The sequence below is a fragment of the Mustelus asterias genome, chromosome 18, assembly GCF_964213995.1.
Source record: "Mustelus asterias chromosome 18, sMusAst1.hap1.1, whole genome shotgun sequence".
NCBI lineage: Eukaryota > Metazoa > Chordata > Chondrichthyes > Carcharhiniformes > Triakidae > Mustelus > Mustelus asterias.
In genome coordinates, this window is record NC_135818.1 from 49,858,287 (window position 1) to 49,919,234 (window position 60,948).

Sequence of the window (60,948 nt, forward strand, 5' to 3'; positions counted from 1 at the left end):
TGCATCCTTCTCACACCTCACCCTTTCATCCAGCTCCGGTCTATCGCTTCTCTTATGTAGGCCAGCCCAAGAAGAACAGAGAGCTGTCTTGTCTGGCTGCTAGGGTGGGGCCGGGGGGTGGGGGAACAGCTGCCATCCTCTGGAGAGCTGGGGACCTTGGATGGTGCATAGGCACAACTGCAGCCTCCTCCAGCACAGACACTCTCACTTTCTCAGATGTCTTTCTGTGCTTAGATTTGGGGTCACAACCTGTTGAGAACATCACAAACCCCCTGGGCAGCTGTGACACTCGAGGCATCTGACCGTCAGAGGACTGTAGGAAGCCAGGTCCATGCTGGGCCCCAGGGCAATGACCTGATTCTGGAGTTGTATGCTTGCCTTGCATATGGTATGCTTGCCTTTATAGGACTGGGTATAGAGTATAAAAGCTGGAGTCTGTATAGAACGCTGGTTAGGCCACATTTGGAGTACTGCGTCCAGTTCTGGTCGCCGCACTACCAGAAGGACGTGGAGGCTTTAGAGAGAGCGCAGAGAAGGTTTACCAGGATGTTGCCTGGTATGGAGGGTCTTAGCTATGAGGAGAGATTGGGTAAACTGGGCTTGTTCTCCCTGGAAAGACGGAGAATGAGGGGAGACCTAATAGAGGTGTACAAAATTATGAGGGGTATAGATAGGGTGAACACTGGGAAGCTTTTTCCCAGGTCGGAGGTGACGATCACGAGGGGTCACGGGCTCAAGGTGAGAGGGGCGAGGTATAAATCAGGTATCAGAGGGATGTTTTTTACACAGAGAGTGGTGGGGGCCTGGAATGCGCTGCCAAGAAGGGTGGTGGAGGCAGACACGCTGGCATTGTTTAAGACTTACCTGGATAGTCACATGAGCAGTCTGGGAATGGAGGGATACAAACGAATGGTCTAGTTGGACCAATGAGCGGCACAGGCTTGGAGGGCCGAAGGGCCTGTTTCCTGTGCTGTACTGTTCTTTGTTCTTTGTTCTTTGTTTGCAAGGCAGCAGATGCACATACAGCATAAGGTATGTGAAGATCTGAGGGATATTTCAGAGTCCATCCAGTCATGAATGCTGCTGCCTCTGCTGCTCTGAATCTGTACAGATGGCTTCCTCCATTTAGGGATTGGCGACCCTCATGGAGAAACATAACCATCCAACTGCTCTGTGGGTGCCAGAGCTATGGGCAGACCTGCACACCATTGCTGGGTCCAAAGGCCTTGTGCATCAATGGCTGGACAAGAGGATGACGAGGTGCCAGGTTTCGCCTTCAGGTCCTTAGAGTTCTCAGGTCAGCAAGGACAAATAAGTGTGACTTGTGAGTGAGGAGGAGTGGCTGTCTTCTGAATCGGAGGGCTTGATTCAGTGCCAAAGGCTCCCCAGCTCCTCTGCCAATGATGCCAACATCTCAAGTAGCTGCAACGACAGACAGAATCCTGCCCCTGGACAGTAGCCGCTCATGATGGTGCCCTCCAGGCTTCAGACGGCCAGAAAGCAGCTGCTAAGGTCATCCCAAGTCATGGGGCAGCAAAGTAACCAGCCTGCCTCCACTACAGCTGGCAGTGCCAGGGGAGCACCACGTGCAAGAAAATTAAGAAAAGCCATTAGTTGCACATTATTAATGAGTTACTGCTTGTGGCTTTTATTGTAAGCAATAAAGGGGTACAGTATTCTGCCGACATCTTCCTCTATTAATTGCAGTCATCTGGAACTTTAGGAGTACTCTGGGTCACCCCAAGGGTTGTTTAGATGGGACCATCACATGTATAGTTGTCACTTTTCCCATGCTGAAGAATAAGGTGTCAATGGGCACAAAGTAATGATATGTAATATTAACAGTGCAACAGGAGGTTCAACCTTTATTGGATTGGAAGGGTCAAGAGCCTCCCTGGCGCCTGCCTCATTATATCTTTCATGTGGCCCCTAAGGTCTTTGATAACGAATCACCTGGGCATCAGTTTCCTCCTTGTCTGTGGAGGCATTGCACTTTATTTTCATTGTTCAATGCCTCACCCTCGTATAACACTCAGTTACAGACCACCACGATATACAAGATCCTTGCTGAGGCACTTTGAAGGGCATTATCTGACATCTACAACTTCAAGAATCCCATGGCCTGCTCAATTGTCACTCAGGTTGGGTGGGTGGGATGTATAGTAGCTCTCCTCTACATCCATTCCAGGCAAAAGGTTGGATGTAGCATTGTGGAACGATTTGCAGGCTAAACAAAGCCCTAACAGGGACCATAATGTGAACATTCCCTCTATGGCCCCTGTATGGCTTACCAATGAGGCAAAACTGCCCTAGATCCTATTCCAAACTCCAAACACCATCTTAAGACAAATCAAAATCGCGCATGAGTTGTTCATTATTCAGTATCCCTTTGTTGGCATTTTAATTTCAAGAAACAAGCTGGGACTGATTCTAAGTGGTGCTGGATACTACAATTGGTGATGTCCCTCATCCAGAAAATTTGTAACAGGTTTGTCGAAAGATGAAAATCTGCTTCGGAAGTAGCATTCCCCGAGGTTGCTGGCCAAACTACCAGAGCCTATCAGACAATGGCAAAGACATTTGCAAAGTCCATATCAACTGTTTTCAGGCAGATCTGTTTGAAGATGACACTCCGGAAGCTGGAGAACAGCCTATAAATGCTATATCAAATGAGAGGCAAATGAAATAGCAGAAACCGATTGAGTCTAAAGGTATATCGCACAACGGGAAGACAGAATTGAAAACTATCAGCGTATTTAGGAAATTACTTCACTAAAGCACACCAGAGTACAAGGTCACTGCAGATCAAGCCATTCATCAGCTTCTCTTGAACAGCCAAAGAGTCATCTTCCCAGCAGGGTACAATACCCAAGATTATTTTACAAAACCCTTTACCATGAGCAAGCTGTTACTTGGTATCAAAGTGAATGAAAAAAAAACCCAGCAGGGCTTGATATTTTATGTGAACAAATCGAGCACTTTGGACCTGTGGTTGTACTATGCCTACTCAATATGGCCAATAGTTGCTTAGTAACCAGCGGGTTTCCTGATCTATGGAGACAAGAGCAGGAATAGTGCTAATTCTGAAACCCTGGCGAAGACCGAGCCAGACCTCTGAGCTTTAGGTCTGTCATGTCACAGCTACAACTAATCCTAAATCGCCTGGTCCCCTTTGTAGAAGAATGCCTCACACCTGAACAAGCAGGAGTCAATTCAAGTCAATTTATAAATTTCATCCAATTCATTGAGGAGCATTAGGAGATAAGACTAAAAATAAGCGCAGTCTTTGTGTATTTATCTGCTGTATACGCCATGGTCAATCATTGACTTCTGGCACTAAAGTTATTCTAAATAAGTAAAATTACCAGATTAACTGAGCTGCTAAACAACATACTGATCAACCTACACAATATCGCGCCCCCCGCCCCCGTCCCCCCCCAACACCCTCCACCCTTCCCAAAACCTGTCATCAAAGGGGCTGGAAAATGTATCCCCAACAATCAATAACATAGTGTATGGCTGGAATCTCAGGCAAGGCTTAGTTTGGTAAGTGCCTTCCCATAATAGTTAGTTTGTTCTCTTTGAAAGAAACTGGCAGCTTTCATGTAGTTAATTTATCTAGAGCTAGCGCATAAATTGAAAGAATTATTCAGCTCACTTCCCTGCTTACCATGGTGTTTTTTATATACTATGGGATTACAGTTATGTTAATAATGTGAACACATTATGTTAATTAGGCTGCTCATGACATCAGAGGAGCTTTTGTTATGTATATTGTCTGTTTTAGCATCATTCTCCTTCTCACATTAAACATGTACAAATTGAGGGGACTAGAATCTTTTTTAGGTGGTGAAGATGCCTTTGGATGGAGCCTTGCCAAGTTGCTGAAGTGCATCTTGCACTGGTAAACACTGGTGCAAAGCGCTTAGGGGCACCATGGCGCAGGCACCATGATCTCCCAGTACACTGAGAGATCTCCTGCCACCCACACCCCCCACATACCTCCACAGACATTGTGCCCCCTCCCCGCTGCCAATCACTTCCTGTTGTGGAAATGCCGTATCTGTGTAGAAACTTGATGTCTGTGTCGAAATGCACGATATCACTTCCTGTGCCAGTCCCTCCCAACCCCACCACTGCCGATTGCTCCGTGTGCAGGTCCCTCCCTCCACTGCTCCTGCCAATCTCTCCTTGTGCCGGTCCCTCCAAACCTCCCCCCCGCCCCCTTCCAATTGCTCCCTGTGTCAGTTCCCCCCCCCCCCCACCCCCCACCGCCGATGTCCTTGATCTGCAATGATCCCCACCTGCTGATAATCACCCTCTTGCAGAGCCCCCCTTTGCCTCCCCCCTTGCAGAGCTCTCTCCCCCCTTGTGGAGCTCTCCTCTTGCCTCGCCTCCCAAGTCATTGCACCAGCCCCACTCTGGCCCCACTCCCTTGGCACTGCCCCTGGCACTGTTATGGTGCCTGATGGTCAGTGCCAGGTTGCCTAGTGAGCAGTGCCAGGGTGCACAGCGGACACTGCTAGGCTGGCACAGCCCCATGGGCACTGCTCAGCCTTGTCCCTGACCACCCGGGGGCTTCAATGGTCTCTATTTCCCCCCGGCATGGCCATCACTTCTGGTTCCCATTGATGGGGACTATGAGTGATTCTTGTTGGCGAGGCCTCTCACTGATGAGGGGGAAAAGTCTGGGAGTTCGATCAGCACAACGGGCCGGAAAGATCGCACCCAATGATGTCATTGTCTTATTACATTTCTTCATAATTTCTTCCACAATAGGTACAAAAAACACAGGAAAACTAGCGAGGAAATACAACAGAATACATGATATCGAAACTGAAGCCAAGCCCTTGCATTGATGAAACAATTTAGAGATAAAGCTGGGTTTTGGTATATGGAGTCTGATTCCACATTTTTGAAGAGGTGACTGAAGTAGTTAACAGGGACATGTCTATGGATGGTATTTACATAGACTTCCAGAGGCAATTTATTATATCCCTCACAAAAGATTTTGCTGATGTTTAAGCTCATGGAAGTGAACTATTCGCTGTATTTATTAATGACTCAGGTGATAGGATATGAAGCCATATACCCATATCTGGCAACGTTGGAAACAGTAGATGGGAGCATAAAACTGCAAAGAGGGAAGCCTCCGTTCAATTTTTACACCATTAATTAAACCCTCAGGATTCAAATATTCTACCATCAAGGTGTCTTTACCCAGATTATTTAAATTAATTGAGAAATGTAGTAGCTATCTACATTGTTTTTCTCTGGTGTCTGGTGTGCGTGTTGGAGTTTTGACAAGTGGTAACTGTAGAATTCTTGCCTCTAACGTGCTAATTTCAATGCCAATCAGAGCCAAGTGCTTCTCCACAGAGGAGGATAAAGTTGCAGAACTGTTGCAACTGATTAACTCATTGTGGTTGGCTTGAGTATCTGTCCTCAGTTTCATTCGTGTGTTAAGATTCCAAACTGAAGAATAAATACAGTATGGTTATCCCTGTAATGCTAATGGTGTTTGATGTGGTAATGCATGGAAATTCCTGTAATGCACAGGATGGTTACTTCATACGTAGTCTTTCTGAAATCACGTTAAGAAATGGCGTAATCATTTCTCCCTTGAATAAAGGGAACAATTCTGGTAGGTTGTGTCATTTTAAAATTCCCTTTGTTGACATAATACCTTGTTCACCAGGCTGAAAAGAGGAAGCTGAAGAATGATGACTAAATGAAATTTACTACACTAAGACTTGAGAGGGGTACTTTAGTTTTATTCTTGGAACGGTGTGTGCTTTATAGAGCACTGAAGTTGCCAAATATCAAAAGTAAGTCAAAGCTTTCTTAAACATTTCACATCCCCCTCCACCCCCCCCCCCCTCCCCACCACCCCCCCCCCCCCCCCCCCCAACACCTCGCCCCCTTCACAGGTCACCTGGCTATCTTTGTTATTGTCTTGTCTTGGTGCATTAATGGAAATGCTTCTGCGATTGCAACTGAGAAAACATTAATGCTTTTATAGATTAAAATAGTTGAGTATCATTATGATCACTTCCTCAGCCGTTGCTAGATGCTGAACATAAAGAGGCATTTTATCCATCCATTTGTTAATTCTGCAGCAATTTGGTCATGGGTTTCCTTTTACAGATGGGCTAACATTCAGCGAATGACACTTTTACAGTAATGTATATTTTGCTGACTTTGTTCGGAATACATATAGAATCATAGAACAGAATCCCTACAGTCCAGAGGAAGCCATTTGGCCCATCGAGTCTGTAGTGACAACAATCCCACCCAGGCTCTATTCCCGTTACCCCACACATTTACCCCGCTAGTCCCCCTGACACTAAGGGGCAATTTAGCATGGCCAATCCACCTAACCCGCACATCTTTGGACTGCGGGAGGAAACCAGAGCACCTGGAGGAAACTCACGCAGACACTGGGAGAACGTGCAAAATCCACCCAGACAGTCATCCCAGGCCAGAATTGAACCCAGGCCCTGGTGCTGTGAGGCAGCAATGCTAACCACTGTAACTCTGTGCTGCCTGTACCTCATCACCACTGTCCTTGATCTTCCCCTGATTTGTCATGCTGTTTTTATGACACTCAGTATCAAATTTCCTCCAACCAAATACTGATAAGGTCAGAGCCATTGTCTTCAGCCCCCACCACAAACTCTGTTCCCTAGCCATCGATTCCATCACTCTCCCTGGCTATTGTCTGAGGTTGAACCAGATTAACCACAACCTTGTCATCCTATTTGATCCTGAGGTGAGTTTCCGGCCACAGATCCTCAACACCAAATATACGTACTTCCATCTTTATGGCGTCGCACATTTCCGACCCTGCCTCAGATCACCTGCCGCTGAAACCTTTGTGTCTTATTTGTCTCAAGACTTGATTCTTTCAATGTTCTCACTGGCCACAGTATTTATTTGTCTGGTCCAGCTTAGGTCAATGGTAACCCCCAGAAGGTTGATAGTGGGGGACTCAGCGATGGTGATACCATTGAATGTCACGGGATGGTGTTAGATTCTCTCTTGTTAGAGATAATCATTGCCTGGCACTTGAGTGGTGCAAATGTTACTCACCACTTATCAGCCAAGCCTGAATGTTATCCAGGTCTTGCTGCAAATAGACATTCTGGCAGGAAGAATAAAGAAGAAGCATATTATCTAAATGCTGAGAGGTGCAGAGGGGAGATTCCCCTTCTAGGAAGAGTGTTCTAAAGTCTCACAATCTCTGGGATAAAAAGAATTCCTCCTCATCACTGCCTTAAATGGATGACCCCTTATTTTTAAACAGTTACTCCTCATTCTAGATTCTCCCACAAGAGGAAACATCCTTTCCCCATAATACTTCATTTGCCAACTCCTTGCTCACTGACTTCACCTATCTCTACATCTTTGTAGCCTCCTTATGTCCTCTTCACAATTTATTTTCCTACCAATCTTTGTCATTAGCAAATTTAGCAACCAAAGTTTCAGTCACTTCAGTAAAGACATTCATATAAATTGTCAATAGTTGAGGTCTCATCACTGATCCCTAGGGCGCACCACTCGTCACATTTTGCCAACCTGAAAAAGACCCACTGATGTCAACTTTTTGCTGTCTGATAGCCAGTCAATCTTCTATTCATGCCAATATGTTACCCACTATCATGAGCTTTTGTTTTCTGAAGTAACCTTTGATGTTGAACCTTGTCAAATGCCTTCTGGAAATCTAAGTACAGCACATCCACCAGTTCCTCTTTATCCACAGTACGTGCCATTTCTTCAAAGAACTCTAATAAATTGGTTAAACCTGATTTCCCTTTCACAAGATTATGTTGACTCTGCCTGATTTATCTTGAATTTATTCAATGCCATGCTATAACATATTTAATAATAGCTTCCAACATTTTCCCTATGCTAGGATGTTAAACTAACTGGCTCATAGTTTCTTGCTTTCTGTCTCTTTTTTTGAATGAAGGAGCTACAGTGGCTGTTTTCCAATCTAATGGAACATTCCCTGAATCTAGGAAAGTTTGGAAAATTAAATCCAACACATCAACTATCTCACTAACCATTTATTTTAAGATCCTGGGGCAGTGGTTTCCAACACACTTCAATGTGATAAACAATTCCATGACACACCCATTTTTGTTCAGCTGAATCGATTGGTGATAAACGCCCCACAATGTGATAGCTTATACATGTGTCTCTTATGCTGCAGCAACTACTGCAGAACTATTGTCTGTGAGATGCTTTCAAATATCATATGGTGCTGAAAGCTGCTATGAAAATGCAAAAAACATTATTTTATATATTATACCACATATTTCTCCATTTGCATGTGGGCACACATGTACAGACACAAATACACATAGATCAACTTTATATATATTTACACATACGTATTCACAATATCCACATACAAAACACGCTCACGTATATATATCTACATAACACACACACACATACACTATCACATTCACATACAAACACATTCACAATATCCACACACACGTATATAATATATTACCAAAGCACACAAGCTAGGTTCATCCTGTGTCATTAATGGCCTTCAATTCTTATATCATAGGGTACTAAAACAAGGAACTGACACTTTACTTGCATGCGTTTGCCATCCTCTCCCCACTTCCATTTCATCAACATTGTACCATGATGCCATTTGACATTATATAAGAGGCACTCACCCCATAAGGTGATGCATCACATGCAGTTTGTATTTTTAAATTAGGATTGAAATCATAGAATCATAGAAACCATAGAAACCCTACAGCGCTAGTCTGCGACAACAATCCAACCCCAGGTCCTATCCCCACACAAATGGACTAAGACTTCTGCTTTTAGTCGCATATTTTTGACTTCATTATATGCCTTTTGTCAATCTTTTGTCCAAGTCCATTGTTGGTTCATACATAATAATGTATGGAGTGGTGTTGGTATGCTAGTGAGATTCGGAATAAATTTTCCATAGTACTTGATGAGTCCTAAACAAGCTTTCAGTTGTGATACATTCTGTGGTCTAGGCACATCTGAAATCACAGTCATCTTCTTAGGTTCCTTGTGGAGCCCAATCTTTATCAATTACATGGCCTGGAAACCTTATTGTTGACTTGAAAAATTCATATTTTTCTTTCTTCACAGGAAGATTGTGCTTCTCTAGACGCAACAAATGTTTCTTCTAAGTTCTGTAAATGTTCCTGTTCATCTTTGCCCGTGATTAAAATGTCATCCAAATAATACTGGACACCATTAAGGCCACTTTGGATTTTATCCATTGATTTTTGGAATAAAGCTGGCGTCAATGTTATTCCGAACAGCAGGCATTCATACCGGAACAACCCTTTGTGACTAACAATCATTAGCAGTGTTGCCAACTTCATTAGGAAATATGCTTGGGACAAGTCTACCTTACTGAGCTACTAATCCCCAAACAATCTAGCAAATAGGTCTTAATTAATGGTCATCATTTTGAAGTTACCGCAAATTCTTATAGAACCATCTAGTTTAATGACAAGAATGATTGGAATTGCCCAAATGCTTGTGGTTATGGACTTTTTCAGTCCCTCTTTGATTAAATGTTCAAGTTCCATTTCTTTGATTGTGCAAGGCTTAGTTCTTGCCTTTCAGCATTTTGGGTTGCTACAAGTCATGCTTTCAAATACCTTCTTGTATATTTCTAAGTGTTTCAAGTAATGTGCTCTTTCCATCAACCAATTGGTTAATTGCGTGCCAATTTTGTTTGGTTTTGTTTAACCATGAACTTTCGAAAGGTGCAGGAAAATTTCCTTTCACAACATATGTTGCGAAGTTGAAGTTGGAATTTGATGTTGGTAAAGGTGTAAAAAAACATTGCGGTGCCCCTTTAAAAGCTAGTGTTTTGTTCCAGTGCTTGGAGATTTAAAATGCAAAGTGCATACAGAGTCCAAGCTGAAACTGTGTCAAAAAATCAAGCAGTAGTCTTGACAAGACAACCTTTTTTTTTCAATTTAGCCCAATCAATTTAAAGCAGGCTCTCAGCTACCAGGAACCTATAAAATTTGAATTTGATGGTGTTGACAACGTCAGACCAATCCTATTGTAGGAACATTGATAGGTCATTACAGGTATAAAAAGAGAGTGCAGAGGGTAAAACAGGAGAATAACAGAAGAACTGCCACCTCCCAAGCCTAGAGAGGCAGAGGGCAGCTCTCAACTCTGCCAGTTTCAGATATCTCTTGAGAGAATGTACCATCTAACTAGCAAAAGATACCAAATCAGAAAGAACTTACAGACAGAGGAATCAACAAAGGAACTCCAAAAGATTCCGAAAGCCACAAACCTGGTTGTATTTTTGAGAGCGACTGAATTCTATTATTATATTTGTTTTGATTAATGAATGAGTATTGTCTTTATTTGAACAGCATTCCATTAGAATCTTATTTTATTCAGTATGTTACTTGTTTAGTTAAATTTCCATGTTTGTTAAATAAATAAATTGTTATGTATTCATTTGAAAATGAGTGTCAGGTATTTCTGTTAGTTAACCACTAAACATTACTGAAGAACCGTTCACACCTTCCCACACACTTTTAACAGATTACGAGGTGAAGTATTCCTCTTTGGGGGATTCGGTGTTACTTCTCAAAAAGCAGTCAGCCAATCTCACATTGTAACACATGGAATGACAATTTTTCAGATTGACCATTTGTTTCAACTTGCACCATGATATTACCCTTCACTTGCCAATATCAGTCTGTGTAAAAACCAGGAGATTTCAGCTTTAATTCTGATTAATCTTGGTTACAATAATGTTATTCACTTTCCTTTTTGAGCAGTTGCATTCCAAAAGTAGGTTTTTCTCTCTCTGTCAATGAGTTCGAAGACCCGATGCGGCAGTCCGCCATGTCTGAAGGCACACAGCTGAAAAAGACTCCCCAACTCCGGTAAGCTAACTGGTTTTTACACAGCCTTATTTTCACACTTTGTTCGTCCTCTAGGAGATTTTGAGCCCATTGATTGCATTAATCAATTAGTGTTATCGTTGATGCATGAACATAAATTAATTTTTTTCCTGCCTCCAACTCTCTGAATTGAGTTTGTTTATTTGGTTTGACCTTAAAAGAGGCCAACTCTCTGAATGCTCCCAATGTCACAGTTGAGTAAAAAAAAAATTAAGGAACAGTCCGAATTTCTTTTTATCAATTTTAAGATCAATGTACACCCTTAGCAAAAGCTAAAAACCCGTATCCAATGACCAGATTTACCACACTTCAATCGGTGGAGTGGTCTCCTGAACATCAATCCTTGACTTGAGGTCCAGGTCTGAATTGTTTCTTCTGACTATTTTCACTGGAAAATCGTCTTCATCACCAGTTTTGTATAAAACTGGTCTTTGTCGTCGAACTTGCTGGAAAACATACCTCGTCGTCAGTTTTGTCTTTTACTGTTTTGTACTAAAGTGGTCAGCTCACTTTAACAGCAAACATGAAAGAATGAAAATGTTGCCATACATTGGGATACTTAACCAGTTAGTGGAGCCTTACTCCACTCACCTGAGGAAGGAGCAGCGCTCTGAAAGCTCATAATTCCAAATAAACCTGTTGGACTTTAACCTGGTGTTGTGAGACTTCTTACTGTGCCCATCCCAGTCCAATGCCGGCACCTCCACATCATGGAGCTCAATTAGACAAGCGCTGCTTGCTCACAGTCCAGGATGGAAGAGAAGGAAAATCTCCCAAAAGTCTCAAACAGGAGAATCCATTAAAACAAATCATGCAATGTTAGCCTGAGGAATCGGATGATCTCCTACGGGACCATATAGAGTCAGTGGACTGGTCAATATCTAAAAACTCAGCGACCAACCTGAACGAATACTCCACTACAGTAACTGACTTCATTAGTAAGTGTGTAGAAGACCAGAAGCAAATCCATGTGTTTCCCAACCGGAAACCATGGATGAACAGGGATATTCACTGCTTGCTGAAGTCCAGGTCTGATGTATTCAAGTCAGGCGATCCTGACCCATACAAGATATGATCTACGGAGATCCATCAAAGATGCCAAAAGACAGTACCGGACCAAGCTAGGGTCCCAGGCTAGCCACACAGTCTCCCACCAACTATGGCAAAGTCTACAAGACATAACAGGCTCCAGAATGAAGGCATGTAGAATCATTGGCATCAATGCACCCCTCCCCGATGAGCTCAACACGTTCTACGCCCATTTTGAGCAAGACGTCAGTGAGAGCATGCCCTCCACACCGGAAGCCTCAGCCGGACCCATATCCAACGTCACCATCACAGACACAGAGCAGCCTTCTCGAAAGGCAACCCAGGGAAAGCAACTGGCCCGGATGGCATCCCTGGATGAACACTCAGATCCTGCGCGGACCAACTGGCGGGGTTATTCGCAAACATCTTTAACCTTTCCTGGCACCAATCTGTGGTCCCTATCTGCTTCAAAAAGATAACCATCATCCCTGTACCAAAGAGGCAGTGGGTGGGGCTTAACTCCACCTTAACCTCCACAGACTCCTATTTATTGATAAACACAAAATACTGCGGATGCTGGAATCTGAAACAAAACCGGAAAATGCTGGAAAATCTCAGCAGGTCTGACAGCATTGTGGAGAGAGAATAGAGTCGATGTTTCAAGTCTAGATGACCCTTCATCAGAGCCAAGAGGAAAGAGAGCCAGCAGAGATTTATAGCATATGGGTAGGGAGGGGTGGTGGAATTGGACAAAGGGAATGTAAATGAGAAGGCTGAGAAGGTGTTGAAAGTGTCCATTAAGTGATCAGAATGTTATAGTGGCAAAGCAACAGTACAGCTTGGTAAAGGACTGCCTGAGGAATATGGCAGTTGGCCTGAAGGAGGGAGGGGGGGGGGGGGCGAAAGCTGGAAAGAAGGTGAGCGATAAAATGAAGAATGAAATTAAATAAATGGAAATGGGGTGAAGGTGGAGGGGAGAGTTCATGCTCTGAAGTTGTTAAACTCAATGTTCAGTCCGGAAGGCTGTAAAGTACCTAATTGACCTGGGGTGGAGGGTGCTGCACGCAGCAGTGCCGTACAACCGTAGGTTTTTCCGGTACACGGGCTCCCGAGACTGCCCTTTCTGTGGCCTCGTGGAGTCCGTGGACCATGTCTACGTTCTGTGTTTTAGGCTGCACACCCTTTTTGGTTTCCTCAAACACCTTTTACTGATGTTTTGTTTGCACTTCAGTCCCACGCTCCTGATCTACGGGCACCTGGTGCGGAGAGGGGCGGGTCGGGATGCCGACCTCCTCGTGAACCTGCTCCTGGGCCTGGCGAGACGCGCCATCAATAGGTCCAGGCAGCGGGCGATCGACGGGGCCGTCCATCCCGACTGTCTGCCCCTCTACCGCGGCTACATTCGCGGCCAGGTGTCTCTGGAGAGGGAGCATGCGGTGTCCACGGGCGCGGTTGACGCCTTCCGCGACCGCTGGGCGCCGCAGGGGCTGGGGTGTATTATCGACCCCGATAATCACCTTTTGGTTTGACGTTTTAAGTTTCCTTTCGACTTTGATTTTGGTTCGGGCTGTTCCCCCCTTCCTTTTGGGGAGCCGCCCCTTTTACTTTGTCCCTAAGTTAATTTGAGTTCGTTTACTTGATTGGTGCCGAAAGAGCTACCTAATTGACCTGGGGTGGAGGGTGTTGCACGCAGCAGTGCCGTACAACCGTAGGTTTTTCCGGTACACGGGCTCCCGAGACTGCCCTTTCTGTGGCCTCGTGGAGTCCGTGGACCATGTCTACGTTCTGTGTTTTAGGCTGCACACCCTTTTTGGTTTCCTCAAACACCTCTTATTGATGTTTTGTTTGCACTTCAGTCCCACGCTCCTGATCTACGGGCACCTGGTGCGGAGAGGGGCGGGTCAGGATGCCGACCTCCTCGTGAACCTGCTCCTGGGCCGGGCGAGACGCGCCATCAATAGGTCCAGGCAGCGGGCGATCGACGGGGCCGTCCATCCTGACTGTCTGCCCCTCTACCGCGGCTACATTCGCGGCCAGGTGTCTCTGGAGAGGGAGCATGCGGTGTCCACGGGTGCGGTTGACGCCTTTCGCGACCGCTGGGTGCCGCAGGGGCTGGGGTGTATTATCGACCCCGATAATCACCTTTTGGTTTGACGTTTTAAGTTTCCTTTCGACTTTGTTTTTGGTTCGGGCTGTTCCCCCCTTCCTTTTGGGGAGCCGCCCCTTTTACTTTGTCCCTAAGTTAATTTGAGTTTGTTTACTTGATTGGTATCAAAGAAATACCTGAAATTGGTGTTTAGGACCTTGGACAGTGAACAGGAGGAGGCAAAGGGGCAGGTGGGTGTGACTATCTGACTGTAGGTGACTGACTGGACAACTGTCTGGGTGACTAAGTGGGCTCATTGTCTGACTGAATAACTGTGTCCGGATGAGTGTAAGTGGGCTCATTGACTTCTGTTTTTGGACACTTGAGGCTGATCTCAAATAATTCTCAATGAATGTGAATGACGCATGATTGCGTGGGAATCTCCACAGCCAATGGCCGGGCTCCAGTGTGGACACGCCTCCGTGAAAGGAGCCGGAAAGGTGATTGTGTTTGAATGAGCGGACACTTGTCCCCACACACAGAGCAACTCCCAACATCTCTCTGTGTGTGTGTCTGTCTGCACTGACACTCCAACTCCTTGTGTGAGAGCCGCGGCTTCTAGCAACTGTCCTCCACATCCATGGATTGCGGAAAGCCCTTAGCTAAAGGGGGCAAAGCCGAGGGGCTGAGCGGCGGTGGCAGCACCCCGAGCAAAGTGGCGGCTGTGGGCGGCCGGCTGAACGGGCACCCGGAGCCGCCCGAGTGGCCGGCACAGCAGAAAGCGGCCACTCAATGGCAGGAAGAGCGGACTCGCAGCGCGGAGGACAACCAGCTGAGTCTGCCCAGCCTGGAAACCGCCTACTCGGCCATCCTGAAGGGGCTGGGCGAGGATCCCGAGCGACAGGGGCTCCGCAAGACACCTTGGAGAGCCGCCACTGCCATGCAGTTCTTCACCAAAGGTTACCAGGAGAAGATTTCAGGTAGAGTGGGCTGGCGAGGGACTCCCACCCCCTCCATCCTCCCCTCCTGTTACCTTTAATAAAACTCTTCCTCTTTAACTGATGTGATTGGCAACTTTAGATGTTGCCCAACTTTTCTGATCGCTGGTTTAATATAAATATTTGCCAGGTTAGGGGTTTGGCGTTAATTTAGTTTTGAGAGAGTGTTGTTGTTTTGAGGTGCTAACTGGGGGGAAATGGGAATCCCCCCCCCCCCCCCCATTTGTTTCTAGTCTTCTGGTTTCTCTCTTACGAAATATTATTTCCCAACTTTAAAAAAAATTAGTCAGTGGTGGCTCAGCAAAAAATTACTTCCTTGGACAGTCGGGTAAAAATGTCTTGTGTTAATTCTCCCTTTCCCCCAATTTTACCGCTACCCCTGGGTTCAAGAGGACAGGGAACGGTGGCTTTAACCGAAAGTTAGAAGACCCAGTCTGTGTAATCGATATAAACATGTTCAGTGTTTGATCTGATGGGATGGGATTGGGATGGGGATTGGGATGGGGGGGGGGGGGGGGGGGGGTCCACCTAACTAAATCCGCGAACAGGTTTGTATTCTCCAATTCCCTGCCCACCATCCTGATACATATCCAATAAACTGAAGTGCCGTGAGAATTGACTTCATAAAAAAACTTTTGTTTTCAGAGCGGTCATTTCACATTCCTCGTCGCGCGCCGATTATTTCCAAGCCCTTCTGAATAAAAAGCCATTGCCTAATGGCTGTAAGATGTCTAATCCTCTCTCTAAGGCTTGTCGTGCCTTGCTTTGAGAATCGAATAATGCGAAATGAAAGTAACTACAGGACGACAAATCTGCTCGTTTTTCTTTTGTTTACTCAATAAATTCCTTTCTTCTGCAAGGGAGGAAAGAAATCCGGCTTTGTGGGAAATGAGACTGTGTATGTTTCCGTGATCCTTTTAGCTGGATAGGTAAGCAGCTTTCTAGCCGCGCACATTTAAATCCGCCTGGCTCCCCCCCCCCCCCCCCCGGCAATATTTGAAATAGTTCTGCGGATGTAAGTTTTTGAAGTGAAATGCGATGTAATTTATGATTCAGTTAGTTGTGTATGCCACGGCCACATTAAAAACAAGCCGCCTTAACGAGGCTTATTTCATTTCTAATTGCAAGCAAAACCCTTAATTTCTCACTTGCCCAATGTAATTGTGCTTGCAAGCCGAGGATGACTCATCAGGACTAACCTTTATGCTGGAATACACTAATAACACCTGTATCTTCAAAACCCCATTGATTTATTCTTGCTCGCAATTTTACTCCAGTACTGTAGTACTCTAGGACAGCTAGCACTGCTTCGGAAAGTGGAATAAGATCGATTTCAGGAATTATATGGCATATTGACCTAGTAGTTCCAGTACCACATGCAGCCAGATTTTTATTAACACCTAAACAAGCTAACCTGAATGTGATGTTTTAATCACAGCTGGTTATATGTGTATTATATTTTCTCTTGTGAACCACATTGAGAGCAAATATTTAACCGTATATTAAAAAAATGTTCACTTTGTACTTCTAATCTTCAGATGAGCTGATAAGCATACAGGACTTATTTGCTTTTCATTTGTCTGAGGTGTATGTGATAAATTTGAGTAGAAATTTGAACTTCTAATTTTGTGCTAGGATAGAATGTATCTCCAGTCTGACTCTCCAAATTCTTGAGCCACTTAGCAGGTAAAAGCAGCTGAGGTAGTTTCCGTTGCCACCCTTGTGGGGGAGGGGAGGGGGGGTGTTGACACAGGTTTTGCCTTCGAGACCTGCTTCCAGGAGTGTGGAGGTGGACAGTGGGTTGAGAACCCCATAGATCTTGTGGAGCAGGCTTTGCTGCACCTTCTTCTAACTCTGCCACAACATTAGCATCCGGTTCTCTGATCTCCCAACCAACCAGAGTGGATGTGATGACAGTCCACATCATACTATTTAGATGTTTAAAAAGGACCCCTACAGGGCCAAGAATGGCGCCATGAGTAAACCTAAAGCAAATATAATGAGCTAGGCATAATGTGGGAAAGCTGTCCACACTCTGTGACTCAATCTCTCCAATTCTGAGGCAATCCCAGAGTCCTGCTGTGAAGTCCTGAAGAGAAGTGCTGTTCACAGCAGATGTGGAGAAGGAATCCGTCTCTTGGACAAAGCAGGAGTGTGGAATCTCGCAATTGGAAACAGTGCTGGAAGAGGTTCAGTGACCTCAGGAAGGGGAGCAACATTCCACATTCTGACTTTCTTAGCATTCTCCTGCACAGCTCTCCTCAGATCAATGCACCTTGCAGTGGCACTCGTACTTCTCTCTTTGGACACCATCTCACATCCTCATCTGAATTGCCAACACTGACATTAACCCTCTTCCCATCTAGTAACCACCCCTTGCAGTCCCCTCCACGTATGTTGCCAGTCCATTTCTCTCACGTGCAACTCTTTTTGGTTTTTCTTCTTGCGGGAGAAGAGGGCTCCGAACACTATGGAGAGACAGAACAGGGTGGGTTGTGAGGTGGGGTCTGACCTTCCAGTAATTTCCCCACTCACTACCATAACGGTAAAAGCAAGAAATTGCACAGTTCAGTGCCTGGAGATCAGCAATGGAAAACAGGGATCTCCCAGGTCACACTGCTGCGTGGCACAGGACTATCCTGTGTGCTGATTTGCTGTCACCACTAACCAAAGTCTTGCAGTGTTAATATAAGCCTACTTGTGACACTAATAATATTCTCTCCCCACAGATGCTGTTGGACCTGCTGAAATTTTCCAGCATTTGTTTTTTTTTCTTCAGTTTCCAGCATCTGTATGCTGAGTTTGTCAATTTAAACAGGATGGAGGAAAACTTCATCTTGCCCATTCAGTGCCTCAGTGAAGTGCAGCAATGTGCTGCCCAACTCACAGCCAGCTGCCAAGTTAGCACCATGAGAGGGGAGGTGGAAATAGGGGACATGGATGTGGGAATTCTGCTCAAGGTGCTCCCGGTCCTTGCTCTTTTATCGCTCCTCTTTCCCACCCCTCTGTCAGTCAGAGCTATGAATGCTGATTCTTCTCTCAATGGCTTGAGTCTACCCCATCACTGGTGCAGGTGGGTTATTCCCAGGTCTCAGAACCCAGAAGCTTTTTACCACAGGCATCATAGCTATCCTGCCCTACCCCTAGTTATGCTGAAGCCACAGGAGTAGCACCACACAATGGAAAAAGGAGAAAGATACAGTGGGATCCACTTGGGTGTTTTTAGTATTTTCAAAGATCTGGATACAATGACAGTGTTAACAAAGATTACATTTTATTTCAAGTCTCCCTTGTTCTGGTATCTTTATTGTTTCTTCTTGCCTATGAAATGGCCATCGACCTAGAGGAAAGAATCAGGTATCCAAGCTTACTGAAGGTACAAAGCCAGGTAGGATTGTAAATTGTGAGGAGGACACAAAGAGGCTGCGTAGAGATATAGACAGGTTTATTGAATGAACAAGGTAGCAGATGAGTGTAATGTAAGGGGGGGTTGGTGGTGTCAAGATATTTACTTTTAGCAACAGGAGAACATAAAATAAAACAAGAAATGCGAGGAGACCATCCATCCCCTCAAGCCCTCTCCACCATTCAGTACGATTGTGGCTGATCTTTGAGTTCAGCTTCATTTTCCTGTCTGCACTGCACTTCACTGTGGCAGTAAATGGGCAATATGAGGTTTTCCTCCATCCTGTTTAAATTGGCATGGGTTCCCTCCGGGTGCTCCTGTTTCCTCCCACAGTCCAAAGATGTTCAGGTTAGGCTGATTGGCCATACTAAATTGCCCCTTAGTCCCCCTGATACTAGCAGGGGCCCAGGTAGGATTGTTGTGGGTGCAGGCTCGATGGGCTGAATGGCCTCCTTCTGCACTGCAGAAGTATATGACTCTATACGCCCTGTATCCCTTGATTCCCTGGGAGACCAAAAATCTATCAATCCCAGCCTTAAATCAATGACAGGGTATCCACAAGTCTCCAGGACAGATTATTCCAGAGATCCTCAGCTCCTTGGGTGAAAAGGTTTCTCCTCATCTCAGTCTAAATCATCAACCCCTTTTCTGAGACTGACCACAGATTCTATATTCCCCAGCCATGAGAAAATGACCTCTTCTGTCAAACCCCTTCAGAATCTTGCATATTTCAATGAGGTCTCTTCTCAATCTTCCATAATCCAGAGAGTATAAGTCTACTCGGTGTCTCATCATAGGAGCACCCTTTCATTCCAGTGAACATTGTTGTACTGCCTTGAACACGGGTATATTCTTAATGACGGAGACCAAAACTACATCCACTACTCCAGATGTAGTTTCACCAAAGCCTTGTACAATTGTAACCAGACTTCCCTTATTGTATTTGCAATAAAGGCCAACATGCTATCTGCCTTGCATATTTCTTGAACAAATGCAACCAAGCCTCTGAATATTAACATTTACAAGTTCTGATTTCCTGTTGCTAAAAGTAAATATCTTGACACCACCGCCCCCCCCACATTATACTCATCTGCTACCTTGTTCATTCAATAAACCTGTCTATATCTCTATGCAGCCTCTTTGTGTCCTCCTCACAATTTACAATCCTAGCTGGCTTTGTACCTTCAGTAAGCTTGGATACCTGATTCTTTCTTTGTCTAACATATTGTAAATTTTTAAAATTCATTCTCTTCATTTATTCACTGTTATTCAACAGTGGGACATGGGCGTCGCTGGCTAGCCAGCCTTTATTGCCTATCCCTACCTAGTTGCCCTTGAGAAGGTGGTGGTGAGCTGCCTTCTTGAATCGCTGCAATCCATGTGCTGTGGGTTGACTCTCAATGCCATCGGGGAGGGAATTCCAGGATTTTGACCCAGCGACTGTGAAGGAACGGCTATATACTTCCAAGTCAGGATAGTGAGTGGCTTGAAGGGGAGCATGCAGATGATGGTGTTCCCATGTTTCTGCTGCCCTTGTCCTTCTAGATCAGGGGTCTCCAAACTACGACCCGTGAGCCACATCTGGCCTGCAGCGGGCCACTTCCAGATTGGAGTTTGGAGATCGCTGTTCTAGATGGAAATGGTTGTGGGTTTGGAAGGTGCTCTCTAAGGATCTTTGAGTTGCTGCAGTGCATCTTGTTGATAGATACACACTGCTGTTACTGAGCGTCAGTGGTGAAGGGAGTGGATGTTTGTGGATGGGGTGCCAATCAAGTGGGCTGCTTTGTCCTGGATGGTGTCAAGCTTCTTGAGTGTTTTTGGAGCTGCACCCTTCCAGGCAAATGGGGAATATTTCATTACACCCCTGACTTGTGCCTTGTAGATGGTGGACAGGCTTTAGAGAGTCAGGAGGTGAGTTACTAGCTATTGTGTTTGTGTCAAGTTCAGTTGAGTTTCTGGTCAATGGTAACCCCAAGGATGTTGACAGTGGGGATTCAGTGATGGTAACACTAAGCTGAAGCCTATTAGTTATAGCCTGCCAACTTGAAAATGCTCAAGATATTATTACAAATGTGGTCACCCTTAAGGCATTGTCAAAGATATATGTATACATTTCTTTGGACATTGTCCAATATGTCAATTCTTCTGTTAGATAATTGTGCCAAAGTCGGACAAACTTCACATTCTTGCAGTTGCTTCTGTAACTTTAAACAACTATGAATCATTCCATGAATATTAATTGCATTAGATTTCACAAACACTCTCAGGTTTAAAAAGAGCAGGAAGTGATACTTTTATGAGAAATGTTATTGCAATGTAGCAACCTCTGAACTTTCACACTGTAATAATATTAGACTGAAGAAGACCATAATTCATCTGGTTCACCTACCATCCAGATAATCTCATGATACAATGATATTGAAGTTACCTGGCGATTTTTATTTTGCATCTTGTGTGGCGGTGTAAGTGCGCCATCCAAAAACGGGTTGGCTTGTATACAGAGTATAAAAATAAAACCGTCAGTGTAGGTGCTTGCCTTCTTTGCCAATTGCCACTTGGTGTCTGCTCTGTGTGGGCTCTCTGTGTCCCAAATTCCCATGCATCTTTGTAACACAACCCACCTTACCTGCTTTGTTATCTTATGTCCAGTTATGAGGTAGGTACAACATGCACTTGTGTGGTGAAAAATTGAGCCTGACTATTTAGTGCCGCATGCCATGGCTGAAAAGATACGTGGACGCACCATGCGTCCTAGATTAAAACATCTGTTTGAAGTGTCAGTGGCTGCAGAAGCTTGAGCTCCAGGTTGGGGAACTCAAGTGGTGGTTGGACGCAGAGCGGTGCATCCAAGCATGTAGGCAGAGAGGGAATAGTTGACCATTCGGCAATCTGGGAGATCCATGCAGGTAGTCCAGGCACCCACTGAGTTGATCTTGCTAATTGATTTTTCATTTTAGATACTGGTGAGGGCAACAGTTCCTCAGGGGAGTGCAGCCTAATCCAAGTCTATAGCATCACAGATGGCTCAGCTGCACAGGAGGGGAGGGAAAAAAAATGGGCGAGCAAGAACAATGGGGGAATCAGATAGCTGTTTCTGAGGTAGTAGACGTGATTCCACAATGGTGTGTTGCCTCCCTGATGCCAGGATCAAGGAGAATGTCATGGAGCAGCTGCAGCATATCCTTCTAGGGGAGGGTGAACAGCCAGATGTCACAGTCCACATTGGTAGCAATGACATGGGTAAGAAGAGGGATGAGGCCCTGAAAGCAGATTTGGGGAGTTAGGAATGAAACTGAAAAGCAGGACCTCTCGGGATTACTCCCAGTGCCACATGTCAGTGAGCATATGGACAGGAGAATAGAGTGATTGAAAGCATGGCTGGAGAATTGGTGTAAAGTGTGGAGGGGATGAGATTTTTAAAGTGTTTAGGACTGATTCTAGAATAAGTGAGGCCTACACAAAATGGACACCAATTAACAGGACCGGGACTGATAGCCTTATAGAGAGATCTGCTGGTGCTGTTGGGCAAGGTTGTTGGGAAGTGGGAACCTGAAGGGCAACTCAATGGATGTAAAGCTGGTAATAGGAATTAGAAACATAGCAAGTGATATTCAAAGACAGGCAAAATGAAGGTGAGTATCAACTAAACCTAGAATGCAGAATAATGTCAAAAAGACTAAGTTTAGGGCATTCTACCTGAATTCATGCAGCATTTGGAACAAAATAGATGATTTAATGGCACAACTAGAGGTAAATAGCTATAATCTAATTGCTATTATGGGAGCATGGCTGCAGGGTGGCTAAGACTGGGGACTGCATATTCAAGAATATTTGACATTTAGGAAGGATGGGCAAAAAGGAAAAGGAAGTGGTGTTACACAGATAATAAGGATGAACTTACTACATTGGTAAGGGAGGATCTTGGATTGGAAGAACTAAGTGTGGAATCTGTTTGGGTGGAGCTAAGAAACAGCAAAGGGGCAGCAGACATTGGTAGAAATTGTTTATAGGCCACCAAACAGTAGTGGGAGCGTGGGTTATGGTATTAATCAAGATTAGAAAATCATGTCGCATGGGTAATACAGTAACTATGGGTGACTTCAATCTGCTAATGGACTGAGGAAACCTAATGAGTATTAATGCTTTGGAAGATGAGTTTCTGGAGTGCGTTAGGAGTGGTTTTCTAAATTAGTATTTTGAGGAACAGGCTATTTAGACCTTGTATTATGTAACCAAAAAGGACTAATTAATCTCGTTACAGGGATAGGGCCTGGGTGGGATTGTTGTCCGTGCGGGCTCGATGGGTCAAATGCTGGCCTCCTGCACTGTGGGGATTCCTATGAAAAGCGTTGTTGGGATGAATGATCTTAATGTGATCAAACATTACATTCGCCGGAATTCTACTGCCCCGCCTGCCACAGAATCGGAGTGGGCGAGGGGCGGACAACGGAAATGTCCATTGACCTTGGACGGGAATTTCTGGTCTCGCTTGAGCGAGGCTGTTAAGTCCCGCCCATTGTGTCTGAAAGTGAGGTAGTTTAATCTGAAGCTACAGGTGCTAAATTTGAACAAAGGAAATTATGAAGCTTTGAGGGTCAAATTGACTGAGGTGAATTGGGAAAATACTTTGCCTAAAGGGTTATTACATAGCTTGAGGGCTATACATTCATTCAAAGCACAAAACCCTGAAATGAAAAGTCAGTCAACCCTGGCTAACAGAGTAAGTTGAGGGTTATAAAGTTGCCAGAAATAGTAATAAACCTGAGGAATGGGAGCATTTTAGAATACAGCAAAGGAGGACCCAGAAACTGACAAAGGGAAAACAGAATGTGAATGTAGGTGGAGGACTGTAAAAGCTTCTACAGTTACGTAACAGGGAAATGTTTGACTAAGATAAACCTGGGTCCATTACAGGCAAAATCACAAAACATTACAATGGGGAGTAATAAATGGCAGATAAACTGAATGATTACTGTGTCTGTCTTCACTGAGGAAGGTGCAAAATATTCCCAGAAGTAGAGATCCAAGGGAATTTGTATTAGGAAGAAGGTTGTATGGAGAAATTATTGGGATTGAAGGTTGACAAGTCTCCCAGGACCTGATGACCTACATCACAGATTGATGAATCTTCCAAAATTCTATAGATTCTGGACTGGTTCCTGCAGATTGGAAGGTAGCAAATGTCACTCTTCTCTCTTCCTCCCCTCCCTTAAATAGTAAACAAGGAACTTTATTGCAAGAGGATTTGAGTACAGGAGTAGTGAAGTCTTGCTTCAATTGTACAGAACCTTGGTTAGCCCACACCTGTGTGCAGCCTCTTACAGAATTTGGTTCTCTTTGAGCTATCATAATCTACTTGATTGCAGCGCCACAATCTTGACAATTGTTGCATGTGGTGGGTAAATGTGCTTTCTCCCCAAAATAATTGAATTGCCTCAGCAGTCACATGACCAAGCAAGACACTACGCAAGAGGCGGGAATGCACAAAGGCATAATCCCACAGTAATGTACATCCATTAAGAAAATATTTTGAACATCTCAACTGGAGAGAAAATAGAAGTGATAAAAACAGAAAATGCTGGAAAAATTCAGATTTGGCCACATTTATGGAGAGAGAAACAGTTAACATTTCTAGCTTGTACGACGCTTCCTCAAAACTAAAGTAGAAGTTTGTATTTTGGAGTAAGACTGTTTAGCAGTTCAGGAAAACGTGGGCCATTTTGTTTTCACCAGTGCTACACAATGACATATTTTGTTTAATATCCTTCATTTAGTTTTTCCTCACTTCACAATAGTGTTGATAAGCTACTTTTGTTGCTTTATTATATTAGTTTTTTCTATCACTGGGGCAATACAGGGAGATGTTTGCGGCAAAGCAGACAGTTGCCATATCAACACATTGTCTTTTTGTGATGCAGTTCCTGAAAAAAAAACTGGCAAAGTCAAATTTAATCTCAGTTTTTTTGTAAGGTGCGCTGTCATCATGTTTGATGTTTCATATCCACTGATGATTGAAATTCTGCTCATAAAAAGAATGTGTTGCCAAAATTGTCACATTATAAATTTCCTAACAGCATCTGTAATTGCTTTGTTGGTCATTGCTAATGATGATCTGGAGTGACAAATGATGTGTCCTTTCACTATTAGCTGTGAGAGATAAAAAGCTAAAACGTAAACTGTTTATTTGGTCGTCTAACCACTCACTGAAAGCTGGGCAAGAAATATGTTCCTTTTAATTACAACTAATTAGATTTATAAAGAATCAAACAATCCTACATAATTAGCTCTGCCACTCTTAAGGTGGAGGTAATTTTTTGCCCCTATTTGTTTGTCTATCACAATCTAATGAGTGGATTTCAACAAAACTTGGAACACCGAGTAGGCCCAAGGGAGACTGATTTGCTTTTGATGAAAATATGGATCCGTGTTATGGAATTTTTAAATGAATCCATTACCACTGGGAGATGGGGCAAATTGGCTTTTTTAAAAATGTTGTCGCTTGTTTCATTTAAGCATTGTTCTCTTGACTGCTTTGGTGGAATTTGAAGTGAGCAGAGTTTTCAGAGCAGGTTGTTGGATGTGGATTGGCCTGAAACATCCAGTGTAATATTATAGCAGGACTGCTTTGTAGTTGCAGAGCATGAACCAGGCAGGAATGGCGACATTGTAAGAATTTTGAGTTAACACAGCTTGGCAGAGCTTTGCACTCTACAGTGTGCCCTCTCCACTTGCTGCTTTCTATATTACTGTAATGTTTCTATCCATACCAAAGTATTGTCTCCTGTCTTGGCTATATCTGGAAATAAAATACCCTTAATGATCTGATTGTTTAAAAACCTGAGTACTTCTGTAATACCCTTTGCGGAAAGCAAGTTGTTCTTGCATAGTCTGTCCTATATGTGACACTGTTCCTCTTGTAGCAATTTTACAAAGTTTTTTTGAGTTGCATTGACATGAGATAACTGGTTATAAGTATTATTAGAATAAGAATGTGTATGCTGTTAAAATCAAAGCTCATGAACAAAGAAGCAGGAGTAGACCATTCAGCCCCTTGAGCCTGAAATCATAGAATCCCTATTCCGCCATTTAATAAAATTTTGGCTGATCTGATAGTAACCTCTTCTGCATTCCACCTATTCCCCAATAACCTATCACCTCCTTATTTACCAAGAGTCTATCCACTTTAAAAATATTCATGGACTGTGCTTTTCTTCATTCGTGGTATATTGGTGTCATTGGCTGCTGGCATTTATTGCCCTGCCCTAGTTGCCCTCATGTATGCCAAACAGTGAACAGAGCTAAACTATTCCAAAACAAATATTTGCAGTCCTACCACACCCTATTATGAACGGTAATGGGAAATTAAAGGTGATGGACAATTAAGCAAAGCACCTCTTAATAATGAGGGAGCCCAGCACATCAGTGCAAAAGGCAAGGCTGATGCATTTGCAATCTTCAGTGAGAAAATGTTGAGTGGATGATCCATCTTGGCCTGCTTGAGATCCTCACCATCACTGATGCCAATCTTCAGCTAATTCAGTTCTTTCCATGTGATGTGAAGAAATGCCTGAATGTACTGAATACTGAAGGCTATGTGCCTTGACAACATTCCAAAACTAGCCCCTCTCTAGCTAAGCTATTCCAGTACAACTAAAACACCTGACAATGGAAACTGGCCCAGGTATGTCATATCCAAAACATGCAGGATAAATCCACCCTGGCTCATTATCACCGCTTCAGTCTACTCGATCATCAGGAAAGTGGTGGAAGTGATCATCAACAGCACTATCAAGTGGACTTGCACAGCAGTTACATGCTCATTGACGCTCAGTTTGGGTTTTGTCAGAGCCATTCAGTTCCTGACTTCATTAAAGCTTTGGTACAAATATGGATGAAAGAGCTGAACTTCAGGGGTGAGTTGAGAGTGATTGTCCTTGACGTCAAGGCAACATTTGATCAAGTTTGGCATCAAGTAGCCCTAGCAAAACTCTGAATCAGAGGGGAAAATCTCCACTGGTTGGAGTCATTCTGGCACAGAAGAATGTCATTTGTGGTTGTTGGAGATCTATCATCTCAGTTCCAGTACATCACTGCAGCAGTTACTCAGGATCATTTCCTAGACCCAATCATCTGCAGCTGCTTCATCAATGACCTTCCCTCCATCATAAGGTCAGAAGTGGGGATGTTCATTGATTACACAATGTTCAACACCATTCATGACACTGAAGCAGTCCATGTCCAAATGCAGCAAGACCTGGACAATATCCAGCTTAAGCTTACACAAGTCCCAGGCAATGACCATCCCCAACAAAAGGGACTCCAACCAACTCCCCTTGACATTCATAGGCACTGCCATTGCTGAATCCCCTCATATCAACAACCTAGAATTATCCTTGAATATAAACTGAACTGGATTAGCCATATAAGTACTGTAGCTACAAGATAGGTCAAAGGCTGGGAATTCTGTGGCAAGTAACTCGCCTCCTGACTCCCCTCAAAATATGTCCACCATCTACAAGGCACAAGTCAAGAGCGTGATGGCATACTCTGCTGTTTGGATGAGTGCAGCTCCAACAATGGGTAAGAGGCTGGTCACCATTCAGGACAAAGCAGTCCACTCCATTGGCACCCCATCCATCACCTTAAAACATTCCGTCCTCAACCACTGACCCATCGTGGCAGCAGTGTGTACCATCGACAAGATACACTGCAGCAACTCAGAGGTGTCTTTGACACCTTCCAAACCCATGATCTTTAGCACCCAGAAGGACATGGGTGGCAACTGCATGGGGACCCATCTGCAAGTTCCCCTCCAAGGCACACACCATCCTGACTTGGAACTGTATCCCCATTCCTTCAATATCAGTGCATCAAAATCCTGGTACCCCTTCCTGTGGGTGTACCTACACCACATGACTGGAAGGGTTCAAGAGGGGGGCTCACCACTTTCTTGAGGGCAATTGGGGATGGGCAACAAATGGTGGCCACCTACATCCCTTGAAAGAATAAATTTTATAAAAATTGTCAAAAAATGGATATTCTATTTAGTGTACACTGTGGTTGTGACTGAGTTTTAGATCATTGGAAGCCGAAACATAGATGGGAATAAATCAAAATATGGCATTCAGTAAGCACAATTAAACCATGCACTAATAATACTATCAGTGAAACATTTTCAAACATTGTGATTCCAGCTACAAACCTTATTGAAATGCAACCTATAAAGCCCACAAATGAAGTGCAGGCGTTTTGTTTGAAGTCTGTTCTTAACAAAGAGATATGCACCTTGGATTCTGTGATTACAACCATAGATCATGGATTGTGGACAGGAAATTAACATCCCACTGCATTGCTTTGATGATCTAAGCAACAAATGGTCATGTTTTAGTTATTGCAAAAATGGAGGGGGCGAATGATTTTAATAATATTTTGTTGGTGAAAAGACATCCAAATATATTAAACACGAATTGTCTGAAAACACTGATAATTGCCAGATCAGATAATTGAATATTGCAGAATTTAACCGTTAGTGGTAACCTCTACAAGGGAAGTAATCCAGATGTTTTTCTCAGTTTTAGTCTTCCTCAAGTATTCTAGGATACAGAAAGCTTTGCTGAAACGATCTTTTAGTTTAATACAGGAGTTTCAATTTAATGATTGGTATAGATTTTAAAATATTAGGGCATTTAGTGTAGTCCCTTAACTATAAATAAAATAAATACATTTAAAATCCCATTACACCACACGTAGATTTTGTGTCTTTTCTGCCACTATTATTATTTTCCTGCTATATTGCCCCTCTTTAGAATCTAAAGTATGAGATGCCACTACCTGACTAAAAGGACAGGCAACTGGATATTGAGCATGGGGAGTGAGGTAGGGAATGTTCTGATCAACATTGTGGTTAAAATAAATATTTGAAATGTGCTTGATTTATGTTCAGATGCCTATTTGTTTATTGGGAATGATTTAAATTGATTTCCATTTGGTGGTTAATCTACCAGTTTCCTTGTGTATTTTTTTAAAGGCAGTAACAGCTCAGCTCTTCAGTTTATCACCTTGTTGATCATCAGTTTTGAACTAGATTCTAGATACACTGGTCTGTGAAAAGCTGTCAATTAAGAGAATATCTGGGGCAGGAGGTCTTGTGGCGCACTGGGTAGGATCCCTGTTCCCCTAGTTCTGGATTTGAATCCCACCCCAGGACTTATGGGTGCATTCATAACGCAGCCAATAAGTTGCACATTAACCTGCAAAATCCTTCCAACGTGGCAGATGGTAAGAATGGGAAAGACTCCTGGTCAGCCATGCTTGTTGCAGAGTGGTACCCCTTCGAGCTATAAGCCTCTGGCAACAGACTAGTGACCTGTTCCAGGAAAAACCTGGCTGTGGAATCAGATGAAGGTCTGCCTTGCGCGCCATTAGGTGCAGGAAGAGAAACAACAACAAAAGGAAATCTTGTTTCCTATAGACAGATAATCGATAAAGATTCTTGTTGTAAAGTTTATTTGGTGTTTCACAAGAGAGGTCTGATAACCAAGGTACTGGCAAGATGCTAACTCCATGCCCACTCCTTCCAGACACTTCACAGTCTACTATCATGTGACTCTCTACATCACTCTGCGTGGCACTGTTCTCCAATGCCAAATTAACCCTTACTCTGCTGAATAGACTTATCCTTCAATTCTCATTAAAATCACAGAGAAACCGAGTTAATGTTTCAGTCTGATCTGTTAAAACTGGAAAATGTTATAGATAGATTTTACACAGGTACAATGGAGGGGAAAGCAGTGGGGGAGAGAGTAAAGGAGATATAAATGGCAACAGCAGAAACTTTACCAGCATCTGCTGTCGGAGGAAATGAAAATAGTCTTTCTGATCTGAAATTGTTGAACTTATTGAGTTTGGAAGGTTTTCAAATGCCTAACCAGAAATTGATGATGTTCCTAGAGCTTCTGCAAAGCGTCACTAGAAGAATGTAGGAGGCAGAGTTCAGAGTGGCAGCGGGTGGCAATTAAAATGCCAAGTGACCAGAAGCTCAGGGTCACGCTTGCGGATTGAATGGAGGTATTCAGCAAAGAGATCACCCAATCTGTATTTGGTCTTCCCAATGTAGAGGGAACTGTATAACGAGCAGTGAATACTGAACACTAAGTTGAAAGAAATATAAGTAGAGGGTATGGTTTCACCTATACACCAGTTTCTCCATGAATGCTACCTGACCCGAGCATTTTCTGCTTCTTTTAGATTTCCAACACCTACAGTATTTTGCTTTAGAAGACAGCTCTTCACAGACCCAGTGTGTCTAGAATCTAGTTCAAAACTGATCAACAAGGTGATAAACCGAAGAGCTAAGCTGTTCCTACCTTAAGGCTATTTGTGTTCAAAACCACTCTAATCTGGCTTGTTTCAAGTAAATGCCAACCAATTATTGCGCAGAAGCCAAACTAGTGAAATTTTCTGGTATAATAACTGCTGTGTCACTTGCATTCAACAATAGTTCTATTCAGGAAAGCATGTCCCTTTGTTCCAGCATTTCCCTGATGATAATCCTTGGTCAGTTAGAAGGTAAATTTAAGAAGGAAATGCCATTTGTCATGGTATTATAGAAAGCATTCTTTCAGGTTGTATCACAGCTTGGTATGGTTCCTGCTCTGCCCAAGACCGCAAGGAACTACAGAAGTCGTGAATGTAGCCCAATCCATCACGCAAATGTAGCCCAATCCATCACGCAAACCAGCCTTCCATCCTGTCTACACTTCCACTGCCTTGGCAAAGCAGCCAGCATAATTAAGGACCCCACGCACCCCTGACATTCTCTCTTCCACCTTCTTCCTTCGGGAAAAAGATACGAAAGTTTGAGGTCATGTACCAACCGACTCAAGAACAGCTTCTTCCCTGCTGCTGTCAGACTTTGAATGGACCTATCTTGCATTAAGTTGATCTTTCTCTACATCCCAGCTATGACTGTAACACTAGATTTTACACTCTTGTTTCCTTCCCTATGATCGGTACTTTTTGTCTGTCTAGCGCTCAAGAAACAATACTTTTCACTGTATGCTAATACATGTGACAAATCAAATATTAGGCTACGTGCCCCCTACTTGTACAATGGGACATCTTACCACAAACCTGCCTGCATAATATTTAGCTCCTTACATTGCCAACAAAGGAGTACTTTATATATTGGGTACATTTAAAAAAAAAAGGATAAGTAGCAAAAGCTACTCAACATAAAAATGTATTTAGAAGGAGTAATGACATGTTCCAATCTGTCAACAAATGATATTTCTCCAGTAAGATCTTCCGGTCTCGATCAACCAATTAATTGTGATTCCTTCTGTGGACTCGGTGACTGAAACAGTAATTTAATATCCATCCATTATTGGATAGCTCGCATCACAGCAAGAAAAATAAGCAAGGAAAAAAAAATGGGCCTGAATTTTTCAGATGGGAGGGTCTTGCCTCCCACTATCCGAAGAGCTAGAGGAACACTCCCCCACCAACTGGGACTGCCCCACAAAAATTAACATTCCAATAAGTGTTGATTGGCTGCAGGCAGGACTTGCACCCCTCACTCAGGAGGAAGTCCCAACTTGGAGAGCTACTAGCCCATCTGATTGGCCGGCAGCTGTCCAGTCCCTGCAGTGGCAGCACTAGTGAACAGAAGAGGAACTGCACTAACCTGCTGGAACGAGTGGACAAGGTATGTCATGCAATGGAATCCCTACAGTACAGAAGGAGGCCATTTGGCCCACCGACGACAATTCCACCAAGGCCCTATCCCCGTGACCCCACTTATTTACCCCCCTGACACTAAGGGGCAATTTACCATGGCCAGTCAACCTAACCTGCACATCTTTGGAGTGTGGGAGGAAACTGTAACACCCGGAGGAAATCCACACAGACATGGGGAAAACGTGTAAACCCCACACACCTTCACCAGGGCTGGAATCGAACCTGCATCCCTGGCACTGTAACACAGCAGCACCTAATATGCAAGGGGTCCTGGAGAGGGGAGAGTAGGGAAGGCCTGGGGGGTTGCAAATGGGGAGATTGGGGTCTCTGGCAAGAGGCCCTGGGTGGCTGGGGGGAGGGAGGGTGGTCTCAAGGTCACCAAGCCTTAAGAGGAGGATGTACCCATTCAGAAAGGACCTCCCAATGGAAGCGCACCCTCCTTCCGGTCTGAGATCTCATTTTGATTTCTTCTCCCACAGAGGTTCAATGTTCCTGCCAGCTTAAAAATTGAGGCTGGGCGAGAATTAGTCGGCCACTTACAGGTCTCAATTGGGGCAAGGGTGGGCTTCCCATCTGGGGTCTTGCCCATCCCAGCTTTAAATTACTGTGTGGGTGGACAGGAACCTGGAGGAAATCCCGTTCCTGTAATTTCATGTTCTTCCCCAGCAACAACCCCACCCCTAAAAACCTGGCAGTGGATGAGCATAAAATTCAGACCTTGAGATACTGTACTGAATCGCAAAGCGAATTTTCAATATCCTATCTAAAAGGATTTTGAAAAGTTTCACAGTCGCTGATGTGCAAACATCTGAAGCCTAGCTCCGGGTTTACTTAGGCCAATTTGGAAATAATGGTTGAGAAATTCTCAACTTGTTGATTTTTCATTCTGGGAGAAAGACTACAGAACAGAACTGAAAGTGGATTGAAGCCTCACTTGGTCCAAAGCACAGGCTGCCAAGTCCTGCCTGTAGTCAGCACAAGTGGCATTTTGATTGAATTCAGAAGTGATGAAACTTGAAGGAGAAGCCAATATAGATCTTTGGATTTGTTATTTACAAAAAAACCATTCTGTAGTATGATGTGTTCTGGTTTTATGATTTTAACCATGACCTCCAATTTAATGCTTTCACCCTCCAACTAGACCTTGGGGAATCTTGAGAAATTTTCTGATCGTATCATTCAGTCATGGATATGTCAATCAATTGTACACATTTATGCTGCATAACTGCATAATCATGTAATTGTAGTTATGAGTAATGTTCGAATGTCACATTATTAATAAACATCGACAACTTTAATTTGCCTAGCTCTTTTAAGATAAAACCAAGTTTCCAAGACATTTCCCAGTCAGACGCATAGTAAAATGACGCAGAAGCAAGAAAGAAGCATAAGAAGGCAAACCAAGAGTTGGTCAAAGAAGTGGGTTTTGAGGAGGTCTTTAAAAGGAGGAAGGGCATTTGAGACAGTTGGATCAAGGCTCTGCTACCAATGGTGTGCAAAGGTGGGAGTATGCAAGAGATTAGAATCAAAGTAATGGAGAGTTGAGGGCTGGAGGTTTCATGGAGATAGAGCAAGGCACTAAGCTGAGGATGAGGATTTTGAATTGCATTCTGAATGCTGTGGAGAAACCATTGAAAATAACCAAAAATACTGAATGACTGTCCAACAAACACATTACCAACAAGATTCCAATATTTTGTTGCTTTTAATTTGGCCTCTGGAACATAGGATCTCTCACTTTCCTCACTCAATGGATTTGTTCCCCTCATCCCCTACAACAGTAGCTCTAATCCACCTGAGTCCCCTGGGGATAGTCCTCACTGAAACAACACATTCTCACAGAACATCATTGGCTAGGTTTAGGACAGTCTTGATGGCATAAATTCCTCAGGCACATTTTTATCTGATTCCTTTAATAAACCTTGTTAAGCAGCCTGGTTAACTCTGACAAAACTGAAGCCATAGCATTGTCCCACTCTCAATCTCTTCTCTCGCCCTGCTTTCTGGCCTGTTTAACTGTATTAAACACATCCTCGTAATGTGCCTTCTCTATTGTTCCCTTTGCAGGCATCTCTCCTTTTGTTCTTTACAACAGTTTGTCTGTCTTCTGTGTCCGGCCACACAGCCTTCTTGTAGCCTAACATCCTCCCAGATGGGACCTCCAGTTGAACTGGCACCAGCTGAGCCAGGTGTCAACTGGGAAATGAAGTCCAGTTTACCTACAGGAATCGGTGGGTCACCAGCTGCATTGGTGATATTACCAGCTCAACTGGTCCTAGTCAAGAATTCGAATGAGCTTATTACTGATTTGACTTCCCCTTTCACTCAAATGGGAACCTACACCTGGATGCCAATCAACTGCTAGTTTTTGAAATATTTGCAATAGAGGAAATTTGCACTTCCGTGGTGTTAATTTAGTTAGTGTTAATCACTGATAGAAACATGATGGTGAAATAAATCATGGTTCCTTTCTTGAGCAAAACAATATGTTTGTGTGTGTGAAGGTGCTTTAGATTAATAAGTGTAGTTCTTCAAGCAGAATTTGAGGTTGCAGATTTTCCATTTGCCTCAGCACTGAGAACAAAAGTTTGAGTGAAGATGCACAAATTTTATTGTGAAAACAAATAACGTAGAAAAACATATGTACTTCAATAAAGAAATGCAACCACAAGTTTACACCCATAATTGGAGATTGGACTTTCAACTTTGTATTTAAATCCTGGATCTTCCTTGTTAAAAAATTGTTGAGCCTTGCAAACTCTTTTGAGACCACTTCCTCATTCAACTCCTACGTTGCGATAAGTGAAACATGCTGCAAAAATAGTTGGGGAGATAAGAGAGGGAAAAAATAAGTAATAAATTATTGAAACCTTTAATGTAACAACTAGTAGAGAAGAGACATTCATGACAGGGAGATTTAACAAGAATACTAAATCAGAAATATGGAACATCTGCTGGAGAAAGTGAATACAATTTAAAGTTTAAAAAGTGCTTCGGGAAAGCAGCCAGCATAATCAAGGACCCCACGCACCTCAGACATATTCTCTTCCGCCGCCTTCCATCAGGAAAAAGATACAAAAGCTTGAAATCATGTACCAACAAAACTCAAGAACAGCTTCTTCCCTGCTGCCATCTGACTTTTGAATGGACCTACCATATATTTTGTTGATCTTTACACCCTATCTATGACTGTGACACTACATTCTGCACCCTCCTCTTTCCTTCTCTCCTAAGTACTCTATCAACGGTTTGTTTTGCCCGTATAGTGCGCAAGAAACAATATATTTCACTGTATCCCAACACATGTGACAATAATAAATCAAATCAAGTTCTTACCTTTTGGTAGCATTTAGCTTCCACAGCAAGAGCAGGTTCTTTTGCCATGGGAGGATTCTCACTGGTCTTTATGTACTGGGGCCTCACTTTCCCACAGATGGAGCTGTCCCTGAGCATGGCCGACCCCCTGGTGGCAATAGTCAGGGACTTGACAAATAAAGATTTTGTCCTCTGACTGCTGCTAGACCTCCAAACTGCTGCTCAAATCTCGATTCCTTACCTGGAAGGAAGATCAGGGACGCATCAGAATCCTGCTTATAAGATTTGGAAATGGTACAGAAATCAACATGAATACAGATCACATACCATGGATCAGTCTCACTGAATGACTTGATAAAATGCAAGTTTATCGTTCCAATCAGAAGCTGTCACGTGATCCATTACTTTTAAAGGTGCTCTTGCATAAACCAACAATGACTTTCACATATTTGGAAAATGGTGAGAATTAATGCCTCTTGCCTCCCAGACCATGACAATCATTGTGGAGGCTTCTCTCTCTGTGAGCTTGGGCAGTGTTGTTGCACCAAGAGATTATAGTCCTGGGCTGCACGTTCACATTGGGAGACGATCCTCTTGCTATGACGAGCAAAATGAATATTCTATTGTCTCAGAGGTTTGGAGAACACTTGCACGATCACGATAGGTCTATCATTTTTCAACAGCATTTGTCAGCACTGGAGGAGATGCAGCATGTAACATTAAAAAATTGCAGCTGTTGGTACTGTTGGATTGCCAAGTCACATGGATCAGTATTTCTTATTAACCAAGAAAAATGTCAGTTTTCTTTTATGGGATGTGGACATTGGTGGCTGGGCCAGCATTTATTACCCATCCATAATCCCCAAAGAGACTTATAAGTACAACTGACCCTTTTACAAGTGATGCAAGCTTTAAAGTCATTTTCAAACTTTCTTAAAAAACAACTGGTTTCCCTTGCATTTCAATGGAATTGCACATTTTCCACCTTGTACTGCTTCCAATTGGATGTGTTGGTGAGTAAGTCAAGACGGGAAAATGAGACAGTGTGAGACATGATGTAGTGTCGTAAGATAATTTGCACCGTGGTGGTCAGTTCTGTATGCATTCTCTGATATGACTCAGGAGCATCACTCTAGCAAGGCAGTCTCTACTGCATTTGCTGCATAGGAAGACAGTGGACTGAGAAGATTCATGATTCATGACTCTGGGCTCTTTGTCAGCCTGTTTTTCTGCCATTTCTGCTCCCCTCTTCCAAACAGTCAATCTCCAGAGGTCATGGCTGTCAGTTATGGTCTCCCAGTGTTCAGTGTCAATGTCTGCCGTCTTCATACCTCACTTATGGGTGTCCTTGTGGCGGAGATCTGGACGCCAAGATGGTTGTGACCTAGTGACCAGTTCATTGTACAGAAGGTCTTTGGGTACACAGTCATTGTGATGAGCATGGCCAAACCAGCACAGATATCCGTTTGGTATTGAGTGTATGCTGAAGGAATTAACATTTCCAGGGCCTCTGAATTGAAGAGCTTGTCCTGCCAAGGGGTGCTGAAGATGCATCCGAGATGGTAAAGGTGGAAACTGTTTCACCTTTCCTCCTGCTTAACGTATGTTGTCTAGGTCTCAACACTGTAGAGCATTATGCTGAAGACTCCGGCTTGATAACTCTCAGTTTGGTGTTTGATTTGATTTATTATTGTCACATGTGTTAGTATGCAGTGAAAAGTATTGTTTCTTGCGCACACTACAGACAAAAGACTCTATACATAGGAAAGGAGAGGGTGCAGAATGTAGTGTTACAGTCGTAGCTAGGGTGTAGTGAAAGATTAACTTAATATATGGGTAGATCCATTCAAAAGTCTGACGGCAGCAGGGAAGAAGCTGCTCTTGAGTCAGTTTGTACGTGACCTCAGACTTGTATCTTTTTTCCATCGGAAGAAGGTGGAAGAGTATATGTCTAGGGTGCTGGCTGCTTTTCCAAGGAAGCAGGAACTGTAGATAGAGTGAATGGATGGGAAGCCAGTTTGCAAGATGGACTGGGCTTCGTTCATGACCGTTTGTAGTTTCTTGTGGTCTTGGTCAGAGAAGGAGCCATACCAAGCTGTGATGCATCCTGAAAGGATGCTTTCTATGGTGCAGCTATAAAAGTTGGTGAGCATCGTAGTGCACATGTCAAATTTCCTTGGCCTCCTGAGAAAATAGAGCCGTTGATTTGATTTATTATTGTCACATGTATTAGTATACAGTGAAAAATATTGTTTGTTCCACGCTATACAGACAAAGCATACCGTTTATGGAGAAGGAACCAAGGGATGCAGAATATATTGTTACAGTCATAGTTAGGGTGTAGAGAAAGATCAACTTAATGTAAGGTAGGTCCATTCAAAAGTCTGATGGCAGCAGGGAAGAAGCTGCTCTTGAGTCAGTTTGTACGTGACCTCAGACTTTTGTATCTTTTTCCCATCGGAAGAAGGTGGAAGAGAGAATGTCCAGGGTGGATGGGGCCCTTAATTATGCTGGCTGCTTTTCTGAGGCAGTGGGAAGTGTAGACAGTCAATGGATGGGAGGCTGGTTTGTGTGACGGATTGGGCTAGATTCATGACCTTTTGTAGTTTCTTGCGGTCTTGGACAGAGCAGGAGCCATACCAAGCTGTGATACAACTAGAAAGAATGCTTTCTATGGTGTGGTGGTGGGCTTTCTTATCAATAGCATCGGCATGAAGGGACCAGGACAGGTTGTTGGTGATCTAGACACCTAGAAACTTGAAGCTCTCGGTCATTTCCATTTCATCCCTATTGATGTAGACAGGGGCATGTCCTCCACTATGCTTCCTGAAGTCGATGACTATCTTCTTCTTTTTTGTTAACATTGAGGGAGAGATCATTGTCATTGCACCAGTTTACCAGATTCTCTATCTCTTTCCTGTACATGTTGGTGTCATCAGCAAACTTGAAAAATGAGTTGGAGGGGAATTTGGCCACACCGTCTGTCAGGTTGCTGTTGTTCCACATTCACCTACTGAGTTTGCATATAACAACTGCAGTTCTTGTTGTGTGCGTGTCTCAGAAGGCTGGTGGTTGGAGCTTAGATATGTGAAGCTATCAACAAGGTCTGACCTCATATTGCTAATGCTGATAGTGTGGTGGCATGACAACATCTGGGCCATGATATTTGTCATCCTGGTACTGATGGTCAAACCAAATTCTTTACAGACCTGAGAGTGTCAGCAGAGAGCAAGGGCTGAATTCTCCCAAAAAAATGTGAAGTGTCGAATTCGCGTGAAAACTGGAATAATTCACGCTGTTTTTTTCCATGGAAGTTCAAAGAATCTCCCACACTGTGCACTGCAGAGTCCTCCAGCGTGAATATCATTAGATTTCAGGGGGCGGGTCTATTCCCGCTGGAGAGGCTGAAATCAGCGTGCTGAGTGGGCTACTGCGCATGCGCCAATCTGTCAGAGCCGAGATCATTGCATGCGCAGTGGCCCCGCACTACCGGCCACACGGCCCGATCGCTGGCCAGCCTCACGACCCCCGCAATGCTGACTCTCTGCTTTGGGCTGTGACGGGGAGTATGGGCTGGCACTGCCAGGGTGCCAATGCCCAGGGACAAACCCCTGCTGACTGACCCTCTGAGGGACCCTGATTGCTCCCCCTTCACTCCCGTGGGGTCGAGCCACTAGTTCCCCGAAAGTGAGGAGCTACTCTAAACTCCTCTCGAGTGAAAAGTGGCGGAAGGTGGAGATGCTAACAGCATTTAAATTAGATTAAAATGAGCATTTAAATACTTGCCCCACCTTCCTGCTGATTTCCAGTGCAGAGCAGACGCCGCCGGAAATCCGATGCTGGGAGACACTATCATGGTGGGAAAGCATGCACGAATCCTGCGCATTGCCTGCTGCAAAGTTCTCCTGGCCCGCTGTGCTAAAAGATTAGTGCAGCGGGATCAGAGAATTGCCCCCCCACCAACTGTCTGATGAGGACTTGGCGTATCTTTGTCTTGAGACTTAAAAAGATGTTTAAATTTGCTCATCTATCAGTCCTTGTATGTAAGTAGATAATCTGAAGGCATGTGATAGCAGAAAAGTGAAGAATATGCCGATAAGTCTCAGTGCTAGAACACAATCCTATTTGACTCCCCTGTGGATATCCAAAGGTTTCAATGTTGCCCCAATTCTAGCTGACCTTGTCCATCATTTTGTCATGGAAAGAGGAGATCACATTGAACAGCTTTGGAGGGCAACCGATTCTCTCTGGAACATAGACCACCTCTGCTCACATGGTCAAATGTCTTGGTGAGATTGATGAAGGTGATATGTGGTCTCCTTTGTTCATGGCATTTCTCTTGCAGCTGCTGAACTGAGAAGGTCATGACAGAAGCAGTAGAAATTTGGATGTTGGGAGTTGAGTTTATGGAGAATGGCATAAGAGGCTAGCTGGTGAAATCCAGATTAGAACTGCTGAAGACATGAGGCTAAACTAGGAGTGGAGGTGAGCTGTGTTGTCACTATGAAAAAGCATATCTGACTGAAAAGGTATGGGGCTAGAAGCCGGGCTTAACTTTTAATGGATTGTAAGGAACCAAAGGTGCAAACTGTGTGACTTGACCACGGGCAGTGGTGGTGGAGGGGGATGGAACCAATGCCAAGGCAGTGCAGTTTGCAGCAAGAGCCATAAACGATGGTTTCAATCTTCCCGAGGCTAAACTGGAGAAAGTGACTTATTCAAGACTGGTTGTTGTTTCAATGCAATGCTAAGGGAATGCTGCATGTTCAGAGGTGCGATCTTTTGGATAAGATGCTAAAGGCTTATCGGGTAGATGTGAATGATCTTGTGACACTGTTCAAAAAAGAGCAGAAGTTTTCTGTTCTAACTAACAAACCACAACACAATAGATTCTGATCATTTGTCTCATTTACAGTTCTTGGGACCATGTTACGCGCAAATTGGCTACTATGGTTCCCTATCTTGGAGCAATATTTAATTGAGTGTTGTTTGGGTTTAATATCAGTTGTTTGGATTTAGTATCAGTTGTTTGGGTTTAATATCAGTTGTTTGGATTTAGTATCGGTTGTTTGGGTTTAATCTCAGTTGTTTGGGTTCAATATCAGTTGTTTGGATTTAGTTTCAGTTGTTTGGGTTTAATCTCAGTTGTTTGGGTTTAATCTCAGTTGTTTGGGTTTAATCTCAGTTGTTTGGGTTTAATCTCAGTTGTTTGGGTTTAATCTCAGTTGTTTGGGTTTAATCTCAGTTGTTTGGGTTTAATCTCAGTTGTTTTGGGTTTAATCTCAGTTGTTTGGGTTTAATCTCAGTTGTTTGGGTTTAATCTCAGTTGTTTGGGTTTAATCTCAGTTGTTTGGGTTTAATCTCAGTTGTTTGGGTTTAATCTCAGTTGTTTGGGTTTAATCTCAGTTGTTTGGGTTTAATCTCAGTTGTTTGGGTTTAATCTCAGTTGTTTGGGTTTAATCTCAGTTGTTTGGGTTTAATCTCAGTTGTTTGGGTTTAATCTCAGTTGTTTGGGTTTAATCTCAGTTGTTTGGGTTTAATATCAGTTGTTTGGGTTTAATCTCAGTTGTTTGGGTTTAATCTCAGTTGTTTGGGTTTAATCTCAGTTGTTTGGGTTTAATCTCAGTTGTTTGGGTTTAATCTCAGTTGTTTGGGTTTAATCTCAGTTGTTTGGTTTTAATCTCAGTTGTTTGGGTTTAATGTCAGTTGTTTGGGTTTAATCCCAGTTGTTTGGATTGAATCTCAGTTGTTGTGGATTGAATCTCAGTTTTTGTGGATTTAATCTCAGTTGTTTGGGTTTAATCTCAGTTGTTTGGGTTTAATCTCAGTTGTTTGGGTTTAATCTCAGTTGTTTGGGTTTAATCTCAGTTGTTTGGGTTTAATCTCAGTTGTTTGGGTTTAATCTCAGTTGTTTTGGGTTTAATCTCAGTTGTTTGGGTTTAATCTCAGTTGTTTGGGTTTAATCTCAGTTGTTCTGGGTTTAATCTCAGTTGTTTTGGGTTTAATCTCAGTTGTTTGGGTTTAATATCAGTTGTTAATATCAGGGATTTGTTCCCAGGAGCAGGCTGAGGGTAAGAGAGTGGGTTTTCTGACTTTAATTAATTATTTATTTTTTCAGTTAATTTTGGGTTTAAAATCGGAGGTTTTTTTCAAAACCGGAAGTCGGGCCAGGAGAGGCCTGGGGAAGTTTTTGGAGGGTTTAAAAGCGCACCAAAGTATACAGCGGGCAGCATCGTAGCGGGCAGCAGAGTGAGTGGGAAGTTGAGTGAGCTGTCAGGGCTTTGGCTCACAGGGCTTGGACGAGCAGGGGTGAGTTTTTGTTTCCTTACACTCTTATTAACTTTTCACTGTCTTACTTGACATAAAGTGTCCAGTATGAGTGTGAAACCAGTGTGTTGTTCCCAGTGTAGGATGTGGGAGGTCCTGGAGGCATCTGGCCTCCCGGACATCCACATCTGTGAGGGGTGTGTCGAGCTGCGGTTCCTGAGGGACCGTGTTAGGGAGCTGGAACTGCAGCTCGAGGATCTTAGGCTGATGAGGGAGAATGAGGAGGTGATAGACAAGAGCTATCATCAGGTGGTCACACCAGGGCAACGGGAGGAGGCCAAGTGGGTGATGGCCAGGAAGGGTAAGGCTAGGGTGGTTGAGAGCACCCCAGTGGATTTGCCCCTGCACAACAAGTACTCCTGCTTGAGTACTGCTGGGGGGGACAGCCCGCCTGGGGGAAGCAGCAGTGGCCGTGTCTCCGCAGTGGAGTCCAGCCCTGTAACTCAGAGGGCTAAGGAAAAGAGGAGGAAGGCGGTATTAATCGGGGACTCGATGGTGAAGGGGACTGACAGGCGTTTCTGCGGAGGTAGGCGGGATTCTCGCATGGTGGTCTGCCTCCCTGGGGCCGGGATCCAGGATGTCGCTAGTCGCGTCCCGGAAATCCTGAGGTGGGAGGGAGAGGAGCCTGAGGTAGCGGTACATATTGGTACCGCTGATGTGGGTAGGAAGGGAGAAGGGGTCATGAAAAGGGAGTACAGGGAATTAGGGAGACAGCTGAGAAAGAGGAAAGCAAAGGTAGTAATCTCAGGATTACTGCCTGTGCCACGGGAAGGTGAGGGCAGGAATGGAGTGAGGTGGAAGATGAATGTGTGGCTGAGGGACTGGTGCAGGGGGCAGGGATTCAGGTTCCTGGACCATTGGGACCTCTTTAGGGGCAGGGGTGATCTGTATACAAAAAACGGGTGGAACTTGAATCACACGGGGACCAATATCCTGGCCGGTAGGTTGGCTAAGGTTACTGGGGAGAATTTAAACTAGATAGGTTGGGGGGAGGGGAGCTAGAAGAGTTGACTAGGATCAAGGAACTAATTGATGGGGTGGAGGATGCAGAGGATGCTCTGAGGAACAAAACGTGGAATCATTATGGGTAGAGATGAGGAATAGTAGAGGGAGAAAGACACTAGTAGGTGTGGTATATAGGCCCCCAAATAATAATGTTGAGGTAGGGAGGGCTATAAACAAGCAGATAAGGGATGCGTGTAAAAACGGAACGGCAATAATCATGGGGGACTTCAACATGCACATTGACTGGCAGACTCAAGTCGGTAAGGGTGGAATGGAGGAAGAGTTCTTAGAATGCTGTCGAGATAGTTTCCTTGAACAGCATGTTACGGAACCGACGAGGGAACGAGCTATTTTGGATCTGGTATTGTGTAACGAGGTAGGTAGAATTAAGGATCTTATTGTGAAGGACCCTCTTGGGTCTAGTGACCACAATATGGTCGAATTTCTGATTCAGATGGAAGAGGAGAAAGTTTGGTCCCAAACCAGTGTCCTCTGTTTGAACAGAGGGAAATATGATAGGATGAGGGATGAATTGGCTAAGGTAGACTGGGAGAGCAGGCTGGCAGGTAGGATAGCTGAGGAACAGTGGAGGATTTTTAAGGAGATCCTTTTCAGTTCTCAGCAAAAATATATTCCAGCAAAAAACAAGGATTGTAAGAAAAGGGAGAACCAGCCGTGGATAACGAAGGAAATAAAGGAGAGTATTAAAATAAAAACAGCTGCGTACAGAGTGGCCAAAAATAGTGGAGAAACAAGTGATTGGGAAAAATTTAAGAAACAACAAAGAGAGACTAAGAAAGCGATAAAGAAAGGAAGGATAGACTATGAAGCTCGGCTAGCAATTAATATAAAAAATGATAGTAAAAGTTTTTATAAATATATAAAAAGGAATAGAGTGGCTAGAGTGAATGTTGGACCCTTGGAGGACGAGAGGGGGGAGTTAATAGTGGGAAATGAGGATATGGCTGAGTCTTTAAATAAGTTTTTTGTGTCGGTCTTCACGGTGGAGGACACAAATAGTTTGCCAAATATTAACGATAGAGGGTTGGCAGCAGGAGAAATACTTAATACCATTAATGTTACCAGAGAGGCAGTGCTGGGTAGACTAATGGGACTGAAGGTGGATAAGTCCCCGGGTCCGGATGGAATGCATCCCAGGGTATTGAAAGAAATGTCAGAGGTAATAGTGGATGCGTTAGTGATTATTTATCAAAACTCGTTGCATTCTGGGGTAGTGCCGGTTGATTGGAAAACGGCTAATGTTACGCCGCTGTTTAAAAAAGGAAGGAGACAAAAGGCGGGTAACTATAGGCCGGTCAGCTTAACGTCTGTAGTAGGGAAAATGCTGGAATCCATTATTAAAGAGGAGATAGCAGGGCATCTGGATAGAAATGGTTCGATCAATCAGACGCAGCATGGATTCATGAGGGGAAAGTCGTGCTTGACGAACATGTTGGATTTTTATGAAGATGTGACTAGGGCGGTTGATGGAGGAGAACCGGTGGATGCGGTGTTTTTGGATTTCCAAAAGGCGTTTGATAAGGTGCCCCATAAAAGGCTACTGAAGAAGATTAGGGCACACGGAGTTGGGGGTAGTGTGTTAAAGTGGATTGGGGACTGGCTATCCGACAGGAAGCAAAGAGTCGGAATAAATGGGTGTTTTTCCGGTTGGAGGAAGGTGACTAGTGGCGTGCCGCAGGGATCGGTACTCGGGCCGCAACTATTTACCATTTATATAGATGATCTGGAGGAGGGGACGGAGTGTAGGGTAACGAAGTTTGCAGACGACACAAAGATAAGTGGAAAAGTGAATCGTGTGGAGGACGGAGAAGATCTGCAGAGAGATTTGGACAGGCTGAGTGAGTGGGCGAGGATATGGCAAATGGAGTATAACGTTGAGAAATGCGAGGTTATACACTTTGGAGGAAATAATAACAAATGGGATTACTATCTCAATGGAAACAAATTAAAACATGCTACCGTGCAAAGGGACCTGGGGGTCCTTGTGCATGAGACGCAAAAGCCCAGTCTGCAGGTACAACAGGTGATCAAGAAGGCAAATGGGATGTTGGCCTATATTGCGAAGGGGATAGAATATAAAAGCAGGGATGTCTTGATGCACCTGTACAGGGCATTGGTGAGGCCGCAGCTGGAATACTGTGTGCAGTATTGGTCCCCTTGTATGAGGAAGGATATATTGGCATTGGAGGGAGTGCAGAGAAGGTTCACCAGGTTGATACCGGAGATGAGGGGTTTGGATTATGAGGAGAGGCTGAGGAGATTGGGTTTGTACTCGTTGGAGTTTAGAAGGATGAGGGGGGATCTTATGGAGACTTATAAGATAATGCGGGGGCTGGATAGGGTGGAGGCGGAGAGATTCTTTCCACTTAGTAAGGAAGTTAAAACTAGAGGACACAGCCTCAAAATAAAGGGGGGTCGGTTTAAGACAGAGTTGAGGAGGAACTTCTTCTCCCAGAGGGTGGTGAATCTCTGGAATTCTCTGCCCACTGAGGTGGTGGAGGCTACCTCGCTGAATATGTTTAAAACGCGGATGGATGGATTCCTGATCGGTAAGGGAATTAAGGGTTATGGGGATCAGGCGGGTAAGTGGTACTGATCCACGTCAGATCAGCCATGATCTTATTGAATGGCGGGGCAGGCTCGAGGGGCTAGATGGCCTACTCCTGCTCCTATTTCTTATGTTCTTATGAGTGTGAAGTACTTTACAAAGTTTTGAGATCCTGAAACGCATCATTTATGTTCAAGTTTTCTCTTTTTTAAAAAAAAAATCTTACAATCTGACAACACGCACACAGATGGTGCAGAAGTAGAGAAAGGCACCATTGTACTTGTTAAATCTAAATCCTGAGGAGCAGGATGCAGATGAGGGAGTGGCCTGCATAAATCCTCAGGGAATCTCGAAATAACTGTACAGGGAGGGGTAGGGGTGCGGTAGCCAGCAAAGCCTCAGCCTAAATTTGGATATGTACAAATGCAAGGAGAGTTTAACTGACGCGAACAAAGGCCAATAAGAGTTGAAAAATGGCATAGTCAATTGTGTCAAACACACAACAAGAGTTATAGAGAAGGAGGGGGTAGAGGACAAGCAATAAACTATGGTCCCATTTTCAGAAAATGTTGGTCATGTTTTGGTTTGAACTGTTTTTGTATTGCAAGATGGGAAGAATGATCTGGGTGTAGGATGAAATATAAAAGTAGAAAAGTCTTGATATGACTGTATAGGCATAGGTGAGACTATACCTAGAGTATTGTGTAGAGTTTCAGTCTCCCTAGTTAAGGGGGGATATACTTGTGTTGGAGGTAGTTCCGAGAAGTTAATTCCTGGGATGAAAGGATTGCCTAATGAGGAAAAGTTGAACAGGTTGGGCCTATACTCTTTGGAGTTTAGAAGAATGAGAAGCAATCTTATTTAAAGACATAGGATTCAGAGGTGTCTTGACAGAATAGATGATAGGAGAATAGGAACATAGGAGCGAGAGCAGGCAATTCAGCCCTCAAGCCCACTCCGCCATTCTATGATGAGCATGGCTGATCTCCATCTCCTCCTAACTCCACTTCCCTGCCTTTTCCACATAGCCCTTTATCCCGCTCTTGATCAAATGTTTATCTATCTCTTTCTCGAATCCACTGATTCTGCATCCACTGCGCTCTGGGGCAGAGAGTTCCATAAATTCACAACCCTCTGAGAAGTAGCTTCTCCTTATCTGTGTCTTGAATTCTGGCCCATTCCCCTAGCCTGTCAATATCCATTTGTAAATTTTTAATCTCCTCATCAGAGCCTGCTTTCCAACCTATTTTCGTGTTGTCAGCAAATGTCACAATGTTACACTCTGTCCTTGCTTGTAGATCATTGAAATAGATTTGTAAATAGCTATGGTCCAAGAACTGAACCCTGCAGATCCCACTAGTTGCCAACTGGAGGAGGACCCATTTATCCCAACCCTCTGCTTTCTATCAGTCAGCCTCAATCTAAGCCACTACTCTACCCCCAACCCCTTGGGAATCTAACATCCTTGCTGGGTATCTAGGAACTGAGAGTGGCGGGTCAGTTTCAGAATAAGGAGTCTCTCATTTAAGAGTGAGATTAGGAGGAATGTCTTCTGATGGTCGTTAACCTTTGGAATTTTCTATTCCAGAGAGTTGTGGAAGCAGAGGAATTGATATCTTATTGAAATATAGGGGAGCCGAGGATTATGGGGAACACTAAAAGGGAAATGGAGGCGAGACCAAGATGAGATCAACCATGATCTTATTGAATGGTTGGACAGACTCCATGTGCCTTTTGGCCAATTCCACCTTTTTCGCACGTTCTTATTTAGCAACCTACACGCCTTCTCCCCCCCCCCCCCCCACCCAATCTCCAGTTTGCATTGGGTGACTGGTAGCAAAAAGTGTAATCAGTCCTGTTTATTAATATGTGACGTATCCTTTTATTTTCAGATATTTTGAATGATGCCATATTTGACGAAGACCATGATGAAATGGTAATAGTGAAGGATATTGACATGTTTTCAATGTGTGAACACCACTTAGTTCCATTTATTGGAAAGGTAAGTGAACCAAATATCTGTTTTGTGTTGAGTATCTATATTCATTAAGGCATGCTGTAAAGTAAGCAACATCGAGGAATGGAATGTTTTGTGACATGAACCGCAGTTCCTAAACTTGGCTTGAGCTTTTTTTTGGAAGAAATGCAAATATTAATTTTCGTCAAGGGTATTGGGTTCATTTCCCCCTCAACATCTTGACTATGGGAGAAGCTCTTGACATTTATTTCGAAACACTTTGTAGATTAAAGAAATGCTCCAGGGCAGATGTCACTGAACTGAACTAGATCACAATAGACAGAACCTTATCTATGCTGGAAATCATAGCAGTAAATGACAAGAACAGATTACATGTTCCCTTCGTATTTAACCCATTGAACTCTGCAAAGGGATGTTTGTTCATAAGCTATCATTGCCTACGGAAACAATTCAATATCAATTACTTTGTTCCAGGAATTTTTAGTTGATATTTAATAGAAACCCATTCTCTTCACTTCCTGGTCAAAATAAGCTTTAATGTTGTGTTACCCTTATAATTCTACTCTCCTTACTCAGCTGAAGGATTTGGTTTAGCAATATTCTCACTCCTGTGTCAATTTATCTTTGTTCATTCTCCCTTCGCCTTTGTTAATAGGCGAGTATTTCCTGGAAGTAACTGCAGCAGGAAGATATAATCCTGGAATTGAATCGATGTTTAGCTGTACACTCAGTTGAAACAGTGAACGTTTCTGAGTTGATGACTAATGTTTTTAAACAAAGATGTTTTCAATTGACATTAACTTAAAGTGCAACATGCATCCGCACAAATCGAAAAGTAGGTTTGAGATGTGTCCATCACACTTCAGATATCCCACAGGCAAATCTTGTGTCACGCTCGGTGGGCTGAATGTACAGAGAAACTTCCTCAGCCACAGTAAATTTATCCCATGTTGCACATTTCAAAAAGTGACTTCTTGCTGACCTGGGGATCTGTAAAATTGAAGCAGGAAGATGCTCAATTAACCCTGAAGCCTTATTGCGACACACTGTCACACATAGCTGTAATTTAGTAGCAGAACAATACAGTATTTGTTAAATGGTGTAATAAATATTCCAATCTATAAAAATACAATCCACCTGACCTACTGTCAGAGGATACATAGCAGATCTGGCAATTTACTCACAACATGTTTGTACGATTGCAGTCATTGCATGGTATAAGTTATAAGTGAAAGGAATTTTTAAAAGATTTGATTTTTAGGGATTGAATGCCCTTCACTCTGAACATATCTGTAGATAGCTGTTTGTTTTAATGGGTTTATGTGTATTCTTTTGAACTTGATTTGGGTAAAATTGGCCAATTGGCTGCAATGTTCCTACATGCAAATTAATGTAATTTTAAAATGCAGCATTATATCGCCGGGTTATTCATAAAGTATGTGATTTTCTTTGATTTTAAAATAAGAGTTAGATGGAAATAATATCCTGCCACATTTACTCCAAGGGGATTCAACTCCCCCCACACGCCCCCACCCTAGATAATAGGAAAGTTGTTGAAGTGGAATTTACATACAAGTTTAAACAGAAAACAGGGTTTTAGTGTTTACATTTCATTGCAGTTTTCTTGGTGTTTCTCACTTCAGTTATTCTGAATAATTGTTATTTCTCATTCCTCTGGTTTTTGGCCTCTTGTGCTGACTTTTCTTTTAGGCCACTGGAGTTGCCAGGGTGTTCTTTAAATATTAACAGTTATAAATACATTGTGTAATGAAGGCTTGTTGTTCAGCTAAGGTGTTCCAATGCAAAGTTGCTACAACTTTCTGAATGGGCTTGTTGGTTGAACCTGGGTTCCCGGCTGAGGGCAATCTATCTCTTGGCTTGGTTTTGGCACATCAGTACTATTTTTTTTCAGATCTTTCTATGTCTGCGGTTGCCACCAAGTCAAAGTTTAAGAAATCTGGCTTCAAATATAGTTGCCTTCAGCTGTACCCTGTTGTTATGTCACCTAATATTGAGGGAAATGATCGAAGATGGAAGAGTTGGTATAAGCAAAGAAATGGCTAACAGATGTTGAAATGACCCTTTTTTAATAAAATGTTAAGCTCTCTTGGACGAAGATCAATCCTGCTGAAGCGCAAATAAATTTATTTGTCCTTTTCCTCAATTATATGCTACATGTTCACAATCCAAAGTTACTAATATAATCTGTTAAACATAAAATTCTTTGACTTTGAAATTGTCTCCTTTTTTTCAGGTTTCAATTGGTTATTTACCAAACAGAAAAGTTATAGGAGTGAGCAAGTTAGCCAGGTAACTAGGTCCAAGTGCCTGTGACAAAGACAGATACAACAGATGGGAGTTGATAGACGCTGGTAGTTTCAGTTGAGTGCTCACTGTTCAAAACTAGACTGGAGATGGCACTCGACGAAACAAAAGGCTGCATTTCTCATACTGCTGTTATCTGTGTCAATACCCTAAGTCTTTGGTTAGACAGAAGCTAGAAAACTAACACTAAAGCTGCTGCAATATGGTGCATGTGTGTGTGTCAATTTTTCTTGGTAACAAAATAAAATTTGCTTTTGTTTTTAGTCATTCCACATGCTGAATATAATGACATAATGGTGTACTCGTAATGTACCCATATGAACATGTGTCATCACCCTAGATACACAAAACCATTATTACTGGAAACCTTTTGTAATGAATGTTTTGCCAAAGACTTGAGATATACAGCACTGGCTGCTGCTAGCTTTAGAAAATCGGTACTCTTGTGTAGTTTAGTTCATTGGCTTGTAGTTGAATGAGCAGTTTTCCCTGAAGCCGTGTTACTCACAGCTTGCTATTTATTCCAAAAGGCTGCTTATGATTGCATGGTCATCCCATTGCACACATTTGGCCTCATACTGATTTGGGACCCATCAGAAAACGTCAGCATCTCTCTTGCCTATAGATACTTCAATTTTGACCTGGCTGAGAATGTTCTCGGTCCCTTCTGTGTGTGGTCAGGTGTAGTCAATGTTTTCTTTCCATTCTGTAGGTACATATAGGTTATCTACCTGAAAAACGACTCCTTGGTCTCAGCAAGCTAGCCAGGTAAGTTCTGATTGGCTATGGCTGAGGGTCGATTAGGGCATAGTTTCCCCTAGTCGATTTATTATTTTGCTTTTCTTCTCATTTTTCACCTTAAATTGTTATATTTGAATTTTACTGAAAACATTGGAGGAAAATACATGTTAAAAATGTCTAACAAAATTGTGAATTTTTACATAATGATTAAATAACATTTCTTATTAATCACAAGTTTAAAAACATATTTAGGATTAGGCAGATAACTTTAGATTTAAGCTGCATTTAGGTACATCTTCCATCTTTCTTTAGATCATAGAATCCCTACAGTGCAGAAGGAGGCCATTCGGACCATCAAGTCTGAACTGACCACTACACCACCCAGGCCCTATTCCCATAACCCTACATATTTACCCTGCTGATCCCCCTGACACTAGGGTTAATTTAGCATGGCCAATCAATCTAACCCGGACTGTGGGAGGAAACCAGAGCACCCGGAGGAAACCCACGCAGACCCGGGGAGAATGTGCAAACTCCACACACACTGACCTGAGGCCGGAATTGAACCCAGGTCCCTGGCGCTGTGAGGCAACTGTGCTAACCACTGTGCCACCATGCTGCCCCTTTGATCAGTTTTATTCTGAAAAAGTAATTTATGGTCAGATTCTTCTCTGGTATATTTAGCTTTCCAAAGGGAGTTACAAAAATTTAAAACAAACTGAGGCTCTGCTTTCTTTAAGTAATCACAATATAATTATTGGTGTATTGCTAGATTCATTATTTAAATTAGTTCACCTGCAAGGTACATTACATCTGCACTTATTGATCAGATTTGTGACTTGCTAGTTTTGTGACATTTTTAATAAATGTTATTTTGGTGAAACCTGCTGAGCAGGTAATTACACCGCCTTTACAATTCATTTCCTGGGTATTGAACAAAATGACTAAGAAGTTTAAATTGCAACATCTATTATTATGTTGGACTCACTTTTCATGGCTTTTCTGTGACCCTGCAGGCCAGTACATCTTTCAACAATATATGTCCTGTTTACTAAGTGCTACCTTTGTTGTGACTAGATTTCTAATGTGTGGAGCAAACATCTACGCTGCTACTGATCAGGGAGGGCAGGAGGTATTACACGGCAGGCAGCTTTAAACTTAAAACATTCATCATGTTGCAACTCAGTTGGACCCTGTGCATGCCTCCTTGTATATGTCTGTACATTTTACAGTAGATTCCAAACATGTCTCTGGAATGACCTATGTTAAGTCAACATAAGCTGCTTATTGAAATGTGATTACATCTGACAAGTGTGACAAATAATGTACACCAGCAGCTCTAACTAATCAAATATAATTTGACGACTTCACAATATAACTGTGTTCTTCACTGGCTTGGAAAACGTCCTCTGATTCCATAAATTTGAAAAATGTTATTAATCTAATTATTTAATATGTAAAATGTCCAGTTTGTTGTATTAATATTTTAGATTTTAAAGAAACATGTAGTTCCTTAATTTAATGTTCAAATTTAAGACTGAATTTTTTTATGATCAATATATATTTATAGGATATTAATTAGATTAGTTTATGCTGAAAATACTCTACCACAATTTGGCCTGCAGAAAAATTATTTTAAAAAGCATATGCTTTGTAAAAAATGGAACTATCTTCACACTTTACTTTCTCATTCTCTTGCTGTTGAGCACCCATGGACCACTGACCTTTTTGTATTACCTTCGGGATAGAGACATGAAGAGCAAATTCACCTAGCCAACCAAATAAGAAAATGAGAATGCTCTGATTCCATTCACTGCCCAAGGTTTATCCATCACTGGAACATTCCGTCTTACACAATGGAAGCGTATTATAGGGTAATATGAACCTACAAATTAAGAGCAGGATAAGTCCATGTGGTCCCTCGAACCTACTCCACCATTCAATAAGATCATTGCTGATCTGATTATAATCTCAACCCCACATTCCTGCCTATCCCTGATAACCTTTCACCCTGTTTATCAAGAATCTATCTACCTCTGCCTTAAACATGTTTAAAGACTCTGCTTCCACCGCCTTTTAAGGAAGGGAGTTTCAAAGACTCTCTACCCTCTCAGAGAAACAAATTCTCCTGATCTCTGTTTTAAATGGACAATCCCTTATTTTTAAATAGTGACCCCCAGTTCTAGATACTCCCACACGGAGAAACGTCGATCCCACATCCACCCTGTCACAATCCATCAAGATTTTGTATGTTTCAATCAAATTGCTCTTAAACTGCAGTGGATACAAGCTTTACCCGTTTAGCCTTTCCTCGTAAGACAACCCACCCATTCCAGGTATTAGTCTGTTAAACCTTCTCAGAACTGCTTCCAGTGCATTTACCTCTTAAACAAGGTGAACAGTACAGCGCACACTGTATAAGAGTCCTTAAACGTTTTTAAAAATTTCTTAAATACTTATCCACCTGGCATTTTAAGCCATTTAACTACTGAAATATTTCTTCAGATTTCAAAGCATGCCTATTTAACATGGATTGCAATATCAGTTTATTTCAAACGACTAACATTATAGAGAAATAACCTGAACCTAAATACAACTGCAGCATTGGAATAAATTCTGATGCATAGCTTTTAGGAATAATTTAGTAAAAAAGTTTTGCTTGTCACAGATGTTGAAGTTTCTCATACTCAATTAAATATTTAAGTACTTGATTTTTTTTTCAGGATTGTTGAAATTTACAGTAGGAGGCTCCAAGGTAAGTATCAAATAAGATTTTTAAATGTTTTATTTGCATTCTTAATTCATTCTGGTCCCATTTTAAGTGTGACCTTTTGTCTAATGCCGGGTATGCAGTAACTCTGATATCCCACCAGAATTAGTGGAACTACCATTCAAAGTAGATACAAGTGGCAGAAATGAGCCAAATCCTTTAACCATTTGGTTTATTGAGTTGCTGTTTTGATAAGTATTGTTACTGCCCTATATTGGGCTTAAAAGGAACCAATCTGGTCTCCATACTCAGAAGCATGACATTCTGCTATGAATAAAATCAGACTAAGCTATTCTACAGGGTACAACCAGGTGGAAACCAACTGAGTTCAGGGCAGGTTGTAAGCTGGGTGTTTTTTCAAAGGAGATTATCAAAGCCTCATTTTAGATTGTCAGTTTCAGAATCAGACTTGCCAGACTTCACAATAGTTCTTTGGTTCTGTACATGGTGGATATGGGAGAGTGGGTATAGAGGATGCATGGGGGGCCGTGGAGAGGACATAGGAGATATTAGCTAGCATGGGGTTGGGTGTAAAGGAGTGAGGGCTTGAGGGCCTGGCGGTCATGATTACAACTAGCCGATGTCCCAGTAAATGGAGTAAGAGTTTTAACAACACCAGGTTAAAGTCCAACAGGTTTATTTGGTAGCAAATACCATTAGCTTTCGGAGCGTTGCTCCTTCGTCAGATGGAATGGAAATCTGCTCTCAAACAGGGCACAGAGACACAAAATCAAGTTACAGAATACTGATTTAGAATGCGAATCCCTACAACCAACCAGATCTGGTTGAGAGCAGATTTCCACTCCATCTGACAAAGGAGCAGTGCTCCGAAAGCTAATGGTATTTGCTACCAAATAAACCTGTTGGACTTTAACCTGGTGTTGTTAAAACTCTTACTGTGTTCACCCCAGTTCAACGCCGGCATCTCCACATCATGACTACCAGTAAATGGAGGCAGGCCTTCCTACTTGCCAGCCTCGTCATCCATCCACCTACATTGTTACCTCAAGCCTATCTCTAGAGGCAGTGGGGCCCAATTCCATCCTGGGGAAGGGTGGATGCCTCCTTAATGGAGATGGTTTGCAGGGTCAGGAACTTTCCCGATTCCTGTTACCCATCTCCTTAATGGAAATCCGGCCCCAAGAATGATAGGAAATGTAGGAGACTCGCACAAAAGAGAGGGGGAAGCATACAAGAGAGAAGGATTTCCAGAGAGAAAGAACCTGAGGATGAGCAGAGATATAAATCTGAGCGAAGCAGTGAGAACTTAGAGAAAGTATAGAAAATGAAGAGAGAGATTATCTTGGTGATCTCGCAGCTTAGGTTCATACTACTAAGTGTCATAGATTTATTATCACCAGAGCAGCGCCAACAGCATGAGTTCCATTCCCCTACCGGTTGAGGTTATTTATGAAGGTCACGCCTTCTCAACCTTGCCCTTCTCCTGAGGTGTGGTGATCCTCGGGTTAAATCACCACCAGTCAGCTCTCCCCCCTCAAAGGGGTGAGCAGCCTATGGTCATTTGGGACTATGATGAATTTATTGTCACCAGAGAATCATAAATAAGCACCCTGGAGCAAATATTATTCAGCACCATTAACAACTTTTTTAAAAAGCATGATATTAATAGAACCTTGTAAAAAAAAGTTACTTTGATTTAGACGCTAATGAATTGTCAAGATGGTTACATGAACATCTGGAATTTACAAAGATAAGAATGATGAGGCTTTGATATACTTGTATATGTGACATGTATGTTAAAACCCCGAATAAATGAGGCAAATGCAAATTAGGAATTTTTATTGATGTAATGTTGAAAACACAATTAAATGGTGTTGTAATTTCCTATCTTCACTCGGTTATTAACTCTGATCCCCGTTCGTCAACAGTACAAGAGCGTCTCACCAAACAAATTGCAAAAGCAATCACAGAAGCCTTACAACCTGCAGGGGTGGGAGTTGTGATTGAAGCCACGTGAGTTTTAAAATCAAATTTACTTTGCAAAACTTAAACCAATTTTTTTGTTCTTTTCTAATTTTTAGATGGGTGCAATTTTAAAAATCTAACACCTTTTAACTTGTAAAGAGTATGAATAGTTTATAAGGTTTGCCAATTTATTTTACTGTTAATGTAACAAATTCAGGGATCCTTGAAATTTTCAGAGGATCTAAAGTTGGAAGCAGTGCTGGGAATAATAACAACAGCCTACATTTATATTGCACCTTTGACATAAAACATCCCAAGGCTGCACAGGAGCATTATAGTAGCCGGACTATGATGTGTGGCGCCAAGATTAGGTTGCCAAAAGTTTGGTCAAAGAGTTTGATTTTGAGGAGTATCTTAAAGGAGGAAAGTGAAGCCGAGGGATGTAAGGAGGGTTTTCCAGAGTTTGGAATATAAATGACGAAGACTCAGCCACCACTAATGGAACATTCAATACTGGGGATGCACAAGAGGCCTAAATGAGAGGAGTGCTGATTTCACAAGAGGGTTGTGGTCTGGAGGATATTACACAGAGAAAGAGGAGGACAGGCTAAGGAACATAGGATGCAGGAGTAGGCCATTTGGCCCCTTGAGCATGGCTCTACCATTTGACTAGGACATGGGCAGAATTTTCCGGCTGTTCATGCCGGCAAGATTTTCTGGTCCCCGCTGCAATGAGTGGAGATTTGGCTGAGTGCCTAATTCTCTGTCCTTGCACAGCTACAGTGGGGCGTGAACAGCTGGGAAATCCCAGCCCATGCCTGATTTGCTGCCACAACTGCCTTATCCCTATATCCCTCTGTCTTTAATATCTAGAAATCTATTGATCTTTCTCTTGAACATACTCGATGACTAAACCTCTGGGGTAGAGAATTCCAAAGCTTCACAACCCTCTCAGTGAAGAAATTCCCCTTATCTCAGTCCTAAATGGCCTGCCTTTTATTCCGAGACTGTGTCCCCAGTTCTAGATACCCCCAGCCTTCCTGCCTCTACCCTATCAAGAGAAAACTCTTGTGAATACATACCTAGTCTCCTCAATCTCTCCTCATTGGACAATCGCACCATCCCAGCAATCAGTATGGTCAACTTTTGGTGCACTTCCTCTATGGCAAATATATCCTCCCTTAGGTAAGGGGACTAAACTGTACACCGTTCTCCAGGTGCAGTCTCACACCAAGGCCCATGCAATTGCATCAAGACTCCTGGATTCAAATCCTCTTACAATAAAGGTATTTGCCTTCCTAATTACTGCACCTGCATGTTCACTTTCAATGACTCATGAACAAGGACACCCAAGTTTCTTTGGACATAAACACTTCTTTCATCATTTAAGAAATACTCTGCAATCCTGCTTTACCTACCAAAGTGGATAACTTAACATTTTTCTACGTTGTACTGCCATGCTTTCGACCACTCACTAAGCCTACCGAAATCCCCTCAAAGCTTCTTTCTAATCTCCTCAATCATATTACCACCTAGTTTTGTCATCGGCAAGCTTGAAAATATTACATGTGGTCCCCACATCTGAATCATTCATGTAGACTGTAATAGCTGGGGCCCGAGCATTGATCCTTGTGGCTCTCCTAGTCACCACTTGCTAACCTGAGACTAACTCCTCTATTCCTACTCTGTTCTCTGTCTGTTAACCAGTTCTCAATCTATGCTACCATATTCCTCAATCCCATGTGCTCTAATCTGCTTTACTAACCTCCTGTGTGGGACCTTGTCAAAAGCCTTCTGGAAATCCAAATAGAGCACATCCACTGGTTCCCCCTTATCTATTCTGCCATCCTCAAAAATCTCCAACACATTTTTAAAACATGATATCTTCTGAAATAAATCTGCCCAGTCTTGACATTTTCTAATCACATCCTTTATAATAGATTCTCGCCATTTCCCTAGTATTGATGACTGTCAAAACAAGGAAGAAAATTTAAAATCAAGATGTTGCTTGACTGGGAGCCAGTGTAGTTCAGCGAGCACTGGGAATCGAGGTTCTGGTGATTTAAGACATTGTACAAAGGGTAGAATGTGAGACCAGCCAGGACTGTGTTGCAATTGCGGATCTGGAGGTTACGAAGGCATGAATGAATGCCAAATCAGATTGAAATTAATCCCCGGTGTAATTTTATAACCACGTGAATGTGGTGTGGGTGCATCTTATTACCAAAAAGTGACTGCAGGGTAAACCACATACAACAATGCCCTTGCTTAATTTTCCTGATCAGGCATCGATGGGCCTTCTCTTTGTACTGGCTCCCATTATCTTGCAGGATCAGTAGGGAATTCCAGGATATTTCTCCAACAGCAAAGAAGGAATGGTTAGCGACTTGGAGGAGGATTTGGCATTAATGGTGCTTCCGCAACATTGCTGCCCTAGTAATTCTGTGTGGTAGAGGTTACGGGACAGGGAGGAAGAAGTTGGCAAATTACTTTGAATTCTTACAATAATTTACAACTCTGGATTTGCTCTGTGCTGCATATCTTTGTTTATGTTTCCTGTCCTGACCTGTCACATTATGACAATCAAGTTCCCCCTCACTATTCTGTGCCACCACCCCCTCATATAGCCCTGATTTTTTTTTAAACCTTCCCCCCCCCCCCCCGCCCGTCCTAGTTAGGGCTCTTGTATAAGTCCTTGCTGTAATATAATGTTCATGTGATCTGTCCCTGCCTGTAGTTTTATGTTGACACACACTGATCACTAACCTGCACATATACTTTTTAAGTTTGACTTCCCAATTTTCCCAGCAACCGAAACCTCACTTCCACTCTTTAGCTTAAAACCGTCTCTACTTCCCTAGTTTGTATGGTCCGCAAGAACACTAGTCCCAGCATGGTTCAGATGTAGGCTGTGCCAACAGTCACGATGCTACCTTCTCGCCAGCTTCCTGAGCTTGAAGCACTCTCCCCTCCCTAACCCCTCAAACCTTTTTGCCGGAATTGTGAAAATGCACCCTGAGAGTCTCTCCATCCCGGGGCCTGCCTTCTATCTCACCTTGACCAAAGACCCGGCTCCATTCATTGGCAGCCAACTCTAGGACCACCACCTTGAGTGTCAAGATGGCCAAGTTTGGTACATTCCCTTTGGTCCTGTTCCTCTCACTGGCATTGTGCACCCCCTTCTCCTGCAACTAAAGAGGGAAATTGTATTGATGATTCTGTGCTACACTCAGGCCTTCAGGTATGTGGCCATTTATGTTTTTTATGCTAGACAACCAGCAAGTTTTGCAGTTAGGCTCCCCATAAACCCCTGTTGCCATGCACAGTGGCTTGTTTGCATCATGCTGCTTTACACACATGGACAACACAGAAGACAATCCCAGAATTGACTCGCGTCACACCTTTCCAAATGTGTCCATCTCCAGAATGGTAACACTCGCCCTTTGCGGATCTCAAAAGGTCATTGAGCCTTTTCCGACACTGCAGTCAGATTTACTGGATGACCCCAAGGCTACAGACCTGTGCTGTGACCTCCATCCAGGATGCTTTTGTCTGGCTGGGGGGTCTCCTCTTCCCATCAGAGGACAGGCGGACCTCCCGCCTAATCACTTAACAAACGGGGAAAACTCACAGGGAGTCGTTGTCAAACCTTGGAGCCATCCTTGGTCCTGTCCTCCCCAGCTCCTGGCTCCATTCTCTTGGTCACCATTGAGGAGACAGAGTTAAAGGCTTAATTTTCAATATCTCCCTATGTATTTGCTCTTCATCAGGGGAAATGGGTCAGTTGCATTCCAATGTTATTTCTCCCCTGGAAAAAGTTCTGAATGCTTCTAAACTAGCAGAATAGTTCTTCACATTTTTTTCACAATTTACCTACTGCAATAGCTTGTAGGAATTCAAATCCTTCAAGACAAAATTCATAAGCATTAAAAGAATGCCTTCTGGTGCAGTGGTCACAGTCCTGTGCCAGCGGTAGCTACAAATGGAGCAATGATCGATTCCAGTTCATTGCCTGCCCCATCTGTTCTCAGAGATCACAGCTTCCATTGTCGATTGGCCCACCATTTTGTGCTGCTATTGACTTGCTTCCCATCAAGCAGCCATTAATTGGCTGCTTTCTGTATTATCCAGCATATCTCAAATATGGAGTCAGCAATCCAACACTTCCAGATGAGACTGTCCCCCACCACCATAGTATGTCAAACTCAACCACATGTCTCCCTATCATTAGTCGAGGCCTCTAGATTAGTAATCCAGTAACAATCATTGTCGCTATACCACTGATGTCAAGGGGGACTTGGCAATGTTGAAGACCAAAAATAAATGCTGGAACTCCTTGGTTAATTTCCCATATCATTGAATGTGCAGAGTGTGGTAATCAATTCCTGGTAGGGTTAGATGGTGGGAAGAATATTTGAATTGAACCATGGGGAAGAGAAGGAAGAAGCAGATGAACGGTGGAAACGTGGAGAAGAAAAGGAAGAAGATGGAGAGCAAGAGATGGAGAAAAGAATTGGACATGGAGGGAAATTGGAAGAGAGCAGTGAGGAGGGGAGGAGAAATTGGGAAGAGGGAGAGAATCCAAGGAGGTTGATGTAACCGGGTAACTTAGAAGGAGGGAGAGCAAGGAGAGAAAAAGACATTGGAGGGAGAGTGAGGAGAGGAAAAGATGGTGGGAGGGAGAGCGAGGAGAGAAGAAGACATTGGGAATGAAGAGAAGTGTAGAACAATGGCAGGACAGGTTTTTGGGTGGGATGGTTGTGCTTAGTGTTAGAATGGAGATTTGGAGGTTAGGGAAGCTCTGATTTGGTTTTGGTGGGCTATGCTCAGTGAGATGTTGGGAGTTAAATATAAACTGAAGTTTTATTGAAAATAGAGATTTGTAATTGTTAGTGTAAAATGAAATTGTTCCAAACCCAGTAAGCAGCCAGACCATTCTGGAAAATAGAGGTTGAGAATAATGTCAATAAATGTGTTTCTATTTTGCAGACACATGTGTATGGTGATGAGGGGAGTACAGAAGATGAACAGTAAAACTGTAACCAGCACTATGTTAGGTGTATTCCGGGAAGACCCAAAGACCCGCGAAGAGTTTCTGACGCTCATTAGGAACTGAAAATGGTGCCCTGGATGGAACAGGCTGCCTTTAGATGTTCAGTACATGTTTTAATTGTTTTTACTCGTTTGTATTCTGTCGTTTGTGTAGATTCAGATTGAAAGAAAAAATCACATTGTTAATAGTCATGTACAGTACTTTGATCAAAACCAATATACTTGTAACAAATAGTCTTTGTTCTTAATGTGCTTAATATGTGGCTGTATTGAATTTCTCAACTATACCACATTGTAGTTTCATAGCTTTTATGCCTTGTAACCAACAGGTTAGCATTTGATGCACTTCAGCAAATGGGGGTTTACTCTGAATATTTATATAAACCTACAGACTTCTGGCGATTAATTAACAACTAAAATACTTTGGTAGAAGCAAGTTACTGCGGATGCTGGAATCTGAAACAAAAACAGAAAAATGCTGCAAAATTTCAGAAGCATCTGTGGAGAGACCTGCTGAGATTTTCCAGCATTTCCTGCTTTTTGTGTCTGAAAACTAAAATACTTTCTCCTTCACATCTATCGGTTGAATGAGGAAAAGTTGCAAGTGATTCTCGATTTTCACCTAAATGCTTCATCCATCTTGCGTTGTTCATATGGTTTCCTCCTAGCACACCTACATGGTTAAATTTAATTTATATTTCTTATCATTGAACAGTGCTTCTGATGACTTGGAGTGTGGAAGTCTGATGGCTGTGGAATTTGCAGTGCTGACTGAAGCTGATGGCACAAGTCTCCCCCAGGTGATAGTGCAGCTTGTGTCTTGAGCTGGCGAATCATTCCATAGTCTCCCAAACTTCCTTAAAATAAAAACACAATTACTTACCTGCTCTTGGTCTTAAATCTATTGCTTTTAATCTTGTCAGTGTTCCCTGTTTTAAATCCCTCAACTACTGGAGACCATCTGTCCTTCCTCTTCATAATTTTAGACATCTCTATCAAATCCCCTGATCCTTTCTTCTCTGTTCTGATGGGAGCAGGTCCAAATGTTCAAGTCTTTCCCGATTATTTTGTATTTCCTCGTACCTAGCGGCATTTTCCACGCAGAGCTCCCTCTCGTGCCTCATCATCTTCCCTGAAGTGTGCATTTCAGAATTGCACCCAGGACTGTAATTCTGCTTTTGCAAAGGTTTAACTAGATTCGCCTATGGATAGGATTATCTGGACATTGACGCCAGCGGAATTGTCTGGTCCCGCTGCAGTGAATGGAGATTTGGTTGGGCGCCAAATTCTCCAGCTTCGCTGCAGTGGGAACGTGTTGTGAACGGCTGGTAAGATCGCACCCAATATCTTTCACTATAAAACCCAATATTCTATTACCTTATCCAATGAACTTATCCACATAAGATGCTACTAATGAACCAAAATCCCTCTGCTGTTTCGCATCATCTGGCTTTTTCCCAATTCAAAGTATCATTATTACTTTTATTTCTTTAATCCAAAATGTACCACCTCCTATTTACTGACGTTGAATTCCAATTGCCGTTTCTTTACCCATTGCACCATCATATCAATGTTCCCTTGCAGCTTTCTACGTTCCTCACAATTATTTACTAGGCCTTATGTTTTAGTACCACCCACAAATTTCTCTTGCTCTTTTTTTTTTCTCGAGCCTTGCTACTCTGTAGTATTTGGACACGTTTGCCGGGAATTTTACCAGATACCGCCCGAGGC

At 43.1% G+C, this 60,948-nt stretch overlaps 1 protein-coding gene across 1 annotated transcript; it reads left to right on the forward strand.

Moving 5' to 3' along the window:
* The first annotated feature begins 14,546 nt into the window (after positions 1-14,546).
* gch1 (GTP cyclohydrolase 1) lies at positions 14,547-60,100 on the forward strand. The gene is made up of 6 exons (XM_078233894.1): positions 14,547-15,047; positions 46,318-46,427; positions 49,441-49,496; positions 52,193-52,224; positions 54,129-54,213; positions 59,155-60,100. The coding sequence occupies exons 1-6, from the start codon at positions 14,708-14,710 to the stop codon at positions 59,279-59,281; spliced, it is 750 nt and encodes a 249-aa protein (XP_078090020.1). The 5' UTR covers positions 14,547-14,707; the 3' UTR covers positions 59,282-60,100.
* Positions 60,101-60,948: the final 848 nt, after the last annotated feature.

What these genes read in the sequence shown, in the direction of transcription:
- gch1 (XM_078233894.1), top strand. Translation starts at nt 14,708, where the DNA reads ATGGATTGCGGAAAGCCCTTAGCTAAAGGGGGCAAAGCCGAGGGGCTG. An exon ending in TTACCAGGAGAAGATTTCAG is followed by an intron (nt 15,048 to 46,317) that starts GTAGAGTGGGCT and finishes TTTTATTTTCAG; the next exon opens with ATATTTTGAATGATGCCATA. An exon ending in TAGTTCCATTTATTGGAAAG is followed by an intron (nt 46,428 to 49,440) that starts GTAAGTGAACCA and finishes TCCATTCTGTAG; the next exon opens with GTACATATAGGTTATCTACC.